Here is a 55,031-nt window from a genome sequence, read left to right as displayed (position 1 = left end):
AATTGAAATTTTGATTAACACAATTAATACTAAAATCCCATCCTTTCAATACATATTTGATGGGTGCAAATGTTATTAAGTCTTCTGTAAACATCGTAATAAGTCAAATAGGAAATCATCATAAAAGTATATAACGTAGCGTTGATTGATAAATTTGTATATTTGAAGTTTTCTTTTTCAATTTTACACATAATTATGAGGAAAAAAAGTGATTTAACAATTTCCTTTTCTTTTATTATCACTTAAAAAGTTAAATGAACAGACAAATAAACAAAGAAAAACACGTATGATTTAGCTTTTTAGAGGTGGAGTTAATCAACTAGTTGACAATTTTACTCTACTTTTTCTATGTTACTTCCATGGTTTTTTCTTTGGGAAAAAACAAAGATGCTGTAAATGAAAGGAAAATGTTTCGTAGCACGAAAATTAAGGTATATTCATTTCGGCAAAACTCAACCTTTTGACTTTCAGTCCCCACCTTGTATGATTACTAGAATCCTGATTGGTCAAATTAATATTTCAAAGTTTTCATGCAAATGCTTTTTGAACTAAATCATATGCTATGGGAGAAGAGGAAAAATAATATAAACTTTTTTTTTTATAATGTGATAATGACACTTTAACTTTTATCATGTTAGTATTTAAAAGGGTTTAATTTTTTTTTTCTCTTTTATTAAACTCTTGTCACACTTAAATACATTCTTATTCTAGGACTCCTTCGCACTTTATCATAACTTTAAAAAAATAACAAAATCATGACTAACACTCATAAAAAACTTCATGACCCAATTAAAAATTACCTAATAGACCAAATAACATTGAGTTTAATAAATCAATCGACATTATATATTATATATTGCAAGATAATCAACTTTTTACCTATAAGCCAAAATGTTTTAACCAAAGAGTACTAGAATTTTTGAACTAAAGCATTCAAAAGTGTTCTCTCTTTTTTCCATCTTTAGTATTCCTTTATTTAAAGTCTTCCCAATTCTTTAGTTTCTAACGTGTTAACATTTAAGAGTCTTTAAAACTATTTTCCCCTCTTTTATATTACTTTCATTAAAGTCGTTATCACACTTAAATACTTTTTTTTTTTTTTTTGGACTTCTTACGTTCTTTATCATAACATCAACAAGATAACAAAATTGAGACTAATATTCACAATTAACTTAATAAACCAATCAACTTAATAAATCAATCAACTTAATAAACCAATCAACATTAAATAAACAATTTTTTAATCAGTTTATAAGTTTTGTTCTTTATTTACAATTTTTTTCTATTTATAACCAACCATTTGATGATTTTCTTAAAAGTTGAGAAAATAAATAACAATATAAAACGGCTTAAGTTTCCAACACGCTTTGGAAAATGTTTTCTAAGCTGTTTCAATCATAGCTTACATTTCAAACAAGTTATGGAAAGTTTAGTCTTTGTTTCGAATTACCAATAAAATAGTTGTTGGAAAGGTTTATATTACTGTTACACTCGGTAAAAAGGTATATTTAGAAGAAAAGTTAGAAAAGAAATTCTGTCACAAAATACTTTTAGACTTAAATGTACACTCAAGATATTGATAGTAGCATGCATGTAACTTAAAGCAACAAAATGGGTAAAAAAGTAATAAAAGTACAAACAAAGAATTCGGCGTGGATTATACCGTAGCAGACCATTGACCACTTTCTATTTTTTGTATTCTTCTTACATTTAATTATTAATTTACATTTGAATATAATTTACAGTAAATAATTCCAATTATACTGAATTTCTTCAATTTATAAATACAATTTTTCTTTTTTAACATTTACACTAATTTTCCATATTGGAATACATACCATAAGGAAAATCAGAGTCTTTTTTTATTAACGAAGAAAATTGTTTATAATATATTATTATTATTATTTATTTGGGCACTCCAACTTATGTATATATCAATCTAAAAGTACTGTATACATATAAGATTGTTATCTTCTTCAGAGAGCTATATCCTCCAAAACTTTGAATGTAAGGATTTGATGTTACATTTTTCATCTACTTTCACTATCATAACATGCTTGTATATGTGGTATGCTGTGTAAATGCTATGTTGATGGTATGATGTATATGATTTATGTGTATCATATTATACAGGCTTAAATACCTTTTTTATTCTCATTTTCGTAGTGTTTGTTGTGAATGATCCTCATTTTTATCAAATATCTAAAATGATCAACATTTTTACAATTCGTATTTTATTTCTAAATGATTTCATCCTTATATGTATTTGTGCAAACTGTTATATTACTGTGCGTTATGGGGAGAGATAATTTATTAATTTTAGTAGTGACGAGTTTTTTCTTTTTATTTATATTTGAGTGTTGTGTAATATAAATTGTATATGTAAATATTTATGATATGTTGTATACCGACTAGTGTTAAATACAAGCAAAATATATCTCATTCTAAAGATTAGAGTCAACTTAATACGATCAGTTTATATGAATATTTAATTTTAATTTGGAAACTGAAAAGAAGGTTTCAATTTTAATTTGTCTCTCTGGATGTTGATAGTCATAATTAATAGCAATGTGTTATGGGATATATCTGCCACTTGTTTGTATATATGAATCTTGTGGACATGTGCTTGATTCAAATATTGTAATTTTAATGAATCCTTTTCCTAATAAAAAAAAAACTTGTAACTAACAAATAATTTGATGCATCTGAAACATGAAATTTACATTGGATTAAAGATGAAATCATTTGAGATTAAATATTAATGTGAAATATGTCTCAATCAGACGCGATACTAGGTTTTAATAGAAATTTTGACTAAATTTATCTTTAGTAAAAAAAAAAAATCTTACAATTATATTGACTAAATTTAATTAATAGTATATAAAAAATGATATTCGTGATCTAGAAAAAAGTGGCATGTCAAAGAGAAATCTTAAGAGAAATTCCCATTAATCTCAATATGTAATTTAGTTTTATCTTTGAAATTTAAAAAGATGTTTTTTCATGTTCTATATGTAAAGTTTGACCAATTAAGAAATGGAAAGAGAAAATAAAGAATATATATATATATATATATATATATATATATATATATATTCTACTTTTAAATTTTAAGTCAGGATTATTATAAAAATTAATAATATTTTAATTAAAACGTATTTATGTTACAAAATGCATAAAAAAGACCTGCAAACATATGGGGTTTTAATCTAATACTACTTATTTCTACACTGCAAAAAGTTACAAAATTCGTTATTTACAACGGAAATAATTATATTGATAGGAATCCAAGTGTGAGTCTAAGTCCCACATTGACCAGAAATGAGAAAGTAGAGTATTATATAAGGATCAAAACCCATAAACCTATTGTCTTAAGGTTTTGGGATTTTTGGTTGAGAGTGGTGTCAATGCCTTATTTGACTTATGTGGTTGGACTCAAGTCTCATTGGTGTTGTATCTCCTCCTCCTTAAAACCTAACAATAATTACACCTGATTTATTTTTTTAAAACATTGTAAATTAATTTATGTTTACCTAAACAATTAATTTTTATGGTCCAATTCATTCTGTTTTGAATTTGACCGAATGTAAAAGCTTTGTTTTCCGTGTTTGTTTCGTAAGACCAAGTATATCATAGTAATAACATGTGAACAAGCACATTTTATTAACATCTAAATTCATCAACCCACAAAAACTTAAAAATTAATTACTCTTTTAACTGATTAACAAAGGTAAATTAAAGATGTCTTATCGCCCTTGAAATAGATATAAAAGGTGATGACTAAGGTTCTATTCCTTCGTGTCGATGGATTTGAGAAAAAATGTGGAGATGAATTTGTGTGAATTTAAATGTATGAATATGTGTTTTTTTTAGTGAATTTAGAGGGTAAAGTAAGTGAGTTTTGAGATAAATTATGTGAAAGTTAGTAAGAAATTCAAGTGATGTGATAGATAAAAAAAATTATAATAGATAAATTTTGAAAATTACCTAACTATCCTTCTAATAAAAATAAAAATAAATAATTTTTAAATAAGTTAAAAATATTAAATTATTATTATTAATTATTACATATAATAAACATTTATTATTGTTATTATTGTTAATTATTATATATATATATATATATATTATAAATTATTATTATACTATATACATTATTATTATTAATAATAAATAAATAATAATAATAATTAGTAATCATAATAATATATAATAATTTATAAAGGTATTGTATTATTACAATAGTATTAATTATATATGGTAAATAAAGTTATAGTGATATTAATATAGGAAAATGGTACAAGGATAAAATTGTAAAGTGTATTTTCATCCACCAAAATGTTCTATATAGAAAGGGGATGAAATTTTAAAATACTTTTATAAATTTGTGCTCTTATATGAGCGTATTTCTTTAAAAACAAACACGAATATAATCATAAATCCATTATTGCAAATCAGTTTATTTAAACCATCAGCTTAAACAAACATACGCTAAGGTACATATATTTTATACAAAGGAAATTATTTTTAATTGGGTGACAAATTTTTTATCTTGGGATTCAAACGAAGGTAAATTTGTTTTATTTTTTACTGAGTGAACTTTGAGTATTTTGGAAATAAAATAAGGAAGATGATTTTTTAACAACTAAATTTTGACAACTTTTTCTTACAATTTTAGATGACATCTTTTAAGTGATCGCTCATTTTTTCATTTTTCTCATTTCTCGTTATTTTAAAACTATTTAAAAAATGTTACATAAAATTATAAGAAAAAGTTGTCAACATTCAGTTGTCAAATTATCATTCTCTTTAAAATAAAGAAGCATCATCTTTTACCGGTTTAGTATAAAGTGGAAAACTGGTTAGATGTGACGATGCTGATGTCTAAAATCTGTTTTAATAATACGTCTGGTTTAGGTATGTGGTATATGAAACATGATGTTGTTACTATAATTTCGACGAATGTTAAGATAGAGAGAATATATGTCAAAATATTTTGTAGATACAATTAAGATGATTATTACTTGATTACGTACTCTTGACTTTCTTTTTTCATAAATTGTGTCTCTTGACAAAATAAAACAGGATTGATTATTGTATGGTTGAATTATGTATTGTCCATTCACTTCTTGTTTTTCTTTAATCTAGACGACGAAAAGTAAGAAAATAAAAATTTAAAAAGAAAATTTAATTATAATAAAATTAAAGTTGTTTAGGTTAAATAAAAAATGAAAATGAAAATAGATTATTATTTATTATTGGATATTATTTTTATTTATTAGCTATTATTATTATAATATAAAAAGCTAATTGCTTATGTATTCCTTCTTTAGGTTTTAAAATTCTTCTTATATCTCTCATTCCATTAATTGTCATTTGAAATCACTTGACACAGTAATTTTATTTACTTATCTTTATCAAGAGAATAAATATGATTTATCCTCAAGAAGACATTATATTATGAGTAAGTATAAACATCAATTAAGTTAAACTTAAAATCTATCCAAAGTTAATAATATTTACTTACCTTATAATAAACTTAGAACAAAATGGTTAAAGGGAATTGTTTGAATTTAGGTAATGAGTCTAAAGAATTAATGTAGTCAAACATTACTGCTATTCTTGCAGGACTGTGACAAAGATAACATTGCATTTTTTTGTAGACAATGAATGATGGTGAAGAAGAAAATAAACGAAAGAGAATTGCAAACAATTGAAACGAAACAGGATCTATTTAAGATTACGAGCCACTACTGCTTTTCACCTTTGTCATCATCAAAGCTGCAACGAAAACACTATATTTATGTAAACACAAGTAATTAATGTTGCTGTGTCGACCTCATAATTGTTAAATGGTTGTCGGTGTAATTTCATTAAACCGCTCGAAACGCAAATGAATTAAGCGGATAGTATGGGAATGTTGTTGCTAAAGCACCAACCAACTTTTGGAATTTTTGTAAGCAATATTTTGACTATTAAATTTTGATAACTTTCTCTTATAATTTTAAATAATAGTTTTTAAATATTTTTTTATTTTTTTTATTTTTTACTTTTAATATTTTAATACTATTGAAAAGATAACATCTCTTATTATAAAAGAAAATTGTTAACATTTAATAGTCAAAATATTAATTTATTTTTGTTAATTGTACTTATTATTATTATTACATTTTTTTAGACTTAAGCAAGTTCTTTTAGATATTTTGATATTTTTTTTTCACATGGGAAATGGTGTTTGAAGCAACAAAAGGGCTTGCCGACTGTTGACTACAAAGAGGGTAATGGGCGGTGGAAGGTGTGGGACATGGTGGCAGTGATGGGTGAAAGTGAGTGTCAACTTTGAAGAAAATATTGGAAGAAGAAAAATAAAAATCTTAACCACCATGTTTAGATTTTACTCATTTGTAAGTTAATTGATTAAAGAGATAATTTAGATTGACTTGAGTAAAAGGCAAAACTCGTATTCTAGGATATGTTAGAATTGAGATGGAGGTAATAATAGTTATGAGGACTTTAATAATGATGATACGATTTGTATTTATATAGATGTTTTTTTATTTATTTATATAGGTTATTTAAAAATATAAAATATAAATCTCACCTCACAAATTGATTTTGTATGATTAAATTAGGTTTCAAGTTCATTTTTTAATATGATATTAAAATCATGGTTAAAGTCTATCCTAATAATATTTGTTTTTTGTTCGATCCATTATATCATATGTTATTGAAAAATTTGTTTGTTAGACCTATTGTGTCACCTACTATTGAGCCGCTATCAGACCATTCATTAATATCTAGTCTCATGCATAAAATATACATGTCTCGACATGAGTAGGGATGTTGAAAATCTCATATCGACTAATGGTAAGATAATTTCATAAAATATAAACGAATGTAAATCTTATTTTATAAATCAGTTTTATAGATTTAGTTAGACTCAACATCTTCAAAGATAAAACGATAAAATTTTCATTGAATTATTAGAACTTTTAAATAACATGTTACCATGTGATAAAATCTTGTCATCGATCATAGAAGATCATTTGTTCAATGAGTTTGAAATAAATAAAAAATGATTTTCGTAATACCGGCACATTGCATAGAAAATAGTTTAAATCAATGTAGAATTGTCCACAATTGAAGGATAGGGGTAACATTAGTCAAGAAAAAAAAATTGGTCCTCGTATAAAAGGTTTTATAATATCTTCTAATAATGTCAAAGTTTAATTGATTGTGGATGAAAAAAAAAATGATGAAAACAAAACCTTGTGTGACATGCAAACAGAGAAAAATTATGTATATGGTTTCCTGAAATCTTTGTCCATGTTGAAATGAAGAGACAGAAGAGAAGAAACCAAAAGATACGTTAAAAATGGTTCACACAATCAAAGAGAGATGTTTATCTTAACACTTACTAATTTAATGAGTCAACAATTATCATAACCAAGTTTTTATTTTGTTGTATTCAATTATTCTAATCTTATAAAGTATACATGCATCATTAGCCATTTCTAGTTATTAGTTTGAAGGAAAATAATATTTGTTGATTTTGTTTGTTTCATCATAAGTTTGAGAATAATTGAAAAACAAAATAAATGTGTGTATTTGTTAAAACCTAAATTACATTTTCAAGTTTTGCGTTGCGATAAATGTAAAACATGCAAATAAGAATAGCAATTACAATAAATTATTATGATGAGTATATGTAAATTATATATCTTTTGTAGAATCATTAAACAATAAAGAATTTGGACGAGAGATTAAGATAAGACATGAATGTTAAGGATAAGGATGATAATGTGGGTTTGACCTAGCGGGTCGACCTGCCAAAAGAATATTGGGCGGGACATGATATTGAGCTTGATGATTTGTAGAAGTTCGGCCTGCAAAAGTCCACAACCCAAACGGATTGACCCGCTGGCCGTATAAAAAAATTTGCATTTGTGTATATTGGTTACTTTCATTTTGAGCTTATGCATGAACGTTTCAAATTCTTGTATGACTGGAAAAAACAAGTATTATGTATTTTTTTAATGTGCTAAAATTGGAAAAATACATTGCGTATGTCAAAGTATGAATAATATGATAAAAATGTTAAATTATTAATTTATCATTCAACTTTCCTAAATTTTTGCTTAATTTTAATTTGTTAAAGTTTTTCAATTTGTTAAACATTGAAAACTTTATAATATTTTTTTTTCTTTAAAGTTGGGCTAGCCCATGAACCTGCATTTATGCGAAACGGGTTAATTTTTTCCACCCATATTAAAAGTACAGAATAAACCAATCTAACCCTCATTTTGCGAGTCAAGTTCAAGCCGGACCTACACGAATTAGTCCGGTTCATATTACCACTTAGAGAGTAATTTGTCTGTTCCAGAAAATCAAAAGAGAAAAAGGAAAATGGTGAAGAATGGATGTTAGTATCTCTTCCATTTTTAATGTTGTTGTGGGTTCAATACACTTAATGTGGCCCAAAATCCCAAAACTCACAAACCATACGCCATTTTTAGTTTTATTATAATTGGAAGGGAAGAAAAGCTTAAGAAAAATAAATAATTATTTCCATAAGTTAAGTTGATATGCAGAAATCCTTTGATACAATTTTTTTTTTTTAATTTATGGAAATTTTACTTAATTTGTTCATCTGTTTATTTATTCTCTCTCATAGAAGTCATTAGGAAGAAATTGGTCCAAATAAACTTATATATCCTCAAAAATTAATTTAGAATGAAGTTAGGTGTTTTGTTATCTTTTATTCCAATAAAATTTTAAATCATTTTTCAATCCTTTTAAAACACGTGATTTCTGGTTTTAGTTTCTGTAAAAGATTTTTCTTTGATTTTCCATCTTCTGAAATTTCAAATCACCGTTCTCTCTTTCAAATATTCATTTTAAGATCGATAAATCACATTTATTTTCCGATATTAAGAGTTTATTTGATATCCCACACACTGTTATTCGAAAATTACTAACATAATTAATTAGTATCATATAAATAATTGACATAAAAATAGTCATTTTTCAATTTAGATAAATGAAAAATATTAATTTTTACACCAACAAAATAAAAACTCATCCATTGACTATGAAAAAAAGTTTTAATTAAACGTCTAAAAATAATGAGTATTAATGTATAATAATTTTTGAAAAGTAAATAAGCCAGGTTGAATATTTTGCATTTTTCACTTTCTTGAAAAATAAAATGATGAGAATTATATTTTCTGGATTTAAATTTGAGCAGTATGGTTGTTAGGACAAAATATGGCAGTGCAATAATAATATTAAATCTTATTAAAAAGAAGAAGAAGAAGAAGTCTTTAAGAACACACATGTATAGTAAAACTAAACCCAGAAACAAGAAACCATAAGTATAATATGAATCCTTAAAAACTACACAAAACACAAGACAAAGACAAGATTTTCTAACTTAAAATGTGCGACCATGTCTCAGATTGGTGAACCACAAGAGTAAGTGATGTCACATGCGGCTCCAACGTTGAGTGTGTACTGGTGCACGGGTCTGACAAGGAAGGGTGGCAAGCGAAGGAGAAGTTCACACACACATTGGTTGTCGACTTCCTTCGCCCAGCGGCAACAGTTTTCTTCTTCAGGCGTCTGGTGGTGTCTGTGACTGTGTCCATGACGGTGGTTATGTCGGTGGTTATGATTATGGTGCCTCTCTCCGTCACCTTCTGGCGGTGGAGGAGAATCTGCCGGTGGCGCTCCATGCCTGAACGGCAACCTCGAACATGCATAGTTGACCAGTGCAAATTGTGATCCACAGAGAGGACGTGGAGCCTTTGCCACCGGAATAAGTGGCGGTTTTAGTTGGCTCTCCGTCTTTGGTGCTAATGCTAGCAATAACAGAGCCACTGTTATTAGGTTCAGAATCTCCATGGATCGTGTTGTTTTTCTCTTTTTCAATGTTCATGTGATATGTTACGAACCCTTGGAAGCTGCTTATATACTACTGTCTGTGTTCCTAGGATCTTTTGGTGTTGCTGTTATAAAATGTGTTGTTCTCCAAGAGTGTTCCCTTGTTTCAAGTTTCAAGTTTGTCATGTTTTTTGTGTGTGATGAAGTTTGTTGGTGACAGGGCAATGGTTTTACTCCAATTACCAACCTACCTTCTTCCTCCACAATTTTTTTAATAGTTGTTGTGTGTTAAAGGGTGCTTGCGTTAATTAATATGCATCAAGATTCAACATGCAAAATTTATGAGGATAACAAAAATGACTTGGAAATATGTAGATATATAAACAAAGGAAATAATTTTTTAACAATTAGATTTTGTCAACTTTCTCTTATATCTTAATGTGTTATTTTTTAAATGGTTTCTCATTTTTATCTTTTATTTTTTTCACTTTTTTATATTTTTAAACTAATTAGAAAATGTCAGAAATTTATAAAATTTGGTTGTTAACATCCTTATCAAATGTTTAGGATTTTTTTTTCTTAGTACTTCAATATTTACATCAACATCCTCCTCAATGAAATAGTATCGTCGTCTATTATTGATTTGTCTAAGTAAACATTTATTTCATTCTTATCAACAATAGATCTAGTTTCATCTGCACTTTAAAATTTGAGAGTATATCACATTAATTATCAAAACAAAATAAAAATAATATAAAAAAGAATCAATAAATATAAAATATTTTAGAAATAATTTTTAATATGTTATGCTTACTTCCTTTGATACTTAAATGAGATAACACAAAGATTTCATTAAATGACAGGTAAAAGAAAAATTAAGATTGACAAATTCTTTATATATTCTTTAAATAATATTTTAAACTTTTCTATCCCTCATTTAATTTTGTGTTCATATATTAAAAGATCCAATATTTTATAGCAAAAAGAATAGTTCCAAAATCTAACTCCTTTCCATACCCGAAGTAATCTATAGAAGAACTTATATTATTAACTAAGGCTTTTACTTCCTGCACCACCTCCGCAATGTTTTCCTGCACCCCTCAAATTTTCACATTGGTCATTTTATTCTCTGTAAAAGCGATTTCTAACTTACATATTCCAGAGCAAGTTTTTTGAAATTTTTGGAACAGAATTTTCAGAACACATGAAGTGTATTTCGGGACAAGCTTTTGGAATGAAATTTCTAGGATAAACTTTCTTAAATGCATATAATAATATCTTTTGGAACAAGTTTCATGCAACAACCCTAGGCAACATGTAATGTATTCTGGAAAGAGCTTTTCATAACACAAGAAATAATTTTGGAAAAATGAGTTTTTTTCACATTTTCTCTCCTTTTTCCTATACAGGAGTGGTGGTGTGATGCAATAATAAAGGATATTTCAATATTTGTTTATTATTATGAGAGTATAGTTAATAATTACTTCAACAATTTTATCAGACTTCTCTTTAACTCACATTCAAAGTCATTAAAATCTCTGCCATGTGCTTAAATTGAAAAGGAAGTAGCAGGATCTATTGAACATTTCCTTTCCAATAAAGATGATAAATTAATCCTGCACACTAAATTATCATTTTAAATACGAGAGCCATCGTTTAAAAAAGTCAAAAAGTTTATTTTAGTAAAATTTTTTGAACATTCTGTTTTATCCACTATCTCAAATCATTATCAAATCATCCATTTATAAACCCGTGTATATATCTCGACATGAAAGAACATGTTGAAAGTCCCACCTCGACTAAATATAAAATAATTTTATAATATATAAGTGAGGTACAAACACCACCTTACAAATTGGTTTTATGGAGTTGAGTTAAGTTTAAACCCACTTTTCTAGAATAGATATAGAATGAAATAGGATTTGTTACAGGTATAAACTCAAAGTTGTGAAAAATGAAATCTTTTTTCTCTCTATTTGTTCTGGGTGAGTTAATGAAGTGACTCCATTTAAACGGGCTAGTCTTACACAATCCACAATAAACTTGGCCTGGGCCCAACACAATAAAAACGTACCTAAGTTCCAGTGACCACAGATAACGACACATTCTATTTACGTAACAAAAGACACGATCAAAATGATATAGAATGGAAGGTACATTTACATTTTCTTAAATATTATTATTGTTATCCTCGTGATGGTGCGTGTTTTTTGTTTTGTTTCTTCGCTACATTAGAGGGAAGTGTGAATTGTAGTTACTTTTTTTGCTTTCCTGAAGTGTAAGCAACAGAGTATGTTGCATGAGCTGAGGGTGGGTATGAGGGAGTTCCGACCAGGGAATTTCGTGTACGATGCTGAGGATATTCCATTTGGGACTCTGTGGTGGTTCCTTTATGCTGGAATTTCTTGCTTGCTTGTTCTCTTCGCTGGGATTATGTCTGGTCTCACTCTTGGATTAATGTCTCTGGGTCTCGTTGACCTTGAGATTCTCCAGCAGAGTGGTTCCTCCACCGAGAAGAAACAAGCTGGTACCCCCCGACCTAACATTCTCAACCAGATATTATATTATGGTAACCTCGTTCTTTTGTTGTTTCTGTCTTTGACCTTTTGGTTCACACTTGCAGCTGCTATTTTGCCGGTTGTTCAGAAGCAGCATCAGTTGCTTGTCACCTTGCTTCTTTGTAACGCCTGTGCCATGGAGGTATTTGCATCTTGGTTTTTGGGAATTCTAGTCCTTGATCAAATGGGTTTTCTTTCTTTGTAAAAGTAATTGCTATCTGATTACACTGCATAATGGGTTTCTTACTGATCAACGGAAGTGTTACCGGAAGTAAATATGTTCTTATGGTGAATTTTTTTATCCTGATTGTTTTGTTGAAGAAATTGTATAGCCTGAACATTTTAATTGTTGCCCTTTTCTTCGGAGGGTTTAATTTAATAGTTCAATTCAATCAACCAACCATCCAACCAACCATCCGACCTACCAACCTACCAACCAACCAACAATTGTCTATTCTTTCAATAATCAAAAAGGCAAAAAGGTACATGATATAGTACAGTACCTTGAATTTAGAATTCGGACAAGTTTTGCTGGCTTGATTTCCCCATTGGAGAATTCTTGGGATTTTATTTTGCACTTCAGTATGGTGTTCAAAGTGTTACACCCGTACTGCTTGTAAATTATATAAGGTAATTATTTAAAGAAGATTATAACTTCTCTACAAAGTCATTTCTTGTTTAACTGAGTCAAAGTCATCATATTTATCTGTACAGCTCTTACAAAAGTACAATGCTAATGAAGTCAGAACTTAGGGTGAAGAAACTGAGAGAAATCTCTGTTCTGAGTTTTTGGATCAGTTTTAGAATAAACCTATTATTAATTTGAAAAAAATCCTGACAAACCTTGATGTATTCAAAGAATTGTAAATATGTGCCCAATGAATAAGTTTATACTGTAGTCAGGTTGAAATTGATGGCACCTTTATTCTCTTGTTCAACAAGAATGATGATCCCAAAAGAGAAAAGAGCTAAAAAAGCCAAATATAACAGATGTCACAGAACCAATAATTTATGTTAACATTGCTTTTGGGTTGCTGATATTATAACAACTAATAATTATTGGCGGATCCTTCATTTTGGTGTTTCCTTTCCTGCCGTTTTTGATTTTGCAGGCACTTCCAATTTACCTTGACAAAATTTTTCATCCGTTTGTGGCAGTACTGTTATCTGTGACTTTTGTTCTCGCTTTTGGAGAGGTACAAATATTTTTCCATTCCAGATTTCTGGCATCACACACAAGTATTTAAGCAGAACATTACACTGACTGTTGTTACAATGCCACTTTGGCATAGGTTATCCCACAAGCTATATGCACGAGATATGGGCTCTATGTTGGTGCTAATTTTGTGGGGCTTGTACGTGTTCTCATGATCATCTGTTATCCAATTGCTTTTCCTATTGGAAAGGTAAGGCCTATGCTTGTCTAAATTCTAATTTTAATTGAAGAAATTATATGCAAATCATATCATTCTCCAAGCCCCAATATACTGTAAAGGTGATACACAAATTCACCCACCCATTACAATGTTGCTTATTGTTTTTATGACTCTGATTATGTATCTATATGCTCAAATAGATTTTTCTTTCAGTTTTCCTAATTACTAGTAATGCCCTATAGTAAAAGAGCTTCTGACAATTTGGATTAGGTTATCCAAGGTTGAACCATTCAGTAGTCATGTTAAACTGTTTTATTTTTGTTCTGAAGACATATGCTATATAGTTCGTAATAGCGGACATTTTTATTTAAAATAAATTGTGGCTTTTGTAGATCTTTACATTTATGCTTCCAGGTTCTGGATGTTTTACTTGGACATAGTCATGCATTATTTAGGCGAGCACAGTTGAAAGCCCTTGTTTCAATCCACAGCCAAGAGGTAATCTGTTTGAATCATGACCATTTTGTATAGCTTTTTAATTTATTACTATGTTAAAAAACAACTTTGATACATTTTATAAAGAAATGCTGATTATTTCTCCATTATAAATTTTCATTTTCTTCAATTGCTTATGTTTCCCTTGACTTCTTTTTCTTTACCATTGAAGGCTGGTAAAGGAGGTGAACTCACTCATGACGAGGCAACGATTATCAGCGGAGCACTAGATCTCACGGAGAAGGTAGCTACTGTTGGTTTGGAAAAAGGCATTCTGATAGTTCTATCTCTTGCCATATCTATATGTAACAAAGTGTTTGACAGTTGTCATTTCCTTAAAGACTCCCTACATCAGAATATATGAATGGTGTGAAATTTGCTTCTGATATACCTGGAAAAGTAAAAATATACTGTGCCAATGAGACAATATATGCCCCTAAATGTATGATGGTTGGGCTCTGTGTTTAAAGCCGTAGAATAAGACTATCACGAGTGCCTAAGTTAGGAGAGCATGTTATTCTGGCAAAGAAGTCTATGGATGTGTTATAATTTACCCACTCTTTCAGGACAATCCTCTGTTTTGGTTTCAAAATAAATTTCAAACCCAGATATATGTATTATATTGGCTTGATTTTATAATAGAAAACATTTCTACATCATTATGCAGACTGCTGAGGAGGCCATGACACCAATTGAATCTACATTTTCCTTGGATGTGGCTTCCAAATTGGACTGGTGCGTTTTTTTCTGTTGGCTTTTCTGGTCAGATCGATGTAGCAATCTCAGAAGGCATAGTTATTTCTAACCAAAGTATTGTGGAATGTGCATTACTTGATTTCACTTACCCGGCACAGTTTCGCCTCACTTTATTGGTGTATTATTAAACTAAACTCGTGTATTTGAATTATATGCATGAATATTTTTCTCATTCTTTTTATTTTGCATGATGTACATTGAAGTGACAGAGCATGTAAATCAATGAATGAATTTGTAAAAGCAAGATATGTTGCAGCTGTCCAGTACGGACAGAAAATTATCTGCTGTCAGGAATGTGCTGTGGCATTTCTGTGTTATTAACTAATAACTACGCATACACTCTTATATATATAGAGAGAACGGAATGTAATTGGCTGCTAATACCAATGACTGTGTTTGAATTGATGAAAATGAATGGTATGAAGTGAGAGGAAATGGAATGATATTATGTTCCATTGTTTGGTTGTTTAAATTAGGATGGAACAAAATGGAACTTCATCAAATGCATTGCACTGCATTTCATTTCACCCTAGGGTCCTTTATAAATTTTTAATTTCCCTTCAATTTTGAATGTAGGCATTGACTAATTATTTTATATATTATATAGTGAATTGGAAAAAGGTTTATATTACTTAATATATGATGTTACAAGTAACATTAATTAGTACTTCAGATATTCAGTTAATTCCTGCGCTTAAGTATCAAGTGCTGCTATATTTATCACTTGATTTTCTTATGCATATGATATATATTTGTATTTATTGCTGATTCAGGGATATCACATTCCTTATTTCTTTGGACTAATTAAAAAAGGCTATCCTTTTAGTAGAGTAGTTAGTGTGGGGTTAATTTTCAATAGTGCACCGTTTAGTAAGTTAAGGTAATTGATTTTCTTTAAAACACCTAGTTACCTTTCCTTCTTATGCCCCATTACCTGTCATTTGGCCTACATATATTTTGAGCTGAAGTAAGATTTTTCTTTCTGCTTAATCACAGGGAAGCAATTGGGAAAATTCTTTCACGAGGCCATAGTCGTGTTCCTGTATACAGCGGAAACCCCAAAAATATAATTGGCCTCTTACTAGTGAGTTTTTACACACAGTGAATCCGAAATGCTTAAAAAATGTTTTTCCGGAACTAACTGCTAACAACATTTTACCACTCAATTTGCTAGGTAAAGAACCTTCTTACTGTAAGAGCTGAAACAGAGACCCCAGTCAGTGCTGTTTCCATCCGGAGAATTCCTAGGTTTGACCAATGGTTACCTTATACTTTGTCTGCCTAACTCATTCAGTCTACTAAACTGTTTTTCATTACTAATCCAGAGTTCCAGCAGATATGCCTCTATATGATATCCTCAATGAGTTTCAAAAAGGAAGCAGTCATATGGCAGCTGTAGTCAAGGTTACACGAGAGACAAAGTACCCTCTGGCAACTGCTAACATTGAGAAATCCAAGGATAAAGAAGTCATAAAGCAGAGTTCTCAACTAACTATGCCATTACTAGCCAGGTTTTACGAGAAATCAGAAAAGGTTGTCAATATTGACAAACTCTCTAAGCATGCTGCAGAACAACAATTTCAAAAGGATGTCACTGCAACAAATGGTTCCCACCACTCTCTTGACAATTTTGACGATGGGGATGAAGTTATTGGCATCATTACCTTGGAGGACGTGTTTGAAGAACTCCTTCAGGTAGCCTCCACTTGCACTAATCACAGCTCGGTTATCCACTTTTATTATTGTCCATTTAAGATTACCTTAGTTACATGGGATTGTTGTGCATTATTGGTGCATCAAAAACAAAGTACCATTTGTTTTTCCTAAGAAGGAAGAAAATTTTCTAATAATTTTCCTCCTTGCAGGAAGAAATTGTGGACGAGACTGATGTGTATATAGATGTACATAGAAGGTGATATAAACTTTTTAGCTTGTTTTTCTTCATCTCTATTTCCATAGCTTTTAAGTGGAAAATGAATATAAGAATAAGGAATGCATGATGAATTTGGCAGAATACGTGTGGCTGCTGTAGCAGCTGCTACATCTGTGGCGCGGGTTCCTTCTGGCCGAAAGTTGGCAGGTCAAAAGCCTGTAGTGACTCAGAATCAGGTTTATGGTTTCTATCTCTCTAAATTTTAGATTGGAGTGGAAATATGACAATTTTGGACTATTTCTACTAAAAGTTTGGTAGAACTTAGAAAGAATTAATATTTTTTTTGTTAAATAACGTAAAAAATGGGTTGGCATTTGGAAATGGTATTTTAAAAGTGAGTTTAAATAATTTTCTAAGAGTAAATATATCCATGCTTATAAAAAATGTAGCAAGTCTCAGATGAAATTAGTCCTACAAATTTTGAAAGATATAAAGTCATACGAATACAAAATTAAAAGAGTGCCTACTACCAAGTCAATTTTCTATCCTCTCATGCCAATCTTCAGGAAAAGTTTACTTTCCATGCCAAGTCATTTCAAGATATTTTCATGAAAGATCATTGAAAATACACTTGAAACTTTTATGCTAGATGCTTCCATTGATACAGTTCTGGTTACAGTTATAGCACTATTTAGATATCTTGTATTGAAATAACGTTGCTTTTCCTAGGGAAATTAAGCGATCAAGAGAAAGTTCGAAGAAGTTTGTGAAGGAATGATTTAAATTAAAGAAGAATATTATTTGAAGATCTTTTGAATCAGACCACCCTTCCTGTATATAGTTGTGTGGCCATTGGTGTGTTTGATGGCATAACACAGGAAGGAGATGTTGGTCATACATTTTGTTTTTGGAAGTCTTTTTATGGACATGTAGGTCCAATAGTATCAAAGAAAATATATTATTATCTTTTACACTTTTGTTTTCTTAGCAATTTTTTATAATTAATTGTTGAGAATAATCTAAGTGTAATTCTAAATCTCACAGGTAAAGATGATAAAATTATAAACTATATGAGATGAAAAATCTATAAATTTAATGTTTTGAGGTTTTTAGTTAAAAGTGGTGTCAATGATTATGTAGGTTTAATTTATGTCACACGTATATAATCTCTCCCTAAACAAACCCTTCAGAAAAAAAGAAAAAAGAAAAAAAAACATCATTAATCACACCTCTTGCCTATCATATGGCTGGGTTCCTTTCATGCTGAGGTGAGATTGCTGCATCTAATTAATTTTCTGTATGACTTCATTGGTGCTGTATTGTCTGTCACTAAGCTTTTGATGTTGGAGTGAGATATAGTATGACAAAGATGATGATTATGGTGGCAAAAGAAAATTAGGATATGAAAAATAGTTGTTTCTCTTAACAGACATATACCAGTATCTTGGCTTTGGCTGTCTCCATTTATTAGAAGAAAATTGTTGTGTCGCTTTCTGTTCACGTGAACTGTTCTATACATCATTCAGCCACTTCGATACAAGTAGTAGGCTTGCCTTTCAAATCTTTTTCTCTGCTTAGAGCAAGTCTTTCTACAACCTCTTATATTTATTAAAGTAAGCCTCCTAGATGTGGACATTTTCAATCTCTCCAAAAATGACTTTGTCATTCAAGTGTTCTGAGTTTGGAGTTATTCAATTGAGTATTGGAGAAACAATTATAAGGTCATTAAGGTGATAATTGTTAGGTTTATAGAGGAAGTTTTAGTAAGAAGATACAACACCACTGAGACCTAAGCCCAACCACCCCTTCTCGTATCGGTTCTGATACCACTTGTTAGGTTTATAGAAGGGGTTTCACTAGGGAGACACACCACTAATGAGACTTAAGTCCAACTACATCAGACATTGATATCACTCTCAACCCAAAACCTTAAAGCAATGGGTTTATGGGTATTTATCTTTATATAATGTTCAATTTTTTCATTTCTAGCCAATGTGGGACTTAGACTCACTTGGATTCCTAACAATAATATGTTAGGTTTTATATAGGGAGAAATCGGATAGATTAGACATCAATAAATAAAGGAATTCAGAAGTGATAAGGCGACTTAGTAGTTAGATGAAAGGAAAGGGAAAGAAAGAGAAGGAAAGGTCATGAGTTTGATTTTCCTACTAAAATTTGAAAAAAATAAGATTGACTTCTAGAATTTAGAAGAGAGATTCGTTTAAGATATTAAAATAACATTCAACTAAAAAGTTTAAATTAAAATATTTATGAGTCGTTTTACTTGTATATTGTTTTTTTTTCTTAGTACAGGACTTTTAATTTAAATTAAATTTATTTCATAATCATAGATTTTGTTTCCACAAATTGGGGTTATAATTGGGGTGATACATAGTAGGTGAGGGTGTGGGTTTGGTTGGTCGAGTGCAGTGCTAAGATTGCGACCAAACACCATGTTGTCTTCTTTTAGACGAAAAATGTCTGACAAAAACAAAGGGCTTCGATTCAATTCAATACTCAAATTCCTTACACTGTGCAAGATTTTGGTCTACATTTTAACGGTACACACGTCACCACGCATCTCGTTAGAATAATAGCCTAAAAATTTATATTCTTTATTTTTTTCTTATTGCAAGTTCAGCATGTGATTGCCTTTTGCCACTGTGGAATGTCACTTTAAATCCACTTTTTCTGTGTGGATGTAAATAATTTGCACCACAAATTATTTTTCATATACTTTACATTCAACTCAATTATATATATGCATCGAAAGAAAAAGAATGGAAATTCTGGTCAAATTGTACTATAAATTAGGCTGCCTGAAAATTATTTATGAAACGTCTCTTAAATAAGTAAAAATTTCACAATTCTAACAATATAATAATAATAATAGTCTTGAAATCTTCTTCTCGATTATGCATAATTATTCTTCCCAGAAAACTTTGCATTCGGAGAGAGAAACACACCGTGTTCATCTAAAATATTTTTGTAAAAGAAAATATCAGATCTAATTGCAGTTAATTTTTTTTTTTAATTTCATGAATTTTGTGTTTGTTTTTCTCAAAATTTATATATCTGCTAATTTGGATCAATATATATTAACTATCTATGAAGTTAGTAGAATAGTGTGACAATATGATGTACCATATTTGTGTTACAATACATTATTTTTTTTTTTCAAGAAATGAATAGTATCCAAATTAAAATTTCCCAATATCAATTTCAGACATTAACTTATCCAACAACTCAAAATTAATGTAGACAACAAAATTTATGATACAGGTAGAACTACTCCTACTGTCAACACTCTATCTTTTTGAATCCATCCGATCATGCAACATTTGTTATCCCCGATTCAAATTCACCATTCACTAATACTTAACAACAACAAAAATTGAAAATAGGAAAAGAAGTATCTAAAGCCTTAATATTGTAAAATATAATGAATGGTGAACAAATTTATATATAAGTCAAGATATTTCTTTGACTCAAAATAATAAAATTATAAATCTTTATTTATATTACATTTGTTTGAGTTTGTCCCAAATATCACTAATGGGTCTTTATGGAAAGAAATATTAATGAGTGGAAGTGCAAATCTTTCTCTTTATATTTTTCTCAGATGTATATAATTTCAACCCAAAATTTTAAAGTAATAAATTTATGAATCTTGTTCTTTATATATTGTTTCACTTTTTCATTTCTACTTAATATGAGACTTATATTGATACATACATTCCTAACCGAGGTTGTTGGAAATCTTAGATTGATTAGAGATAACATTAATTTACAATATATAAGTGAGTGCAAGTCTCACCTTACAAGTTGGTTTTGTAAAGTTGAATTAGGTTTAAATTCTTCTTTTTAACATGGTATCAAAGTCATGAGTTAGAGTCTATCATAACAAAGTTTGTTATTTGTTATGTCTATCACTCAAACGATTATCGGATCACCTACTAATGTATAGTCTCACGGTTAAGATATATATGCATCGGTGTGAGAGAGTGTAAGAAATCTCATATCGATTACAAATAAGACTAATTTACAATATTATACAAGTAGGTGCAAACTTATCTTACAATTCGATTTTGTAAAATTGAGTTAGACATAAGTTCTTTTTTTTAATATGGTATCAAGGTCACAAATTGAAGTCTATCCTAGCAAAGTTTTTATTGTTGTTGGTTTATTGTTCTACCTGTTATTGGATCGTTATGAGATCACCTATTAATATTTAGTCTCAAACATGGAATATATATATATATATATATATATATATATATATATATATATATATATATATATATATGTCTTGATTTGAGAAAATGTTAAAAGTTTCACATCAACTACAAATAAGACTAACTTACAATATTATATAAGTAAGTGTGAACCTCATTTTACAATCCGTTATATAATATTGAATTTTAAATTTCTAGTTCTTAAAAAAGATGAAAGGTTAAATTTCATGAAATTAAAAAAAATATATTGGAAATAAAAAAAAATGTAAGTAAAAACATTATTTCTTGTCACACTCAACGACATAAAGCATTACAATCACTTAAAATCGAAAACAACAAACAAAAGGCACAGCGTGATCCTTCCCCTTGTTGCATTCTAGCTTCTGAAAGTATAACCATATTAAAATAAAATAAAATAAAAATCTTAACACGACCAGAGGAAAAATGAAAACGACTATAATATAGAATAAATTTTGTAATAATAGAGTAATTTCTAAAAATGCTTATTAATTCTACACCATTGCAAATGAAATGGGAGATCTTACCTTAGATTGGAAAGATACCCCTTCTAAAATTTGAAACTGCTCAAAAGAAGCTACATGATTCGTTTTCTATGCATTAACTGCTTCAGATAGATTAACTTTATAAAAACGAAGCCATTTCCAACACTCTATTTTCCAGAAACATTCCAGAAACATGAATGGATGATAAATTCATAATGTTATACCCTACCCTGATCTTGATGAAACCAAAAAGCTACAGTAAAGATTGAAGTTAAAAAGTGAGTGTCATGTCAAAACTATAATCAATGAAACTGGGGCCAGAGGCCGATTTTACAATCACTTCACCTTAGAATCATTGACTCCTTTTCTTCATACATACACTGATATACACATTAATCACCAAAAACATGGTGAATTGATGAGCAAAATTTGGTAACATGCAGTGGCAGCAAGCAGCGACATCATAGTGTGTAAGAAAACCAAATTACTCATGCCAGCACAAGAGCAACACAGTGCATCTCCAAATGATGTAAAGCCTGGTCCTCTGTTGGCGAATGTACTTGGAACAGCGTCCCCAAGGTCGAAGCTTTGAAGCCCTGAGTGATGAAAACATGGCTGAAGTTGCTGTCATTGAAACTTGGTAATAAGATGGGTGTTGAAGTTGTGGTTGTGGTCCCAATGGTGATATATAAATATATATAGGGAAAGAGGTTGAAAGGTTGAAGATATGAGTGAATGAAATTTGTGGTGGATTGCATATTGTGGCCCGTGGGTGTGGAAATAGGACATGTCCCACTGTCCACCTAAGATATCTAAGTGACACCTATGACCTTGTCTCCTTATCGCCAAACCCATTTGAGAAGGACTTCTCATCCACTTCTACCAAGTAAGACTCTTCCATGTCCCCTCCTTAATCGCTTTCCCTTAATTTTTCTACCGTGCTTCTATTCACCTACACTGTTTCTATATTTATCTTCAACTTCTTTTCTTATTTTTCCTTCCATTAATTCAGATCTTCTCACACACAACACTTATCATTTCTCTTTTTCTCTCTGTTACAACTGTTCACCAATTCTACCTTCTCATCATTCATGGAATATCTCCTTCTCACTTTGTTTTCCAGTTGTGGTATGAAAATCCAACACCGTATTCCAAAAATCTTGGTCTGGTTTAACTCAAAAACAACCAGAAATTGGTTAAGCCCATACAGTTGTCAACAGGTAATCACCGTGTGTATATATATATATATATATATATATATATATATATATATATATATATATATATATACACACACACACACACGTGTTTTTGAGTTTATATATTTTTCATATATTAGTTATACTCACAGAGAGATTGTGGTTCTATATGGTTATAACAATGGTCTCACACATATAAGACATTTGATAGAAGTGACCATTTTTTGTTAGAGTTATGCAGATCATTCCAAAATAAGGCATTTGACACCACTCTTAACCAAAAACCTTAAAGTAATGGATTTATGTGGATCTTTTATTTTATATAGTGTTTAATTTTGTCTTTTTTACCCACCACTGTTGAGTTTATATATTTTTCATATTTTGGTTATAGTCAATTGACAAATTATAATGATTATGACATTGGTCTTACACATATAAGACATTTAACATCACTTTTAACCCAAAATCTTAAGTTAATAGGATTATGAGTCTTTCATCTTATGTAGTGTTTAACTTTATCTTTTGTGTCTAATGTGAGACTTTAACTCACACTTAGACTAATCCCAACAATCAAAATATATATATATATATATATATATATATATATATATATATATATATATAGTGATTGTTCCTAAAGGACTCAAATATGTTAAGTTTGGGATATATCTTGGTTCAATCATGCATGGAGATGAAATTACGTATATTATTGAGAGGATTTGATGAGTTTAATAGCTGAGTGAGTTTTGAGAAACTGTTTGTTCATCTGTCACATGATTCAATGTGTGGAGAGGGGACAGAGGGGATAAAGATTATCTAAAGACTTCAATTATAGTGAGAGAAATAAGCATTCATAGTTGATGTAAGAAGGATGTGATCTTTTTTTGTTTTGGAATGAAAGTTTGAAAAATATAGAGATGATTTAGATGTGCTAATATCTCTTCATCGAAGGTTTTTCGGTTTATATATATATATATATATATATATATATATATATATATATATATATATAAATTTCAAATTATGTTTTAAAGAAGCCTTCATTTTCTCATTTTTCATGTGTTTTTCTGAGACATGTCTACAAACCATTTTGTTCTTTTCATTTTAAAGCCAACTATTTATCAGATTAAATGTCATTAAAACTAGAAATATATTTTTGATAAAATATTATATGGAGGAAGAGTTTGATGGTAGTTTGATAATTGAGTACATAATTAAGATTGTTTTCTTAAAGGGATCAAAAATATGTTTTTTTGGGATGGTTGAAATTAGCAGGAATTTTGATGTTTAATATTTATTTATCTTTGTCATCTGTATATGTATTATTAGGCCATATTTTGTCTTATTTTCATGCATTAATAATATGAGTTATTAGTAAGTTAGGTAATTAAAAAACAAATCATAGATTATAAAGCCTGCTGTTTGAGGATTGATGGAATAGGAGGGTAGATAAAAAAAATGGTTAAATAAGTTTCTTTTCTCTAATCTATTGTAAAAAAAAGAGTTTTTTTTTTCTAAATTAGATTAAAAAGTATTTTGTTCTATTTTATGAAAAGTATATAAATCATTCTTCCTATATATGTGGAGACTATAATCCATTTATCACATAAAAAAACATCTACACGTGTCATTTATTGAAAAAAATATATTTTATATTACTTTCATTAAATGCAAAAATTAAATATTTTATAATTTAGTTTAGAAATAAAACATTTTTATAATATTTTGAATATAAAAAACATATTGAACTCATTAAAAAATCACATACGAACCACAATTACTCAAAGATAAATATACTAATAATTCGGGGTAATTTCACAAATATATCTTATCTCCACTATTCAAAATTCAAATTATAGTTAGAAATTTCATATTTAAAAATAAATATATAGTATAGTAACTTATTTTATTATTAAGTTTATTTTATAAGATTATTAAATATAAATTCTAATATATTATCTTTTACAGAATTTTCTCTAGTCTAAATCTTCTAATTTTTGTATATCAGTTTTTGCCAAAAACTGAGATACAAAATTTTTGCTAATTTAAAATTAAATTAGGTAGGTTAGAAATAGAAGAATATGGTGCTCATGAGTCGTGGGCTAAAGAGATCTTTAGGTAAATAATTAAGAGTCTTTTGTAATGTTACGAAAAAAAAAAACAAAAATGTTTAGCAACTATATAATATTATGAAACGACAATAGGATTTTTTTTAGCATTCAAGATATTTACACCCAGTTTATGGCAATTGTTGCGTTTACATCAGTACCTTTAAATTTCAACTTTTTAATTTTTGAAAAACAACAAAAGATTATTGCAAAACTTTATCTTCTAATTATTGTTAAAAAGAAAAATTGAAAAGAATGGAGAAAAAGGAGGTTCATCAATTATTCGAAAGCATAAACTACTAAAGAAAACTATTATGTATAAAACAGATAAAATTGATTAAGTTAAAAGATCTCCGTGATAAAATTGATTATGTTTTCTGTCCTTCAACTTTCAATGAAAATTGGAATTAGTCGATCTTCAAAACTTTGGTCCAATTTAGTCTCTCAACTTTAAAATTGTGTGGATTTAGTCCTTTTAACCAAATTTTGTTAAGTTTATTTGACGTTTCAAATGTGTTTCATGATAGTTTCTTAGTTAGTATTGAAGTAAAAATGTGTCAAACGGTATAAACATCTCAAATGTTATGATGAAATGTGTTTGAAACGTTAAATAAACTTAACAAAATTTTCTTGAAATGACTAGATTCACGCAGTTCTAAAGTTGGGAACTAAATTGGATCAAAGTTTCGAGGAGAGACTAATTCCAATTTTCACTTAGAGTTGAAGGACAAAAAACATATTTAACCCTTCTTTTATTTATCGTATTTATCTCTTACTTTATATTTTTTTATCTTTTAAATTTGTTTGCTTTATTTTACCTCTAATCACTTTTATTATATGGTATTTAGATGTGATTTATATTTATGTTCATTTTGCTTTTGAGACCATTTTACTGCTTTCAAATTAGTCTGATGCTATTTATAATTTTGCAACTTATTTCATGAAACTCACATTACTTTACGATTACATATGTTTCCTTACAATTATTGTCCTTCAAACCAAGTTATTTCAATTAATATTTATCATTTCCCGCATTTATTTTATTTTTCAATTAAATTAAGAGTGTGTTTGGATAGAGTATTTTAATGAAGTAATTCATTTTTTTGAAGAATTTAAATTTCTTTCTAATGAAATGCTTTGTTTGGATTGAGAAATTAAAAAGCATTTCAAATGCAAGCATTTTTTTGAAGAATTTCAATTAGTTAAATTAGTAGAAATTCAAATACCCTCAAAATAGGTGGAATTTGAAATTCTTCTCACTCAACCTCGCATTCTAGAAGATCCGGATGAGCACGATGACCCAGACGTGCCTGACGACTCGAACGGGCCTAACGACCTAGACGGGCCAGACAACCAGGACGAGCCCAACGACCTAGACGGGCCCGACGACCCAAACGGGCCCGATTACCTAGACAGGTTTGTCGACCCAAAAGGGCCCGACGATCCAGACAAGCCCGATGACCCAGACGGGCCTGATGACCTAGACGAGCCAAACAACCCGAATGAGCCTAACGACCTGAACGGGCACGACGACCCAAATGAGCCCAATGACTTGGATGAGTCCTTCCAAATCATTGGGCCTGTACACCCAGACGGGCCCGAAGACCCGTACGAGTCCGACAACTAGGATGGGCCCGAGGACCCGAACGGGCCTGACGACTTGGATGGGCCCAACAACTTGGACATGTTCGACGACCCGGACAGGCCCGACGACCCGGACGGTCCTGATGATCCAAACGGTCCCGACGACTCATACGGGCCAGACCATCCAGACGGGCCCGACGACCCAGACGGACCCGACAGTTTGAAAGGGCTCGTACGAGTTATCGGACTCGTTCGAGTCTCGAGCCCGTCTAGGTCGTTGGGCCTATCCGGGTCGTCGGACGTGTCCAAGTCGTTGGACCCATCTGAGTCGTCAGACCCGTACGGGTCCTCAGGCCCATCCTAGTCGTCGAACTCGTCCGGATCTTCGGGACTGTCAGGGTGTACGGGCCCATCTGGGTCATCGAACCCGTCCGAATTTTCAGGCTCGTTTAGCTCGTCGGGTCCGTTCAAGTCCTCGGGCCCGTCCAGGTCGTCGGGCCCGTCTTGATCGTCGACCCGTCTAGAGCATTGGGCCAATGACCTAGACGGGTTGGTTAGTTTTTATTGAAAGCTTAGGGTCTCTATTAGCAAACCTTATAGTTTTAAGTGTCAAAATCAAAGTTAAAGAAAAGGGTATCAAATCTTCAGAGGAAACTCTTACAACTTAAGAGGATTTTAAGGCACTTCTTTTAAGTTTCTCGGTAGTTAAAACCTTGCTTCTTTTAAAAAGAGATTGATCTTGTCTGTAAATGAAAAGAACAGGACCAGATAAATTTCCACTTGATTTAGAAGAGTAAATGGTCTCATTAGATTTACTGAAAGAAAAGAAAATAAATAGTCTAGTGTTTCAACGAGGTATTTCAATAATTCCAAAAAATTGAAATATATATTAAATGAATTATTTGTAATTTAATTTTCTCCATTTTTTAAATAATTAGTTTAGATGAAATAATTGAATTATCTTAGATTCTAATTTTCTTGTTTGGATAAAGCAATTCAATTTTTATTTTACAATGAACTTAATCATATCTTTGAGTCTAACTTAATGTAGCTCGACTTTCAATTTGGTACGACTTATCTTAACTTTTGGTTCAAGTCGATTCGACCTCAACTGGTTTGACTTGGGCCAATTCGAAACAATTCAACCTTGGCATAATTGAATCAATTTGACCTTAATTGATTTGAACTGATTCGGCCCGAGTTGATTTGACTCAACTTTCAACTCGGATAGATTGGTCTAGGCCAACTCAAGTCAACCTTCACCCAAGGTCCTCTCAGCTCAGAGTCATCTGTTTGCACCTTCATCAGGGCTGACCCAGCTTAAACTTCGGTCGAACCGATTCGAATCAACCTTCGATCTGGGTCAACTCGGCTCGACATGTGACACGACCCGACTAGGCTCAACCTTGGCCTAGACCAACTCGATGCAGAGCCATCTCGTCTCGACCTTTGTCTGGACCAACTTAGCTCGACCTTTGATTTAGGCTGATTCAGTTGTTCCTATGCTCAGCTCAACCTTCGGCCTCGACCAACTAGGTTGACCTTTAACCCGAACCGACTTGTCTTGACCTTTCGCTCAACCCAACGGATGGAATTTTTATGTCATAACCAATGAAGAATTCACTTGAAGAATTTCAATTTTCTTCTTTTTTATTAATTTACTTCTAATATTTTAATGCTTTCAATCTACTTTTATCCAATTATTTCGTATTTATTTGTTATATTACTTAAAATTTACATGTATCATAATCATTATCGCCAAGCCAAGTTATATCAATTAATCTTTATCATTTTGTATTATTGTTTTAGTTTTTCAATTAAAATTTTTGTTATTTTGTAAATTATCATAAAATGAACAAAAATGGTTAAATTTTACTTTTATCTTTTTAATAAGACGATGGAATTGTTATAATCATAAACATAAATTTTAAGTCTGATGGTAATAAATTAAGTATAAAAACTAATTATGCTGAATATGCAAATTCTGTACGAATACTATGTAAGTTAAAAAATTATAGATCGTTTAACCATATTTAATTCACATTTTCACCGAAAACACTTCTATAATATACAATATTTACCACATTTAGTAAACTATCTAATATGAAAGTACAAAGAGTCATTAGAAAGAAGGATATTACAATACTTTAAAGTAGACTTTAAAATAATAAAAGTTAAATTCAATTATTATACATTCTCTTCTTTTGTCAAATACTTTAAATAAACGCTGACTTTGTTTATAATTTTTTAACAAATGGTTATAATATGATAGTAAATCATTTGATTGTCGCAATGCCATAGCTTAAACGAATATATATATATATATATATATATATATATATATATATATATATATATATATATATATAATATAATATAAAAATCTAAAGAAGTGTGAGAGAAATTGAAATCGAAGCATTTCTCCGACAAACTAACAATTATTGTGTTTGAAGAATTCTTTTTGTCCCCTTCAATATTCTAGAACCTCTGCCTTTAGGCTTGCATCAAAACATAACATAATTTATTTATATTAAATTTTCAAATATTTTTTCTTTATATTTGTTGATTTTAATTTCTAAAATATATTATTCAATTTTATTTTCTTATTTTTCATACCCTAAACCTTACATTGTATAGAAAAAATTGTCTCAACATAATATTCATCTAATAATATATCCCTACGTTTGTACTAATATATAGTATACTTAAGAGATTGAAAACTTTGATAAGTTCCGATTCCAATAGCATTTTATTAAAATTTCTTTTTTTACTCAAACATTTGTATTTCTCATTTATCTTCCCTCGCATGTTTTGATCCAATTTCATCTTCTAGGTTTATGACCTATTTATTTTTTTCATGTCATTCAACCGTAGAGTCCTGATTATGTCGGAGAGATTAATAGAGAATAAGTAAATTCAAAAAGAAAAAACAAGTAAATGTTTCTAATTGCTGCATTAGAAATAGGTAAGAAAAAGAAGGATTTTTTTGAAAGTTGCATAACATGATTGATTTGACAGAAAATAAGAATAAAATTAAGAAAAAAAACAATACAAGTAAACCCCACAATTTTCTAAAACTATTTTTTCTGTTTTCTATTCACACTAAACACATCATATTAATATATTTGCTTCGTCGTTCTCAGTTCAGTCAAACAAAGAAACCATAAATAATAGTTCAAGTATATAAGTCTCAAACGTATATTAGTATATCAAATTAATACAATTGATTAGAATAATTATATTTATATATTTTCAAAATTTAAGATCAAATTGTATCTAAATTTACAACCGTAACAAATTTGACTTCGTTTTTAAAGTTTAAAAACTAAAATCCTATTTAATCTATGCAGTGTAAGTTTGTGAGAGTTTTATGAGAATTAAAGATGAAGAAGAATGAGAATTATAGTAGAAAGTGTTATATATTTATAATTGTATTAGTTGTTGTAACGTTAGCAAACCTCCTCTTTTTTTTTAGTGGTGTATGTCTCTGCAAGTTGATCCCACATCCATATTTTATGAAATATTATTTTTCATACCAGGTGTTACGGAGTATGGATTTTTTAAATTCATTCATCATCTATAAATAGGTGCTCAAATCATCTTTCAAAAAATAATCTTTTCTCATCTCTCCTTTTCTTAATTTCTTTGTTTTTTCTCTTCTTTATATCCTAGTCACTTACTCTTCAAAGAGTACTTATTTTGCTAATTTCTGTTATCTTGGAATATATTTGAGATGTTCCTGTTGTACTCGGAGAAATTTATACATACGAATAAATATTTAAGGAGAATATTTTTACACACCTCAGAAAATTCTTTTATTTTATATTTTTATTAATTTTATGTAAATTTGCTAACATTGAAAAATGTTGAGTAGACATGAATGTGTGGAGGGAGGAAGAGAATCTTGGACAGAGAGAAAGCAATGATAATGCAACAAATATCGAAGGATGGTATGTTATTGTTGAATGTGACTGTGAGAAGACACATGCATCTGATTTCCACACGAGGCCAGAATATAAGTAAGAAATAATATTCATGATTCAAAGTCATTCATGAAATCTAGTTACGCATATTCATGTCCACAGTAGATTCCAAAGTCACGTGTACTGTGTCGCCGCATGTCGCACCCAAAACCTTGTCACTGTCAAAACAGCTTAATGGCAGCCATGACATCACGTCCAAGCTTCTTTTTTTCTTCATTTCAACCCTTCTTTTCATCATCTTCAGTTCAACCTTCATATTCTCAACTCTCTTTTATTGCAGGTCCCACATCGATTTGTATAAAACTAGTGAAAGAGTGGTATAGGATTTTACTTCCTGCACCCCCGTAATTTCTTCCTGCATCTCTTCGAACTTTTGAAATACTTATTTTGCTATCTGAAAAAGTGATTTTTGGATTACATGTTTTGAAAGCTTTTTGAAACAAAATATACGAAATAAAATTATCAGAACAAAATTTCTGGAACAAAGTTTTCAGAACATAATTCTCGGAGCGTATGAATTGTGTTCGGGAATAAATTTTTCAGAATGGGATTGTTGAAAAAAAAAAAAATCCGGAACTCATAAAATACCTTTCAAAATGATATTTTCAGAATACCCGTACATGAAATGTTTGAAATACATGAAATATGTTCTGGAAAAAAAAATTTAGATTGATTTTTTTTTTCTGCTTTTTCTCTCGTCTTCTCTGGTAGTGGTAGTGATGTGATATGGTACAATGGTACGGTGGTAAGAGGTGTTTGAGTCTAGTAATATTATGGAGATGCAGTTAGTAATTGTGGTGGTGCATAAAGCAATAACCTACGATTTGTAGGGTTCAGTCCAGTACATATGTGAGGTGGGTTTTGTTCCTGGGGCAGCCTGACCCATGTTCAGACTATTGCTTTCTTCACCTCATTTTATAGGTGCACTTATTATTATAATTTAAGGATGAAAATGATCTTTTAAAGTTTTACACTTTCTGGAAAATGTATTTTGGATGATATCCGAAATATATTTTTAAATAATACCTCCAGATACATGTGTTTCAGAATTTGTTTTCAATATATCCTAAAAGTATAAATATTTTAAATTATATTTGTAAATTTGAGTACAAAACCTTACTGGACTAAGTTAAAGAAATAGTTATTTTTCTGAATTTAACTGAGTATTAATAGAATATATATATATATATATATATATATATATATATATATATATATATATATATTACATATTATATAGATGTAATATGTTGAGTTCTCATTAACAAGCTATGAAATGATTGAGTGATTGTCATAATGGTCACATGGTTCAGTTGCAGTCATTAATCAATGTGATGGTTCACTCACAATCGTAATTGCTTTATTCTTTTTAACTTGGCTTAACCTTTTGGAAATTATTTAGGGAGGTTTATCTGAATGGGGTTTTATCATAGAAGATAAGATGCTAGGGGCCCAATTTTCATTTCATTTTTACTTTTCTTTCGATATACCTTTTACTATCCAACAAAATCCATGTAAGATTCATTCATTATTAGTTTTCAATATATGGCTCACATGAAATGCACCAAATAATAGTGTTCATTATTAACATCTCTCTTTCAATACTTACCTTTCCATAATGGAGTCAACACCAGAAAGAAAATAATAATGAAAATTTCTTTGTCAAATAACACCAGAGTCCAAGTCAAGAATTATTTGATCCCGTGATCAAAATCTAGGGACACTAGTTAGCCTGCACTTTAACCTTTATTCATTTCAACCCAAAGAAAGATCATTTTTAGGTCACAATCATCAAAACAAACAACTCAAACTAATGTTCATTAGTCAGTTTAAAGTGTAACGATTTACATCATAAAACCAAAACAGAATTCTAAAACCCTAGACATGAAATATATAAGAAATCAACACTAGAAGAAACATCTACAAATATACATTCCTTATGTTTCAATCATCTTCAACAAGAGAGCATCAATTTGAAGTGATTGTAGAGTCTTTCATGCCTCCCCCAATGCCATCTTGATGTCCTTCTGTAAAGGCAAAGGAGAATAATTTCAAGTTTGAACATTTTTCACACAAAATATCATTGCATATCCATAGAGAGCTATGTGAGATAAACAGAGAGAGAGAGAAAGTAGTACTTCAATGGACAGTGGTGAGGTGGTTGGACCATAACGTTGTAGGACTTTCCCTTCCTTGTCAACCAAAAACTTGGTGAAATTCCACTTTATCCTAGAACACAAAAATCCTGATTTATTTGCTTTAAGGAATTTGTAGACAGGTGCTGTATCAGGTCCATTGACACGTATCTGCAAATAAAAAGGAATTTAATATATGCAGTTAACAACATGATGCTAAATAATGGAAAGTACAGCCATATGTAGTAATACATTTTATGAGGCTCATTTGACAGTACCAAGTATTGACCTTTTTTCTAATATAAACAAAGAATTTAAGAGCAAGACACAAAATTAGAGGATAAGAAATCCTCAAGGGAAAAATTGATAACAAGGGTCAAAGGAGAAAAATGAGGCCAAAAAAGAAAATATCACAAATCATGCAACAAAACATGTAATCTCTCTGAAGATCCAAGGAAGACATGTTAATCCCCTGAAAAGACCTTTAGCAGAACACCACAAGGAAGCTAAACAATATACATATACTCAATCCCTAATAAGGTTAAAAAACCCTCCCCTGAAAATTCTAGCATTTATTTCCAACCATGTACACCAATGGACTGCAAACAGTGCAGTGCCAAAGCTTTTTGGCACAGCTTTGCCTTTATTTAATAGAAGAAAACTGTAACTACAGACCTGTCCCTCATGGTTCTAGACCAACCCTTTAATGTTAAATGACATGATTTCCAAATTACAGTACAGTTCAGATAAGTAAAGAACATAGCACATTGTCTCAATGCTCATTTGGATTTCATTTCAAGTCAAGTCTTACCTAACATAAGGTATATGGCACTTGCAAGACAGCCTTTTCTTTTCTCAAATTTAATCTCTAAAAAAACAGGGCAGTTTCTGGCACAAATAACACCTTGATAATAGCAAACCCAAAACTCTACCAATTCAGTTTGCTGCACTTATTCTTCTGATACAATGGTGACATGAGATTTTTAACCTATGACCTCTTACGAACTATCTAAATCACTTACATTAGACCTATCTTGGCAACTTGCATAGCTGCATTTATGGACTTGAGTAATAGTTTTCCTGTTCTCGTTTAGAGCATACTGAAAACCATCTCTCAACAGTCATCAACGAGGCTCTATATTTTACAGTAGTACTTAGTCATCTAAACCAATTACAAATTCAATAAGGGCACACTCACAGAACATTAAGCGACAGGAAAACAATAACTGGGGCTTGACTTTACGACACACTGTCAAATCTTACCTATCATTAGAAGCCGAATGTATTTTTACTTTGGCACAACCTGACTCCACAAACATTCCATCCCATCAAAGTAGCATTGACTAAACCATTAGATATATAACTCCAAGCATATTATTAATACTTTTTTTTTTGGTTCCTTATCCTTTTCTTTACATCCTCCTAGTGTTCATGTGAATTGATGCAGACCATGTCTAAGACAAACATATAACAGGCATGGCAACTAATTAGTAATTCTGAATCCAGGCAGATTGCAGATTGTAGATTTATTTGTAATCCACATAACTTTTTATTATTTTCCTTCTAATCCTTTACCCTGATCATATAGATTCAATCAACACACAGATTAAGTTTACTGTGGTTCCAATTGAAAAGTGTGATATATTTAGCTTCAGAGTAGTAGCCCTTCACACTTCCATTGGAAAGCATACCAAGGAAATACTGTCATCGCTTCAATCTGCACTACTCATGGCACTGCATTAAGCAAAGTATTGCAACAATACCTCCCACTGCCAAAAGGTTACTAATGTAGTCCATGTTGCCAACTTGCCATAGTAGCATCTGCATGCTTAAATCCCAATTCTGTCTCTCGGCCTACAGCAAAATATGTATCTCTCATTGTTTTGTTACTTAGCTAATACCATTAAGCAATCCTTTACATGAAACTCCACAGCAGCAGCTCATGTCTCAAGAACTCAAGAATTACTTAGAGCTGCCTATTGACAACCTCTATCACACACTTTTTCACTCCATTAACCAAATTATTCGGCATGTTCTCCAGGCTAATAATTAATAAAAATGACACAGAACTAGATGTCTATATCACAGTTTTTAACTTTAAAGGATCCTACGTTGTATTCAATGGACTCAAACAATAGGGCTTGTTATTCCTTCCCATTTGAAAAATACTAATGACTACCAACTTAAAGCTACTGAACCAATCGGCATTTGATCACAAAATAAAATTAGAACAACAAACCAAAAAATCAATGTATCGTCTTTCTATTAAAAAATCTAGGGCACAAAATCAAGCAGTAGAGCCTTACACAGACAACCAGCATCATACATACCTTTCCAAAAATGGGATACTCAGCCTTGTACCTTGTACAGGCAAATTGCTCTGCCTCTTCGCTATTCCCCGGCTCTTGCTTCAAAAACTGGTTGCATGGAAATGCCAGTATCTCAAAACCTGAGATCAACCAACAAAACACTCTCAAGTATGAATAGTTAAAGATATTCCTTTCAGGCCCTTCAATCCAACCAAGTTCAAAAGTAATTGGTCACTGAAAATACACAAATTTAGGATCCAAGAACATGAAACCCCAACAACTAAACAAAAAAACAGTACCTTTGTCTTTGTATGTGCTGTAAAGCTCAGTTAACTGGGTGTAATTGGAATTCGTAAATCCACTGCAATTCACACCCACAGAGTTAATCAGTTAACCCAGGAGCAATAAAAGGAAAAAGAGAATGAAAGGTTGAATTTTTATAGCAAACACAAAGAAAATTGAGTTAGAAAAAAAGAAAGAAAAGGGTGCGTAAAAAAATACCATTTTGAAGCAACGTTAACTACAAGCAGAACCTTCCCCTTGTAGGTGGTGAGGTTCACGTCTCTGCCCTTGGCATCCTGTGCCAACCATGAACCATATGGTGAGAGAATTGTCTAATAGTTTCCAAAATCAAATAATAAAAAAATAAGGGTTTTCCGATGTTGAGATTCTGAGTATCTCCTCTACCTTGACCGAGAATTCATGGATGGATTTTTCCGAGACTGATTCAGCAGCACCCATTTCTGAAAAGTGAGAGAAGACTCTTTCCACAACTTTCTCTATCTCTTTGCTTTCTTAATTTAGATGGTACACTCTGTATATGCTAATATTTGGGTTTACCAATTTGTACTCTCTTTAACTCTTCCACTTCACATTTCATTCATTAGGTTAACTGTCCTCCAGCCATGGCAGGTGGACCACTTATGCGTTTTTTTCATGATTAAAGTTGAGTTGACAAACTTTTCCCTTTTCCCACGTTCAACGGTTTTTAATTGATTAGTATTAGTAACTTCACAGTTATCAATATTTTCCTTTATATTTTTCTAACTGTCTTCTTCTCACTTTAGAAACTATAAAAAATACATTACATTAGCTCATCTTAAAATCTATCTAAAATCCCTAATACTTAAATTATCTCATCTTGTTTGCATATTTTGTACTCTTATTAACTAACATAACAACTATTCATAATCACATATCTTGCGTTCATTACAACATTCTGTTTTAATAAGTTAAAAAATATGTTTATATTAATTCATAAATTTATCAGTGTGTCGGTTTATATTATTATTTGTTATTTGATATACTTATTCTGTAATTTGAATAAAATAATGTTGGATGGACAATATAAATTACAAACGTGTATAAAAAAAGGAATAAACATGCTTCTATTATGAAATAGTTGAATTTGAGTATATATTTTCAGAATATCAGTAGTTTATGTTTAATTTTTTATTTTAAAATATAATTAAAAATAAAATATATGCATAATATGAAGAAATCCGCATTATATATAAAATATTGCATACATATATTATATACACAAGTAGAAATCAGAGACACCGTAGAAATTAGAGTTGTCAAAATTGGTTGAAATCCGTGAGTCAATCCAGCTCACCACGGGTTCGGGTCAGGTTGGGTTGAAGTTTTTTTACAAATTTTAATATAGGTTAATTATTGACCCGGCTCACCCGGGTTGAACCCGTGGTGAGCCGGGTTGGTGGATAAAAGAGTCAAACAAGTGTTTTATTAAGTTGGACTTTACATCTTTGTCATGTTATGTTGTTTTTTTAGCCAACACACATTATTTGTATTTTTTTAATTTTGGTTTGTATTTGTATTGTATTAAAGTTTATTTAAATTTTAATTCAAATTATAATTTAGTTTTGACTGGAAAAAAAATAAAAAAATTGTATTTTTTTTAATTAAGTGAACTCGTGATCCAACCCTTTTAATCCACCAATCCGTAGTGGGTCGGATCGCGTTCGAAAATTTTTTGGTTCACTAAAAAATGAACCGGGTTGGATTGACTCACTAAATCATCAACCCGTATTAGATCGGGCCGAATTATACGTTTTGACAACTATAGTAAAAATGCATATTTGTGACGGTGCATGTCTCTATTCTTTTTATTACAATAGATTGATAGATTGATTATTATAATAATTATGAATATCTTTATATATATATATATATATATATATATATATATATATATATATTAGTTATATTTTAATATAGGGAATACTAAAATTAATTATGTTTATAAAGTAAAAAGTGGTAGAAGGGTAGGTAGACAAAATACTACTTAAAAACTCAATTTCTATTAATTATGTTTATAAGGGTAAAATTTACGCCAGTTACAAAAACACAATTGTTTTATATATAATTAAAGATAATTATAAAAATAAAAAATCATATAAATGAAACACTTATATTTTTATTAAATTTTATAATGTGTAGAAATTAATTATGTTTATAAAAATAACATACTAAAAATAGTTGTTTTTGCAACGAGATAGAAGAAAGGAAATGTATATAGCAAATAAATAGAAGTTTATGACATGTACTTCAATTTAGATAATATATTTGTTTTCAACACACAAATACTTGTGTTCGATATTTTAGAATATTTTACTCATACTTATCAACAAAGCATATGATTTATAAATAGATAGTAGATGACAATAATTTATAGTTTTTTATGTTGACAATTCGAATACATATAGCTTTAATTATGATTGCACTGTAATAATCATATATTTATCACGTTTTTAAGAATTATTGTATATTTTTCAATATACATATATCAAATATACATATATCACGTATTGATATTGTATATTATTATTTTCAAAATAAACGTATCGGCGTATTGTGTCGTATCCGGAACACATATTATATTCGTGCATCCATTTAATTTTAATATTTAAATGTTTTTTAATTATAAAATATAATTAAAAGTAATATATAAATATAGTTTATATATACTAAAGGTGGGAATAATTTGTAATGTATATTTTCTTACAGTATTATTTTCATATTATAAATGAAAATGTCAAAAATTAAAAGTAATAATCCAGGTACTTTATTTAAATAAGATTATTAAATTTACAAATTAATATTATATTTAACTTAATAAAATAAAATCGAGTCAATAAAATGGTTATGAAAATTTCAGCCTCTTTACTTTTATGTTTGATTAAATAATATATAAATTAATTAAAAATAGAAAGAAAAAGTACAATTACTATGCTTTCTTGAAACCAATGTTTAAATCTTTACCGGGAATAACAGATTATCTTTATCATCTCAGATTATACATATATTCATTTTAAAAAAAATATCAAACGTTGTATAAATGACTTTAAAAACCGCTCATTTATAGACCACTTTATTCATGATGGTCACTTTTCACAAGATAAACCTCAACCTCAAACCTGTAAAGTGTTCTTACATATTCAATTATAACACGGCCTTCTAATTTTAGGTGAAGAAGAGCATAATTTTTTTTTTATTTTCTGCTGATTCATATAATTGTGAAATGGAAGGAACAATTTCCATACTCACTTTTATCTAGTAAATGGTTAGTCATAATTACACTTCTTTAAAGTGCTGAGTTCAAAACTTAATTTTGAGATAAAGAAAAAAAAAATTTGCTGGTTTGCACTAAATTTCTTAGACAAAGAAAGTACACACAAATTCTACTGAAAACTTACATCCATGCTCTTGCACAACAGTTAAATCATTGTAATGAATTTTAAAATAAGGGTTAACTATATCTTTTTGTCCTTTTTTTTTTTACTAAAAGTATTAGGCGATTTTGATTTTAATTTATGTTCAAAAATTTGATATAATTAAACCCTTACACTTTCAATATTTATAGGATGAATCTCAATAACTAACGGTGTTAATGTTTTCTCTGACGTATTGATATTTTCTTTTTCTTTGACGTGATAAATGGTAATCTTTTATCTGAAAGCATTAAACAAATTAATTAATTTAAAAAGTTAAATTAAATTTCCACATCCTCTTCTTTCTCGATGTATGGCTTCTCCTTCCAAATCTTCCACACCTAGATAGATCTTCATTCCAGCACCAACATCTTCCATTCACATACAACCTTCATCTTCTACCTTCCATTTCTCATCATAATTCTGATTTTGTTAATAAAAAATATCCATTATAAACACTCCAGTTCAACGAAAACATGAAAATATTCATCAACTGCAATCATCTTCCATCATCACCGTTCCCTTATACTACAACAGAACAATCACGTTCTAGAACTTCATTCGTCTTATTCCTCCAACTCACGACCCTCACACAGAACAACTCTAGCCTTCCTCTCAATCACCCACAATAATATCAAATCACACTCATCCAGAAAACCAAAAACATAGAACAAAACATTCATACACATAACAACACCCGATCATAATAGAGACAGAGAAGGAGGAAGACGACAATAGGGATTGATGGCAGAGAGGAAGCTTCTATTGGGAAGAATAGGGAGAAGAAACCCAGTTAAAAAAAAGATATTTTATTTTATTTTTCAAACTAATTAATTTGACACCTATCATAAATGAAAGATTGATGTGAATTATTGTTGACCACGTTAAAAAAAATACTAGCCATTAATCATTGAAGACTGATTATATGAATTTCGAAAGAAGAGATACCTGATTAGACCAAACATTAAAAAAGGGACTAAAGATATAAGAAAATGTTGTTTGTCACTGTCATCAAAACACCAGCCATGGCCTTACCCTGTTCAAGTCATTTAGCAGTTTAATACTTTTATAAAGAATATATAATGTTACTTTCTATTTACGCCTACAAAAGTCCTGCAATTCTTAATCTCATCATTCATGTAACATCTCAAATATAAAAATTTAAAGGAATGATGGAGATATAATGCAAGCTTTTTCTAAAACTACAGAGGATCTTTATTTATTCAGTTTTAAAAGCAAATACATATTTCTTCACTTGAAAAAGAAAATATTTCTACGAAAGCTTTTCCAAAGTTTATGATGGTAACAGCTAGGCATGCCCTCCATGACACGGTACACTTACGTAGTTGAACATACCAACAACCTTAATCAATTCTAACATGGCATGGAGAGGGTAATGGCCCCACACATTTGAATATAAGGCCAAGGTTTTATCATTAGCCATCAAATTACAGGCTGCAGAGTACTCACACTGAGTGCATGACAAAAAGGCATGTATGAGAAATAAATAAATAAAGCCAATACTCAAGTAGAATACAGCCAACTCATCTTAGTTACCGAAGGGGAGTTTTTTCTATATTATGAAAACAATTTCAGGAAACAGCCCTTAAACAAATTTTGTACTTTTGATCACCAACTATAAGAGCTTCCTTGAAATAAATTATATAATCTGCAACAAAAGAATTTGATAAATTGACAGCCTAGAGATAAGCTACAGTTCTCCAACGACTGTACAGTGACTCTTCTTCCTGCTCTGCATTCTGCAGAAGAGGCTGCAATATATATGTTTATATACAAATCTAGCAAATTGTAACCATATTCTGTGCAGTTTCTGCGGAACTCTATAAAGATTTTTTTCTTCCATGTACAGAAAGATGGAATAAAAACCACCTCTTCTAAACAAAGGCAGGACCCACGCCAAAAAGTGGGTTGTATCCAAACATTCAATGAGTGAATTATAGGTAACAATGGTTACTAATTAGTGAAGGATAACCAAAGAAGCCTGCGAATAGACAGTAGCATGCCGACCTCCATTTATTGGTAATTTCTCTTCACCTGGGCTGCCAAAAGCTTGGGCCTGAAACATAATTATCTTAGACCTCAATTCAATATTTTTCACGTAATATTTAAGAATTCCAATAACATATGTACATCAGATAATAAAGATGTTTTAGAGATTGATGAAAATCTGTCAGAGGGGGTATATATACCTCGGTTTGCTACTGGAATTGCATCTTCATAGTGAGGTCTAAAATGCAAGGAGTCCCTGTAATTCAGTGGTGGGGGAGGAAATCTCCATTCATGACCTGGAAAACTGGCTGGTTCACTTGGATGACAACCATAAGGAGCAGTCACACCTCTGTCATGATACCAAGGACCTGAAAGCAGAGAAATCCCAAGAAAGATAATTACTAATACATACACACCCAAATAAAACCACGGCATGCCTGCCATCTTCACTTCAAAATTGACATTACAAAAGCATCATCAGTGATCAGTCTTACCATAAGAAGGAGGACCATTCCATATCTCTTGGTAATCACATGAATGTTGTTTTAATCTCTCATGATTTTCATAACCAAATTCTCTCTTCATACTCGGCACAAAATGGTAATCATTGGAATATGGAAGGGGTTGCAGAACCTCCCTTTGAGACTTCATACGATGTTCCCCATGAACAAAAGAAAACTGATTAGATGGCACATGGTGAGGTGGTGGTATCGAGTAACCTTTATTATGCATAGTACCACCATCAGTGTTCCTGGAAATGTCAGTTGATTGTATAGGGCGAATGTTCAAAGAGCAAGTAGACGACTGCATCTGCATTGGCTTGTCTCTACATTCATGGACAGTATACTGCATTGCCTCACTGGCAGGTTGACCATTTCTTGGTTCAGAAAAGGGCTGAGCCATAGGATGCAGTACATTGGCTTTCACGGTCTGCAAAAAGAACCAAAGTCCAAGTAGAAAGGAAAAGGTTATTACATCAGTTGTCACATGCTGCAACTTGTTACACTGAGTTTAGAAAAAACAAGCAAGTGTAAACCATACCAGTGAATCTCCAAAACCTTTTGAATCAACTGCAACATGAAATTGATCAGAGGTAGCTGATGTGAGCTGTGCAGTAGGTGGGGGTGCAGGTAGAGGAACAGGAGGAGGAGGAGGAGGAGGAGAAGGAGGAGGTGGTGGTGGTGGAGGTGGTGGAGATGAAGGTGGGGGTGGGGAAGACGGTGGCAAATCTTGTGGCAAAGGAGGAGCAAATGACATGTGAAGATTCTTCTCAAACTCTGGGACATTTACTCTATCAACATTACAATTTGAATTTAATTCAAGATCAACAGAGGGAGCGACATCTTCCATTTCAAGCTCACCATCAACATCTTCCAACACATGCCTGCGTTTTTCAATTGCATGAGCCATTTCTTGCACTTCATGTGTTTCAGAATCATGCTCAGGAGTAACAGCCTCAAACTCCCCTCCATCAGAATCACTTCCTCCATCTTCAAGCATTCGGGGCATGCAAAATCCAGGTAGCTGAAAACTTGAGTTGCTGCAAGACCAAATGCAACTTGAGTTAACACACTTAAAGAAGTAGGAGAAAAGCAGAGTGAATAATGCATCACACCTTCCATATTCATCAAACATGCCCTCCATGTCTCTGACAGGGTCATCAAAAGGCCTGTCTCTTCTTAATGAACGGCGTGAGTAGACACCTGCAGAAGCTGAAGTGCTATATGAGTCTATTTCCCGCATATGATGCCGAATAATGGGTTCAGGAAGGATTTTTCTCTCCAACCACAGCCTTAATACCTACATAATTGGGAGGAAAAATTAACAAGGATAATGACCCAAAGAAATATTTCAAAGGGAAAACTTGAACATCTGTGATTAACTTCGTAAACAGGAAAAAACTCATTAACTTGCCTTAAGACACTGACGACGATTTTCTTTTGCAGCATTTCCAGGAGGAGCAACTGCAGACAATAGACGTGGCAGCACTGCTTTCATAGTGGATGGATACACTCCACCAATGTCTCCTGGAAAATAAATATATTTTCAACATACTAAAACTATAAGTTCGGTTATGATTACAACATCAACAGATACATGCGAACATAGTCTATTGGTTGTGCTTGCAAGGTTCAAGAAGAAACAACAATTGAAAAAGAAAAATACCTTTCAACCCTCGAGAACATTGAGCAATAGAATCAACAAGAAAAAACAGATCCACCCTCCGATGCAGGCTCGTCTCAATTTCCAGATTACGTACAAGAATTTCAACCACCTAGAATACACCCCCAAAGCCCAGTCCCCCCAAAAATGCATATATCATTAAGACAAGGTTTTAATTCCCATCTTGGTTTGTAAGATTTAAATCTAAACATATTGGTTCAAACTTATTTAAGCTAGGACAGACAAAACTAGACTGGAATGCCAAAAACAAGATGAATGATGCCCAAGAGAAAAAATGATCAAATAATTTAGAAGATTGTTCAAAAAGAAGAGAACATTAGTCTAATACCATCAAGCAATTTATTCTTCAATAATTTAGGCAAAGAAAAGGCATTCTGGCTAAGGATAACAGGCACAAGACAATGTTTTGATGACTCCAATATTTTGGTTATCACAAAACAAATGTTTCCTCCTAAAGAAATTCAAATTCTACCAGGAGATGAGATTTGTATCCAAAATGTCATAATTATAATACATGAACACCAATAAGTTCAATTCAGACTTCTATTCGTCCCTGCTCATAATCACTGCTGAGCAGAATAGGTAGACTTGCCAAGGGGAATTGTAAAATTGGTTGAATCAGTTTCAAGTGCCAACTTTCACTAGTGAATCAAGTTTCTTTCTTTTTCATTTTGGGCTTTTTGTAATCCTAAGCCCAATCCCCAAAACCCACTTTTCTGTAGCCCCAACACTAACAACACAGGAAAACACCTTCACTGACCTGACATCCCTGCATCTTGTTCAACCCCTAGCACAAAAACTGGTTCTCTCTCACCCAAGCCCCAAAATTGTTGCATGAACCACTACAACCAGAGCTCTTCTCTGGCATCCTTGAGGTTGTCCGACTCTCCGTTTAGCTCCTCTGCTTCTGCTGCTCTTTTTGTGTGGTTGATTGGTTCTCTTTCTATGGAAGAAATGAGGATCTCTTGAGCGATTATGATCGGATGATCTTTTTTAGAGGTCTAGTCTAGGTTTCAAGTGTAGTGTTTTGTACTAGTAGTCACTTGGTTGGTACTACAACAGTATTTTAAGCAGCTTTGCTTGACGTTTATGACTTGTGAATTTGTATGCGGTTTAGTTATTGACTTTCATATGCTTATTAATCTGGGATAATAAATTAAAGTTTAATTAAATGTTTGATACATGAGCTTTTTTCTCTTATAGTTATGTCATATGCATATATATGAAGATTATATATTGCAGAATATTACATGTTACAATTCAGCGATTTGTGTTTTTGTATCCCCTTTTCCAGTCTAAATTGAATCTTGAGTTTAACCACCTTATTTTTACACATCCTGAACCTCTAAAAAACATAAAAAGAGCAAAGAAAACCAAGCTCACATTGAAGAACAAGAAAGCAAAGGCCTTGAAAGGCACACAGACTATGAAAAGCTTTCTTTTGTGTATACAACAGCAGCACCACAGCATAAAGATTTAAACCTATGCCCCTATACAAACTATCTCAACCCTCCATCCACTATTAAGCCCACCTTATTGGGTTCCCTTGACTCATAAGTAAAACTAATATAATCAAAAAAGCATTAACAGTTCAATGGTCAAACATGTCCTATTGACACGGAAGAAAATAAAAATCTAGAAAGCACCATCACATTACCTTAGTTGCAATGCCAAACTTTGCACAGTCAATAGCAATGCGTGTTGCTCGACCAATACTTTCCTTTGTCCTTGTCAATGTCCCAAGCATTGCTTCAAAGTACAACAAAGCAGCATCTCCTGCTTCAGTTGACTTGCCCACAGATCTTGATCGGTCATTTGCCACAATCCCATCTTTCCATCCATCAGTAGGAACCGATAAAGTGTTTTTTTGGTGTACATCAGGGCTACAACTTCCATTTTGAAGGATATTACTACTGTCTGATGTAGAAATATTGCAGACTGATGTTGTGTTTGGAGGTGAACCTGGTGGAAGGCAGACTCTCCCATCAGTCAAAGATGGGCTTGACACAATCCCTAAATTACCCTTTTCACCTGAATAATCATTTGATATTGAGACAGAATTCATATCCTCCTCTTGTCCTTTAAATTTCACTTCTTTAATAACCTCATGCCTGAAAAGAAATAATAGCACAAGATTTATTGAATTGGAAGAAATGCACCATTACTTTCATCACACAATTGTTCTCTTTTCATTTACTAGCATCACCTTTAACAGATTCGTTAAAATATGTTTATCATATGACCCCAGTGATTGAATTCCATTGACCCCAATCAAAAGGGTGTACAGCAGAAGGGTGACAAATTTACCCAATAGTGATGTTTGTGGAAATGAATAGAAATCTTTAAAGAAATAAAAAAGCAAATCTTTATAAATAATTAAAGTAAAATGTTTTTAACATAATCTTTTCTTTTTTTCTCCCCAAGGATGTGTGATCAGAATCTAGTAATTGTACAGGCTAAAATAACTTACATGTCATTAATTTTTTTGCTGTCACCAACTACTTGCTTCACATCCTCACAACCAACCACCACATTCTGGGGCACGTTACTTCTGTTTTGAGGTAATAATTTATCACTTTCACTGGCCCTGAACACAGGATCAAGACTTATTCCGCCATGCTCTAATGTATTTGATGCATCTGAATGGTTCAAAGGCCTGATGTTGACATCACCGTTTGGTAACAAGGATGGACCTGGTGAATCTTGATTGCTTCCAACTTGACAACATTTCATATCAGGATTAGGAGAAATTTTGCCATGTAACTCAATTTGAGAAACTATTTTGGAAGGAAAACAAACAACAGAATCAATAAGATCTTCACCAACTTGCTGTCTATCACAAGGGATGGCATCCTTTCCAATTTCATTTTCGTACTTGGCCAACTGCTCATCCAATTCTATAGATGACCCGTTCTCTATGGAAATAATTGTATTTGAACGAGCTGAGAAACTAGACACACTAACATGGGAAGAATCAATGTCACAAGAATCCAACCTTTGAAGTTCTAAACCATTACCTCCTTCATTATTATCAGTCATGCAAGGACATTTCTCGAGAGTAGATATACAGCACCTACCAGGTGATGCCACCATAGAGGATGATGATTCCATGCAAGCTTGACCATCTTCAGCAGCATTGGCAGACATTGCTTCCAAAGCACGATGAATACGTTTAGATGGAGGCAGAGCAGCTTCATCATTCACAGAAAAGCCAATCATTTGCTCTTTCTTAATTTTACAAATATGAGAACCATTTTCTGAAGATGGAGCTTTTAAGTTAGGAGAAACATTAACCAAAGCTTCTTTCAAGACTGATGAACCTACTTCAGGATGGCTACCATTTTCACAATTTGAGGATGTGATTAATTGATGTGGTGAGTCAGTAATATCTTCATCACCACTCTTCACCAGGACTTCTACAGTGCTATTAAGTTCTGCCTCTGTTGATGATTTATTCATTCTAACTCTGGCTCGTTTCACCAAGGGCAAGTGTTCATCTCCATCTTGGTCAGGGCATCTCTCTTTTGAATTTTCACTCATATTCAGCAAAGTTTGACTGGCATTCAGTGCACCAGCATCATTAGTTTCTTTCTTCCTAGTTGGTCTTCTTTTCTTCTTGCTGATTACAGTCTTTATTTCTAGATCAAGACCTTTGTTCAAATCATCTTCACCTTCAGGGCATTCAAAAGGCTCAGACTGTTCAAGTTTTAAATTACAATCTATTGTACTTCCCTCATTTAAAGCAAAGCCATCAGAATTTATTGTAATAATTTCAGAACCATTGTCCTCCATGCTAAGATTTGAGGCAAATGCAAGTGAATTAGTATCATCACAACCGAAAAGACTAGGAGATTTCCTGGTATGTTTACACCTTCGTATATCCATTTTCTGAATTGCATCAGCTAATACATAGTCATCACTATTGCCATCACCGAAATTTTCACCATCACTACAAGGTACAACAAAGTCTTGGACCTGTAATGTGCTTCTAATCCTTCGAGCTGGTTCATTTCTTAGGGTAATTGGAAAAGGTGATTTTACAGTTGCAGTCACAGTAGCATTATCAGTAGGTTCATCCAATGATGCCTCTATATTATATGACTCATTCCTCAATGCAACAGCATCCTCAGCTGCACAAACTACATCAGGTCTGCCGATCACACAATTTGAAGATTCCTTTTGTGAATTAATTGCCAAAGGAGCCTCGATCTCATCCTTTGACCATAGGTTTGCAGATGGATCAAGTGGATTTGATAAATTTGCAATACCAATTTCACCATCAGAACTAGTGTCATCATCTAGATTATCACACTTCGATTTTTCATAACTTTCAATAATCTCCTTTACTGCACGTGCAAAATCAGCACCCCTTCCTGGACGTTTGGCAAGAGATTGTTTCTTATCTTCAGTAAATGCTTCTACATCGGTAGGATTACAGAATGCTCTGAAAAACCAAATCACATTCCAAACTAAGACAACTTTCAAGCTGTATAAATATAAGCCTTGTGCAAGGGGAAATAATTAAAGGTTGAGAGAGATTCCACAACACAACACAGTTATGAAGTCTTACCGTTAGCTTAAAAATAAATTATATTCAAAACAATTCACATTCAGTCAATGGAATCATCAACTAAGAAATAGAAATTAAAAATTCAAAACCTAATTTATTATTCTTCCCTTTAAAGTTGGTGTAAGTCACTTCCTTCCTTCCCTGATTAAGTATGGATGTAGAATGATTTAATCAATATTAACTCACATCGTACCTTATTTAATCATAAGGAATATAGTTCGTATATTTCCTCAGATCTATTAACTACGTAGAAATTTGTCATCTATCAACAAGTACGCAGAAATTCGTACCTTATTTCTAGTTATTAATTATCTTTAAGTATAGGAGAGTAACTATACTCAAATATGGGAAAATTATTACAGCACATTTTATCAGAGCCTTTACAGGGACTCAAGGCACTCAGGTGCAACTGTCCTTCCTTATTTTCCTTAGCCCAATACCACATCACTGCAACAGCCTATTCTATAGAACCCTTTAAAACAAATAGTCCAATTACAGCCTTGTAAATTTCAGGAATGCCGTACAACTGGATCGCAAAAATTATATAACAATTGACAAGATAGGTGCTAACTTTAAATGGGAAGCAGAGGCTTTGCATCTCTGTGACAATCCCCCTTAGAGTAACAATGAGAACGTAGAGGATACATTCATCACGACCAGTAGCTGAACACAATGCAGATTGAGTTATCTCGGGATTTTATGCAACTTGAGACATCAAAATATGAGACATGTCTAAAAACTTATTTGAAAGCTCAGAATGTGGGTATAATCTGAATCAAGGCAAGACTTGTTCATACCAAACCAAGTAACCGTTCTGCCACATCCCATTTCATGTAAGAATGGTTTATGACAGGAGACAAAGCTGTGCCAGAATCTGGAATTGAAATCAAAAGAAGTGAATCAAACTTTTAAGTGAGAAGAGCTTGTGTTTTGAATTCATATGGCTGGTCTAAGCATACCAATATACTGGATTGAATACCTCTGCCTCTCAATCCAACACTGATTCAGCTCTCACTAATGCAGAGAGACAACGATAAACATTTTATAGACCAAAACCAAACAAAAACCCTGAACCAAGACAATATATGGTATAGTTATACCAACAGAACATCAGGGAAATCAAACTGGTTAAAACAGAGACAGAGTAAAGCTAACTATACAACAGTCAAGAAAAGGAAGTAACACCTTCACCTTCCTACTTTCCAGTTGTCAACAAAATTTCAAGAACACACTTTTCTTTTATGCATACAAAAATGTATGGAACAATCATATTTTGTCTTGGTTTTCGGTTTCTACTAGAGCTATGGAACACTCATTTTTTGGGTTCCAACAATTACTACAAAAAAACTTAATGCTAAAAATTATTTATCATACTGTGCTCGTGTTGAACTTTGGTTTCTTGGCTAAGGTTTTGATGATAAACTGGAAAAAAGACAGCAGTGAAATATCATCAAGTGTTGAACAGTGGAAGAAGTTTGACTGGCAACTTTGTGCTCTGTTGTGGCAATCTAATGAACCTAATATATTGGGGACCCTCAAAACATGTAAATCCTTTTGGAAGAAGGCTTAGAACATCTTCTCAAATGACATTCCGAGACTACATGATTTTGTACATAAATTGCCATCTCTCAAATAGACAAAACATAAGATGACATCTTTGAATGTTCAAACGTCAATCTTCTTTGAGGAGTTAAAGATGTTTATAAGCAGAAGTTGGACAAGTTACATATGGTCATGATAATTTGTGCCATGAATCCAAATTTTGATCATATTCAAGATCAAATCTAAACCGGACAAGAAGTCCCATCAGTGGAAAGACTAACAGCACAACCATGTTGTGTTCCAACTCTTAAAGGCAGAAACCTTAATGATCCTACTGACGTTTTTGCCATGGTATCTACTCGAGGAAGGGGAGAACATGGCAATAAAGGAGGACATGGTGGTCAAGGATGTCCTCAATGATTTAATTGTAAGAGAACGAGACATACTCAAGAAAATTGTTACTCTTTCCATGGCTTTCCTAACAAGACAAAATATCTTCACATCCAAAACAATTGAACCAAAGTATCCTAATGAAAAATAGCAAGAACTTGAGGTTAAAATCCAGTAGTCAGGCACAATCTTCTACACATCCCAATTTCTCAAAAATCTACATCTCACAATCCATACAAAGTCAAAATCTACATTTCATCAGGTCCTTCATTATCATCACTAAATACCATACTCAATACAATGATTCTTGATACTAAAAATTCCAACTAACTTATTGCTCTTTGAAAAGATACTCTACCCACAATCCCCATCCCATTTACAATTTTCTAAGCTATTATCAGTTATCCCCTTCCTACTTCTCATTTATTTCCTCTATGTCTTCTATTACCAATCCAAAAAAATGTGACCAAAGTACTTGACTGGCAACAAGCCATGATTGTTGAAATGTAGATCCCTGAACATAATCACACATGGGACTTAGTTTCTGTGCCATCTGGGCAAAAACAATTGGTTGTAGATGAGTGTGCACCCTTAAAGTAGGGTCAAATAGTGAAGTTGATCGCCTTCAAGCCCAATTTGTGGCTAAAGGATTCAAATATATGGTATGGATTATAGTAATACTTTTTCTTAAGTGGCAAAAACGACAATAATTTGTCTCTTCTTTGCAATGGCAACTCTATCATTGGCCACTTCATCAATTGGATATTAAAAATGTTTTCTTTCTCTTCCTTAAGCTTTTGTTCTACGTAATTGATCATCAAGCTCTTTTCCTCATATATACTCTTTCAAGTGTTCCTAAACCCCCCAAAAAGTATAAAAGTATACTAATAAAGCAAGTATAGTACCCTATACATGTAAATGGGTTTTCACATGGTAATAAAAGCATGTCAAATGGATATAGGAGTGATACAAGAAAAGATGTTAACAATGTCACAATTAGCACGAATTTATTTAGGAAAAATTGGAGTTGAGCAATGCTGTTGATATTGAATTAAAAAGATATTGGCAACCCAAACATCCTTTACAAAATATATCCAAACTCATAACAGGTCATGACAAAAGCATCACAGACAAAAAAAATGCAATGTATTCATATACATAAACAAAACAGAAATATAATTGCAATGTGAAAATAATGAAAGACAACCAAACAGTTAATAGTAATAGATAAATAGATAGATAGATAGTCTAGAAATTAAAATAATAATAAAATCAAAAACATAAACCCTCAAGTTCAAAACTTTAAATAAGGACAAAAATAAATAGAGTAGAAAAGAGAAAAAAAGAAAGAAAAAGGAGACGGTGGTGGTGAAGAATGAAAGAGGAAACAAAAGAAGGGGAGGGGGACAATTAAGTACAAAAGAGGAAACAGATAAACCAAGATATAGTTGTGTGAGGACAAGGGAACAAGCACTGCCACTGCCATGGAATGATGACAGCAGAACACATAGCAGGTAGCAAAGGAATAAGCTGTAGGTGGCAGCATCACAAGTCACGTGAAGTGGCAGCACCATCTGTGCCTGACTAAGTGACCATGGTTGTTGAACCAGATCTGCTGTGCTTTTTGGTTTGTGGTTGGTATAGATTTTTTAGTCATGGATTGGGTTTGGTTCAGGTTTTATTACCCAACCCTTTCAAAAACAAATGTTGGGCTTGGTTGGGTCTAAGGACTCATAACATAACAGCATTAGAAACAATGAAATTAGAGAGTGGCATAGGTGTCAAAGTCAGGACCGAGGCTTCATCTTCTTCCTCACAACGAGTCACAAGGTGCTGGTGTGATTTCTGTAACGTCTAAAGTGGCCACAATGCGCTTCCAAACTCAATCCACCACCACCATGCTGTGGCATCCAGCAATCCACCACCACCTTCCATCATTGTGCCACACCATGGCCATTTTTCAATAACGCTGGTGTATAACTTCCTTGTACATGTTCTTACTGGATATGTAACCAATATTATAACTTCCTCTAATTGACCAAGATAATAACTACCTATAATTAACCAAGATTGCTATATTTTTTGCTGGATCTTTAACCAGTTTATCACTTCCTTGTAAATCAACTAAATAGAGAACCACAAAAGTTCCAAATAAGTTTTAATAACCATAAGAATAAGTAGTGACAGGGCTATAGGAAAGATTACAGGGTGAATTTAGCAAGAAAAAATATTTTGAGGATGCCAAAAGAAAACATAATTTATAGAGCTGCACTCTGGCCCTCGGAATTGAATAAAAGGCAAAATACTAACTAAGAAAGAATCTAACGTGAAGAACAGAAAAGAAGGAAAATTATTACAGAAAAAAATAAAACACACTGTGGACCAAGCAGAAACCAAAACATTACGGATTCAAGCATTCACAGTCACAAAGCCTAACTCGCAATCCAGTATAAAAACATTTCTATCCACAAAAACACCATAAGCAGAACTCTCAAATTATAAATCATACCACCTCACATCATATATATTACTATCACAGGTTATTGATAGGGTTCATTTAGCTAAATTTTGAGATTTAAGACTTTGAAGAGTCAGTTTTTGCATGAATTGATTTAGGGAAAATCAGTGTTTATGTTTCAAAATCTTATTTCCAGCAAACACCGAGAGAATTAAAATGAACAAGAATACCACAATTAAACCTTACAGAATCCCTAGGTCAAAAAGATATGAACCATGTCACATTTATACTTATACCATTGCAAACAACTTAGTTTGAAATTTCATCATTTATATTCATTTACTTATCAAACATGAACACCATATGCATACCAATAGCAATTCAATCATGTGAGACATGGATTTGAATACACACATTTGTTGGGTTCCAAAGAAGTAGACAAATACTTTCTTCCGATCAGCAGCGTAACCCCACTTCTGCGGCTCATCCACCTGCCCCAAGAATCAAAAACAACTTAATCAGCAAATAAAATTCTCATAAAATCCAAACCAAACTACGAGGAAAAGTGCCCAACTGTCCATAACAAACGTATAACCTATACAGGACAACAGAAAATGCAAAAGCAAAGTTCTGAATTGTTTAACAATGGCCCCTGGTCTCTTACCTTCTCCATATCTGTTCCTAACCAAATTCCGGGAGCCTCTACCCCCAACTAAGTCATTCATTAAATATTTCCACAAGATAATTATTTGATTAAGCCAGTACCCATATACTATCAAAATTAGACAGAAAAACTGCAAACTTTAGCTAAAGGCATACAACATACATAGTCAGACCCAAAAACTTTTAATAAAAGACATAATACACATAAATAAAACATCCGAATTAATTGAAACAAAAACAGGCAACCACTTAAAGAAAAACTTAAGCTAAGGCAAACTAGATAATCAAGGTCAGACCCCAAAACTTCAACAAAATTCAATATACACTTTAAAACAAAACATCACCCAAATTGATCGATTCACACACTTTCCACTGCAACATAGTTCAGCAAAGGAGAACCAACAAAATACGCAATCCAAGGGGGAGTGGTGTGTTATTCTGGACAGTAAAACACAATCAATCCAAAAACTCAAGCATTCACTTAACAATTAGCAGGAAACACTCACCGTCGCAGGCCAAACAGGGAATCCCTTAACCTTAGCAAGCACGAGATCGCCGACCTTAAACTGACTGCAAGCGGCGGCAGCCGCCGCCGCCTTTTTTCCGCTCTTTCTCCGACTAGGCGGCATGGCAGGAAGCAGCTCCCGATTCGCTCTGAATGGCGCAAAAGTAAACGGCGAAGGAACTTGGGTGAAGGATCGAAGGAGCTGGCAGGGTTGGGAATTGGCAGACAGAATTAGCAGGCATTGGGAATAGAGAAAACCCTAATCAGGAATAGAGTTTGAGAGAGAATGAAAAACATGAGATAAGAAAAGAGAGAAGAGTTTCGTTTGGTGAGGCAGGAAGAAGAATAGAAGAAGGTGCTGCTGCTGGTACTGGTGCGGTGGTGGTGGCTAAGTTTAGGGTGCGCAAGGTTCTGGGTATATGCATTCACACACTCCGTGAAGTGCGCTAATGTGCACCTGGTGCGCTCACTGTAAAATCAAGTAAATAAACCCTCTTTTCTTCCCTCTGCCACGTCACCACCCCCTCAAATAAACCTTAATTTAATATCAGAACTAAAAAAATTCTAATCTCTTTTTTTCAAAACTGTTAAAATCTCCTTGTTTATACAGTAGAAATCAGTGTGACTAAGGTTCTTTCTACCAACTAATCTTGAATCTAGCACTATTGTATCCTATCGTAAATAAATTTACCTTTTTTTTTTAAATATCACTTTTATTTTCAAAACCTTATTCCAGTCAAATAAAATTGTTATGAAAATGAAAGCTTTACTCGGAAACAAATTGTTTATAATAATTTTATCACTTAGTATGATAAAAAAAAGCTTAGGATCCAGTAGTTACTATTCAAATACACATTGCTGAAGAATCAAATTTGCTACTATTTTTTAAAATTTTAAGCCACTCGAATAGAATTCTTACGAAAAAAAAAATTCCTGCAAAGAAATTTTTATTATTTAATATTAAAAAAAACTTACGATATAGTGGATGAAATTTCAATGCATAATGCTAATGAACATCTTTAATTGTAACTTTTGTATATCTTCGATTTTAAATGTTTATTTCTTTCTTTCTTCTCTTTGATACACTTTAATTAATCATTTGACACCATTGTTATTGCACTGGTGTTTGGATAGAAAATGTTAATATGTTCAAAGATATATAAAATCCAGCTTGATTGGGTTAATTAAAAAAAATTCAAGTTACTTAATTTCGTACCATTTTTTTTATATTTTTGAATATTTTAGTGTAGGTCTTTAAATTTCTAGTAATTGTGTTTTTTAGTTGAAATTTAATTCATAACAAATAATTATAAGTAAAATTAACTATTTACTTTTTATAAAAACTTAAGATGGATTATGGAGAAGATAAATTAGTCATAATATCTTCATTTTTATACAGGTATTGTGTTTTGTTTAAACATAATATAAATGTGTGTAATTGAGTGAAAATGTTTTTTGACTTTTTTTTAATGTATTTGTATAAAATGTTTTAATTTTGTTGTTTATGTTGAGACGTTGATATAGTGGTTAAATTATGTATGTTAGAGTATAAATTTTCTTAAATTGCGTTTTGAATAATTTTTGTATAAGTAAAGTTTATTTTTTTATAGTTTTTCATATATTAGTTTATGAATTTGATATGAATAAAAACTGTGTTTAAATGATTGAAGAGTGATATTTGAAAAATTACGATTGTATCGATCATTATGATTTTATTCCAAATTTGTATTTCTTAAAGTGATTTTGAGAAAAACTTTTTTAAAACATATTACATGGAGTTCATTTTTTTAATAATTTTCATCAAATGAAAGAATTTTCACTTATATTTGAAACTCAACATTTACTTTTTATCGTATTTTTCTTAATCCAACTATTTTTTGCTTAAGAAAAAATAATCGTTAATTGTATCTCAACCCTTGATTTTGACAAAAATAAGAAAGATTTCGCTAAAAAGGACTATAATTTTTTTTTTGTCT

General features: G+C 31.6%; 3 protein-coding genes across 4 annotated transcripts; 1 reads left to right on the top strand and 2 right to left on the bottom strand.

Annotated features, from left to right (window-relative positions):
- Positions 1-9,285: 9,285 nt before the first annotated feature.
- On the bottom strand, positions 9,286-9,933 carry LOC114163367. Its single transcript, XM_028047688.1, has one exon. It carries the CDS (start codon positions 9,901-9,903, stop codon positions 9,454-9,456), a length of 450 nt encoding a protein of 149 aa, XP_027903489.1. The 5' UTR covers positions 9,904-9,933; the 3' UTR covers positions 9,286-9,453.
- Positions 9,934-11,966: 2,033 nt separating this feature from the next.
- LOC114191722 (DUF21 domain-containing protein At4g14240) lies at positions 11,967-17,955 on the top strand. 2 transcript variants are annotated; one of them, XM_028081084.1, is made up of 14 exons: positions 11,967-12,035; positions 12,160-12,409; positions 12,506-12,582; positions 13,553-13,636; positions 13,733-13,846; positions 14,231-14,314; positions 14,484-14,555; positions 14,979-15,046; positions 16,064-16,151; positions 16,242-16,315; positions 16,393-16,762; positions 16,933-16,979; positions 17,080-17,176; positions 17,680-17,955. In XM_028081084.1, the coding sequence occupies exons 2-14, from the start codon at positions 12,175-12,177 to the stop codon at positions 17,716-17,718; spliced, it is 1,449 nt and encodes a 482-aa protein (XP_027936885.1). In that variant the 5' UTR covers positions 11,967-12,035; positions 12,160-12,174; the 3' UTR covers positions 17,719-17,955. The 2 variants fall into 2 exon arrangements, with proteins under 2 accessions (XP_027936885.1, XP_027936893.1); XM_028081092.1 differs by lacking the exon at positions 11,967-12,035 and having other exon boundaries at positions 12,070-12,409; positions 17,670-17,955.
- Positions 17,956-32,282: 14,327 nt separating this feature from the next.
- Positions 32,283-53,507, bottom strand: LOC114190763 (protein HUA2-LIKE 2-like). The gene is made up of 16 exons (XM_028079780.1): positions 53,057-53,507; positions 52,302-52,378; positions 45,398-47,371; positions 44,585-45,038; positions 42,910-43,018; positions 42,658-42,770; positions 42,359-42,543; positions 41,785-42,283; positions 41,238-41,673; positions 40,944-41,111; positions 35,687-35,793; positions 35,501-35,577; positions 35,299-35,360; positions 35,021-35,139; positions 32,694-32,861; positions 32,283-32,582 (listed from the first exon to the last, which is right to left on the bottom strand). Exons 1-16 carry the CDS (start codon positions 53,177-53,179, stop codon positions 32,550-32,552), a joined length of 4,704 nt encoding a protein of 1,567 aa, XP_027935581.1. The 5' UTR covers positions 53,180-53,507; the 3' UTR covers positions 32,283-32,549.
- Positions 53,508-55,031: the final 1,524 nt, after the last annotated feature.

Source organism: Vigna unguiculata, chromosome 1 (genome assembly GCF_004118075.2).
Source record: "Vigna unguiculata cultivar IT97K-499-35 chromosome 1, ASM411807v1, whole genome shotgun sequence".
In the NCBI taxonomy this organism is placed as follows: Eukaryota; Viridiplantae; Streptophyta; class Magnoliopsida; order Fabales; family Fabaceae; genus Vigna; species Vigna unguiculata.
This window is presented reverse-complemented; position numbering and strand designations above follow the sequence as displayed.

Coding starts and splice junctions, on each gene's coding strand:
- LOC114163367 (XM_028047688.1), bottom strand. CDS start 9,903: ATGGAGATTCTGAACCTAATAACAGTGGCTCTGTTATTGCTAGCATTA.
- LOC114191722 (XM_028081084.1), top strand. CDS start 12,175: ATGTTGCATGAGCTGAGGGTGGGTATGAGGGAGTTCCGACCAGGGAAT. Junction 15,047..16,063: donor GTGGCTTCCAAATTGGACTG/GTGCGTTTTTTT, acceptor GCTTAATCACAG/GGAAGCAATTGGGAAAATTC. Junction 17,177..17,679: donor CTGTAGTGACTCAGAATCAG/GTTTATGGTTTC, acceptor AGGGAAATTAAG/CGATCAAGAGAAAGTTCGAA.
- LOC114190763 (XM_028079780.1), bottom strand. CDS start 53,179: ATGCCGCCTAGTCGGAGAAAGAGCGGAAAAAAGGCGGCGGCGGCTGCC. Junction 47,372..52,301: donor TTCTTTGGAACCCAACAAAT/GTGTGTATTCAA, acceptor TTGGTTTTTCAG/AGCATTCTGTAATCCTACCG. Junction 35,794..40,943: donor AATTCCAGTAGCAAACCGAG/GTATATATACCC, acceptor ATCTAAATTAAG/AAAGCAAAGAGATAGAGAAA.